The 72,089-nt window shown below is 43.8% G+C and overlaps 1 protein-coding gene across 1 annotated transcript; it reads right to left on the bottom strand.

The window, feature by feature from the left end:
• Positions 1 to 27,784: 27,784 nt before the first annotated feature.
• MOSPD1 (motile sperm domain containing 1) lies at positions 27,785 to 51,005 on the bottom strand. Its single transcript, XM_021684385.2, has 6 exons — positions 50,920 to 51,005; positions 38,415 to 38,672; positions 38,229 to 38,304; positions 36,348 to 36,565; positions 31,343 to 31,504; positions 27,785 to 29,378 (listed from the first exon to the last, which is right to left on the bottom strand). Exons 2-6 carry the CDS (start codon positions 38,566 to 38,568, stop codon positions 29,347 to 29,349), a joined length of 642 nt encoding a protein of 213 aa, XP_021540060.1. The 5' UTR covers positions 38,569 to 38,672; positions 50,920 to 51,005; the 3' UTR covers positions 27,785 to 29,346.
• Between the last annotated feature and the right edge of the window lie 21,084 nt (positions 51,006 to 72,089).

Here is a 72,089-nt window from a genome sequence, read left to right as displayed (position 1 = left end):
TTTAGAAAAGGCCAAAGAACAGTAAGTACTGCGGCAAAAATGTAGCTTTGTTTCCCTTAAGTTCCATGATATCTCAGATTTCTTCCAATGTGGTTCTTAACCCAAGAGTAAATGAGATTGCTTTTTATAAATGTCTATAATGTATGGGTGGAGAGCGTCATCTGTCATATTGGAATCTTGGAAACTTGCTCAACTTTCTTAATAGTGGGAGACTTAATGACCATGGCTTCTCAGAAGAAACGCATTAAATTAATGCAGTTATTAATTGAATCCTGTAAATTGACCAGTAAGATATATATATATATGAATATGATTGGAGAGCTCTGGGGCATCAGTGACAGCAAACTGGTAACATAACTTCTTATATCAGCCTTTTACGGGAATGCCCAGACTACATTATGTGTGCAGGAGTCAGGAGACCTGACTTAGGGCTCCAGCTCTGTCACTCGCTGTCTATGACTTCCAACAGGTCACTTCACCAATCTGGGCTTCAGATTTCCAATACGTAAAATAGAGTTGAACTAGGTATTTATAAGATCCTTTCTGCCTCTTAAAATTTTATTGATTCTGTAAAAGCATCTGCCTTCATCTTTGCTCCTGTAACAGTGAAAGTCACGATGGCATTAAGCTTCAGAAGGCTTTAAGAAAATATTTAGGAAATTAGAGAGCTTTATGCCTAGTATTTTTATTCTTTCTGGCAACAAGAAACTCATTTTGTTCAGCCTCATCAATAGTTTCCTCTCTTCTATGAATTATGCATGCTTTATGATGAAATGTAGAAAGCTAATTTCCCCCTGGTTTCTTGTTTTGTGTGGATAAATGATCCTCTCGGGATTTCCATATTAATAACAAGTTCCCACTGACAAAGCACTCACCATAAAATTTTCTTTCTAGTAACTACAGCTTGAGACAAAACAAAATAAAGATACACTTGGTATGTTTGCTTCAGAGAAGCAAAAGAGACAGGGCAAAAAAGCTACATCAACTACAAAAACTCATGCACAATTCACATTCGGAAGTGCTTAACTAGTACTAAAACACAGACTACCAGCAGAGTAGTTTTTCTTTTTGCTTGACAATCATTATATGGCTCTAAGAAAAACCCTCTAACTTCAGTTTAGTTGATTTCATGGCCTGGCTCTTGTGCTTGGTAACTCTCCACTGAACACAAAAAAGGACACACTTGAAAGTCGCAAACAGCTGGTTTGTGACTTTGTGCTGAGGAAGGAAATATTTTGAAATTGCATTATCCCTTGGAGGAACCTAATTATAGTTTCCGTTTCTAGCCCCACTCTTATGGGGGGGGAGGGTTAGTTTGCTTGCTTAACTAGACTTATATTAAACTCTGCAGTGGTTTACATTGAGTCCTATTCTTAGATAATCTTTTCATAAGTGTGAAGCCTTTGGAAAGGAAGGTGCTGGGCGCCTGGGTGGCTCAGTTGGTTAAGCAACTACCTTCGGCTCAGGTCATGATTCTGGGCTCCTGGGATGGAGTCCCAAATCGGGCTTCCCTTGCTCAGTGGGGAGCCTGCTTCTCCCTCTCCCTCTGCCTGCCCCTCTCCCTGCTTGTGCTCTCTCTCTCTCTGTCAAATAAAATCTTTAAAAAAAAAAAAAAGAAAGGCTAGCATTTGGGGCTACAAGGCAAGTTCAGCTAAAACTCTCTTAAACTTTAATTGGAATACATTCCCATGCCACATTGATTAGCAGAGATTTAAAATTTGATTGTAGTTTACATGGCTGTTGAGAGTTGGGTGAAACTGGTGTTTGAATTCCCTGTGGTGGGTTCTTAATGTCCTTTCTGGAGGAAGTTTGGTAGTATGTATTACAAGCCTTCAAAATGTGCACATCTTTCGATACAGCAATTCTTCTAGAAATTTTTCTTAGGGAAAAATATGGGATAGGTTGAAAAGGATGTTTACTGTAATGTTATTTGTAGTTGTGAAAAATGTAATGTTTTCAACAGATGGTGCTGGAGCAACTGAATATCCACATGCCAGGTAATGAGGTTGGACTCTTACCTCACAGTGTATGCAAAAATTAACTCAAAATAGATCAATGACCTAAATATTAAGAGCTAAAACCATTAAATTCTTAGGGAAAGAACAGGGGTAAATCTTTATGGCCTTGGATTTGGCAATGGATTCTTAGATATATCACTAAAAACATGAGCAACAAAAGAAGAAAACAGATAAGTGGAACTTTATCAAAATTAAGAACTTTTGTGCATGAAAGGACATTAACAAGACAGTGAAAAAGATAACCTGTAGAGTGACAAAAAATATTTGTGAATCATATCTGATGAGTTTAATCTAGAATATGTAAAGAAGTCTTATAACTCAGCCACAAAAAGACGACCCAGCTAAAATATGGGCAAATGACTTTATGAATAGACATGTCTCCAACGAAGATATGCATATGGCCAATAAGCACATGAAAAGATGTTCCACACCTTTAGTCATTACGGAAATGCAAATCAAAACCACAGAGAGAGAGATCACTTCATACCCACTAGGTTGGCTAGAATCAAAAAGATAGTAACAAGTATTGGTGCAGATGTGGAGAAATAGAGGACTCTTGTACGTTGCTGTTTGGAATGTAAAATAATGCAGTGACTGTGGAAAACCTTTTGGCAGTTCCTCAAAATATTAAACATTAAACATATAAAACATATTAAACGTCCACAAAATATTAAACTCTATGATAACATAGAGTTGTCATAAGATCCAGCAATTCCACTCCTTGAAAACTAGCCCTCAGACAGATACTTGTATGCTAATATTCCTTGTGGCATTATTCACCAAAGCCAAAAGGTGGCAACAACCCAAGCGTCCATCACCAGATGAATGGATGAAAATGTGTTTGATACGTACAATGGGATGTCGTTGAGCTATAAAAAGGAATGACATTCTGGTACATACTATCACATGGATGAAATTTGAAAACATTATGCTAAGTGAAATAAGCCAGACGCAAAAGGACAAATATTGCATGATTCTGCTTACATGAGAGATTTAAAATAGACAAATTCATAGAGATAGAAAGTAGATTACAGGTTATCAGGAGCTGGTGGGAGGGGGAATGGAGAGTTATTCTTAATGCATATTAAGTTTCTGCTGGGGATGATGAAAAAGTTTTGGAACTAGATAGTGGGAATGGTTGCACATCGTTAATATAATCAATGCCACAGAATCGCATACTTAAAAGTGGTTAAAATGGCAAGTTCTATGTAAAAAACAAAAAACCTAGAATTTAACACTAACGGATCAGTTAAGCCATCATTTCTCAGGGTGTTTTATAAAATGTGAATAAATAAGTGTCCTGAAGAATGAAAGAAGGGGAAGGCCATGGGGAGTCTATGGTCAAGTAAGTTTAGGAAAATCATTTAAAATCATTTCTTTACCATTGTGAAAGCCTAACGAAAGAGATACAGTATGAAGCATTTTTAAACTGTTTAAGTTCTTGTTTTTGAGGGTCATCTTGTGAGATTTATGTTATGTAGACCCTTTGGAAAACATTGGGTTAAACAAATTACAGTACCTTCATTCCATGGAAATCTGTGCACCCATTAAGAATGATGACATGGTCATATATCACTTGACATGGAAGGATGTTTATACTATATTGTAAAGTAAAAAAGCAGTGTGATTAATGGGATTTCATTTTGTTTTTAAAAAGTATACGTATATATTTTATATGGATATATAACAGAAAAAAAGTTTGTAAGGCTGTATGCCAAAATGCTTAAGTCTCTGGGTGGTGGGAAGATGGATGATTCTGTTTTCATTTGTTTTTCTCTTTACTTGTCTGTATTTTCATATTTTTCCACATGGAATACTGGTTACTTGTATAATTGAGAAATAATAGAAGTTAAATATATTTTAGAAACCTATCTGCAGTTATTAATTATATGAGGGAGGGGATGAGAGGATCAGGATTCCCTTACCACTTATTGGACTATTCACTTACTTCTATTTGAACTTTCACTGAAGGAGAGTCAAAGGGCCTTTCAACTATTGGGAAGTTCTACTCATTCAAAAATGCTTCCTGATAATGAACTGAAATCTACCTTCCATCATTTGGTCCTAATTTGTCATAGGGAATACCACAAAATAAACAAAATCCAGCTCCTAATAACAAGGATTGGTGAGGATATGGAGAAATAGGACCCTTGTACATTGCTGGTTAGAATGTAAAATAATGTGGTGACTGTGGAAAACATTTTGGCAGTTCCTCAAAGTATTAAACATAGAATTATTATATGATCCATGAATTCCACTGCTTGAAAACCAGGACTCAAACAGATACTTGTATGCTAATGTTCCTTGCAGCATTATTCACAATAGCCAAAAGGTGGCAATAACCCAAGTGTCCATCACCAGATATTGGCAAGAGCGACCATCTTTCTCCTCTAGGTTTCCATTCTAGTCTTTATGAGATGGTTTCTAGACCTTGTTACCATCCTAGCCATTGGCCTCTGAATGTTTTCCAGTTTGTCAATATCCTTCAAGTGTGGTACCCAGAAATGACCACAACACTCCACACGTTTCTTTTCCCATCTCATTATCAGTTCCTTAAAAACTGTGATATTCAGGGGCGCCTGGGTGGCTCAGTTGGTTAAGCGACTGCCTTCGGCTCAGGTCATGATCCCGGAGTCCTGGGATCGAGTCCCACACCGGGCTCCCGGCTGGGCGGGGAGCCTGCTTCTCTCTCTGACCCTCCCCTCTCTCATGCTGTTTCTCTCTCTCTCAAATAAAATTAAAAAATCTTTAAAAAAAAAACCTGTGATATTCAATTTCTCTAATTAAAAAAGTAATTTCGGAATACTTCCCAGTTCAGTGTGACTGTCCTTGAAATCCTATCATAAGATTATATATGAGAGATACTCAATTAGCTATTTTCCCATCTTTTAATTTCTAAGCTATATAGATGAATAAAATATTCCAGATCAGTTCCTTATCCAGTCTTCTGCATTTATTAAAAAGTTTAGTAGAACTTTTTATCAAGCACTAAAAGGAGCATGAGAAGAGATTTCATACTGATGGGGAGGGCAAGAAAGTCCCTGCAGTCTGGCCAAGGAATGTGAAGAACCTCTTGTCCTATACCATTTTCTACTCTTTTTCCCAGTCATTGGTCCCAGTTTTTGGACAAGGTCCAGCTGCATCCAGAGTGACTGGCCTCTCTCTCAAGAGGCACCTAACAAGACGACAGTGGCATGCCGGGGTTCATGGTGATGTAGAATATCATTTCTTGTCCTTAATCTGATCCCAGTTCCCCTGACCAACCTAGTTTATACATTGGTCTTCTTTCCAGCCTAATGACTCCTTTGCCTTTTATCCCTTTTGCCATGCCTCCCACCTGGTAGGCACTATTTAAAAGATCCTAGTAAACTGTATATACCAGCTCCAAATAGCATCAGCCCAATGCCTTCCACCATGCATCTGTGCCTGTGTGCTCAGTCGTTTTGTTGGTTGGTTTTTTTTGGTGGTTTTTTTTTCACTGCTCCAGTCAGTGGAAGGCAAGCTTTATCGAGGCCACAGGGCCTTGAGGCTTGGGCAAGAGGCTGCCCTGCAGGCAAAGTAAGCCAGTGGAGGGGCCTCATTTGACCTTCATGCGACACAGCTTGTTGATGCAGCCTCACTTTTTCTTGGCAGCAGGTGACAGCACTGGGGTGCAGATGAGAATAACACTTCTAGCAGATCACCTTGTCACGGTTGTATTTCTGAGCCAGCCAGTGGAGGGAAAGCCCTATGATGCCACCCGACAGGCGAAGTACCAAGTGCAGGGTGGACTCTTTCTGGATATTATAGCCTGAGGGAGCGTGGCCATCCTCAGCTGTTGGCCTGCAGAAATCAGACACTGCTGGTCAGGCGGGATGCCCTCCTTGTCTTGGATTTTGGCTTTGACATTTTTAACAATGTCACGGGGCTCGACCTCGAGGGTGATCGTCTTGCCCATCAGAGTCTTCACAAAGATCTGCATCTCTGTGTCCACAAGGCTTCCGCCATCACCCCACTATGGCCACCTCATTCTGTGTGCTTCGTTTTTTAGTTTCCCCTTTGTAGGGACTGCACCTTGGTGCATCATTTACACAGGATGTTGAATACATATACTTGCTAAGCAGAAGTAACTTTTTTTTTTAAGATTTTATTTATTTATTTGACAGAGAGACACAGCCAGAGAGGGAACACAAGCAGGGGGAGTGGGAGAGGGAGAAGCAGGCTTCCCACTGAGCAGGGAGCCCGATGCGGGGCTCGATCCCAGGACCCTGAGCCGAAGGCAGACGCTTAACGACTGAGCCACCAAGTCGCCCCTAAGCAGAAGTAACTTTAAATCTTCAACTTTTGGGGGTACCTGGCTGGCTCAGTTCAGTAGAGATGTGCCTCTTGATCTTGGTGGTGTGAGTTTGATCCCCACATTGGGCATAGAGATTACGTAAAAAAACATAAAAAATAAATTAAAAATCATAAAAATATTTTTTAAAGTCTTCAACTTTTGAAGTTTTCCATTTACACTAATTCTTAAAATCAACTTTATTGAGATACAATTTACGTACTTATCACAGATGGCACCCATTTTAAGCTTGCAATCAAGGTATAGACCACTTCCATTGCCACGGAAAATGCCCCTTTGTAGTTACTGCCCACCCCCACTGCTGCCTTCAGGTCCTCACTGATCTCCTTTTCTTTATCACTATAGATTAGATTCTCTTTTATAAAATTTCATGTACATATATAATCATATAGTATGTACTCTTTTGTGTCCGGCTGGTTTTGCTTAGAATGTCCTTAGACCATCCATGCTGCTCCTATATCAGTAGTCATATTTCATTGTATGCATAAGGCACAATTTGTCCGTTCACCTTTTGATGCACATTTGGGTTGTTTCCAATTGGGAGCCATTATGAATAAAGCTGCTATGGATAATTGTGTTTTAACTTTTGTGTGGATGTATATTTTAATTTCTCTTGAGTAAATACCTAGTAGAATTGCTATATTATAATATATTAAGTGAACACAGTGCCTAAAACAGCATACGGCCTATTGGAGATGGTCACTAAATACTTGATGACTGACTGAATGAATGACCATGGCCTTGGCCATCCGTTATAATCTGGTCCCGCTCTGTTTTCCAGCCTCACCTCTTGTCATTCTCTCTCTGTGTGTGTCCCTGATGCCAGCGGTGTCCTGGGCACACCATTTGCCCCCCCCCCATCTCTGTGCATTTACTTACACTCTTTCCTCCGCCTTGAATAAATAATCATGGATCTATGCAAAGATTTGGTTATAAAAATGTTCATCGCAGTCTGAGTTTGTATCCATGAAAAATTTGAAACAGCCTCAATATCCATCAATCAGAGTTAAATTCGAGAAATCACAGTAACTCCCACTTGATGCAGGACAATTTGGCTGGGTAGGGGATCTGAGGAGAGGGAGAGGATTTGTAATCAAAATTACAAATGCGCCTAGCCTTTGAATGAGCAACTCTGCTTTTCGGAGTTTATCCCACAGATATACTTGCTCACATACCAAATCAATGTGTGTTGGTGACTCACTGCAGTGCTTTTGTCACTCCTATTAGACACAGCAGTGACAGAACTCATTAAATTATTATGTGGAGCTATATTGATTGACATGGGAAGATCATAATAGCTAGCATTAATTCAGGCACTGTGTTAAGTGTTTTTATATATTTTTATCTCATTTAATCCTCGTAACAGCCCTGTGAGGTAATTACTATAATAGTCCTCATTTTACACAGGAGGAAATGGATTCAGGGAAGTGAATTTACTTATCCAGGGTCAGACAACTAACAAGTAGCAAAGCTGAGATGTCTGAAATATATTATGACAAAACAATATGTACACTATGATCCACTTTTGTAAGAAAAAATACATACAGGGGACGCCTGGGTGGCTCAGTGGGTGAAGCGGCTGCCTTCGGCTCAGGTCATGGTCCCAGGGTCCTGGGATCGAGCCCCGCATCGGGCTCTGCTTCTCCCTCTGCCTGCCACACCCCCTCCTCTTGCTCTCTCTTCTCTCTCTCTCTCTCTCTCTCTGACAAATATAAGCTTTAAAAAAAATACATATAGATATATAAATGTATAGATGTGCACATAAAAAACTTGGAAAGAAATATATCAGAATATTAACAGTAGGCTGATGTGACTGTGGGTGGTTTCTCTTTTCTTCTTTTTGCTTATAGTTTTCTGATTTTTCTATTAAATTTGGGGGCTGACTCGGAAGGAGGATGTGCCGCCAGGGGAGGCATGAATTACTTGTGTAATTTTAAAGATGACTGGATTTTAAAAGTTTGGTGGTAGGGTGCGGCAGTGACACAGATTTGTGGGAAGTGTTTCTAGACCAAGAGGAGAAACACCAGCGGGGAGGGAGAGCTTGCCCAAAGGGAAAGAGGATGGCTCCTGGGACCAAGTGCAGGAGAGAGCACGGGTGGGAGAGGCAACCTTGAGGAGGAAGTCCCTCGTCCCCGTGAGGCTGGTTGGGGTGGGGGGGAGGCAGAGAAATGGGGGAGGGCAAGGAAAAGAGGGAGAAGTGAGAGAGTTCCTGCCCAATGATCTGAAATCCCAAGCTGGCCCCCTACTGAGGGGTCAGGCGGAGGGGGCTGGGTAGGGGATCTGAGGAGAGGGAGAGGATTTGGAACAATCACTGAGAGCCATTTGATCCAGATATATAAAAGGACTGCCTCGCAGCCCTTGGGGCCCCGCTGAGGCTGGCTGGCCTGGCTTTGTAGCGGAGCCAACTTCATGACCTTCTCCAGCAATAGCTAGCAGCCTGGGAGTGGGGCGTGGAGAGAGTGGATGGTGGGGTTTTCATAGGGCTGGGGATCGGCAGAGCAGGTGCTGCTGAAGGTCACTGGGAGAGTGAGGCCAGGGGTCAGTGCTAGCATGGCTAAATGGCTGGTCACGGGCCCAACTTGGAAGAGGGAAGGGTGCCAACAGGCTACTGACGGCATCTGGGAAAGGAGAAGGGAGGAAGGGCAGGCTGGTGGCCGCAGGGGCCTGAGAGGGTAGAGGGAGACCAGTAGGAAGCTGAGGTCAGGGGGCTGTTTCTGAGTCTGAGATGTTGAAGCCTCTCGTATGGAGCCCTGGGTGGCAGCGGGAAAGCGTGCGGATAAAAGGGTGAAGAGAGCATTAAAATACCGCCTAGCTGACAGAGGACAGCTTGGCAGTACCCATCAAAATTGCAAATGCAACTTCCCTCTCATCCAGCAGTTCAGCTTTGAGGAGTTTCTCATCCAGATATACTTGCTTTTGTGCGAGATGAATTTGTAAAAGCAGTCATTGCAGCGTTTGTCTGTCATGGCCACAGGTTGGAAGCAGCCTAAAAGTCCAGCCATAGCGCACTCGTTAAACAAATTGGCTCATAAAATGGAATGCTAGGCAGCTGAAAAAAGGGAGGATGTTTCTCTTATTAAGTGTTAGAAGCAAGGTACAGAGATCAGTGGGAATAGTTCGCAGTCTCTTTGCTAATGCATGCTTTATAAAACACCTCCAGAAGGACACAAAAAACTGTTCATATAGGTTGTGTCTGAGGAGGGAGAGCTGTTGGCTGGGTGACTTGATTTGTTTGGAAAGCAACTTTTCACTTGTCCTTTTGTTTTGTAGCTTTTTTCTTTTTCTTTCCTTTTTTTCTTTTTTTTTGCTTTATGGAAGTGTAATTGACAAATAAAAATTGTATACATTCAAGGTATACAAAGTGATGTGCCTTTTGAATTTTGAGCCATGTAAATATATTACGTACTGAGGGAATAAAGTAATTAACTAAAAATATTATATATAGATATACATATATCTATGTATAATTTGGAGCTCTTTTCTAGATAGTAAATCATTCGAATAAAAGCACAACAAGAACTCCCACCGGAGAGTTTGCTCCAAACCAGTCAGTTTGCCAGGGTAACAGGTGGGAATTTGGCCACGATGAAATTGACCGTGTGTCTAAAATAATTACTGAGCCTGGGTGACAGGTATATGGGGGTCCGTTTTCATCTGAAACATGAATTCGCCACTTTAGTAAGGCAAAAATGGTCACGTCGCAGCCATTTCTTGCAGTTTAAGCTAATGGTGTCCTCATTATTTTTGTAAAATTTCCATAATAGAAAAGTTTTCAAAGGAAGGAAAGCAAATGAGCTGCCACCAGGCTCTTGCTAGGAATATTCAGGTTCTTTCCCATCCCAACTCTTGTATCCTATAATTGAGCGGAAATTCCCAATCCCCCATCACCCTCTGAAACAGCAGTACTGCCTCCTGATTCCCTTTATTCTAGGACCTGGTACTATTCTCAGGACTTTTCCTGCTAACAGCAACCTCTCCCCACCCTGTTGTGTGTTAATTGGGTACCACCTTATCCTTATTGCTGGTGAAGCTCATCGTGTTCTCAGAAAAAATCACTTCTTTAGTTTCTTATGATCACTTGACGTTCTCTTCCTGCCTCGAAGTCTATTATTAGCCATCCTAACTAATTTGGGGCCATGCCCTTATCCAGGCTACGTATAGTTACCACTCTGGGGGCTGATGTCTCCAGGACATTCAGTATACAGCCCCGCCAGGTTCATCCAATGCCATCAGTAACCACACTTGTGTTCAGCTTTTCAGCCTTAAGTTGTTTTGCTTATGTCTGCGCTTCTCCTGTTACCTCAGAAGCTATGGTGACTTTGGCCTGGCCCCCAACACCTGCTAATCCATGCCTTGTTGTCTGTCCTCAGGGGGGCAGATGGCTTCCCCTTGCTGCCTACAGGCCGGGGCATCTTCCCTGTGTCCCACAGTCTGTCAGCCAGCCCTGCTTGCATAGCCCACCAGCACCCCAAACTGAATGAGTTCCCCCAACTTGAAGCCTCCCCTTTACCTCCTCTGCAAACAGCCTCCTCTGGCCCCCTTCCCCAGGCAGCCTGGGTTTAGCGTACCTTCCCTGTGCTCTCGCAGCTTCCTTTATCACACCGAAATGTGCTGGCCTCTTTTTTTGTCCTGTCCATCCTAGACTATGAGCTCTCTACACACACACACATTTTTGTGTGTGAAGCACTTGAGAGTGAGTTGCAGACATCATATTCCTTTGCCCCCAATACTTCAATATGTATTTCCTAAGAACAAGGACATTCTGTTAGATAAACACAGTAAAGTTGGCAAATTCAAGAAATAGAACACTGATATACCATACTATTATATAATCTACAGGTCATATTCCAGTTGTGCTAATTGTCCCAAGAATGTCCTTCATAGCTATTTCTTCTTCTGGTCCATGATGCAGTCTAGGATCACACATTGTATTTAGTTGTCCTGTCTCTTGATTCTCTCAAGTGTCCTTCAATCTGGAGCAGCCCCCAGCCTTTCTTTGTCTTTCATGACATCAACCTTTTAGAAGAGTACAGGCCAGTTACTTTGTAGAATGTTCCCCAGTTGGGGTTTGTCTGATGTGTCCTCATGTTGAGAGGTTATACATTTCTGGCATGAGTAAAACATAAAAAGGCCTATGATGATTGTTGATGATGTTAACTTTGATTAATTGGTTAAATGCCTACCATGTTTTTCCACCATAAAGATATGATTTTTCATGGGGCGCCTGGGTGGCTCAGTCGGTTAAGAGTCCAACTCTTGATTTTGGCTCAGGTCATGATCTCAGGGTCTTGAGATCAAGCCCCGCATGGGGCTCCGTGCTAGGCGTGGAATCTGCTTGATTCTCTCTCTCCCTCTGCTCCTCCACCCCCCTCCCTCTCTTAAAAAGAAAAAGATAATACGACTTTTCTTTTCGTACTTAATAACTAATGCATGAGGAGATACTTTGAGACTACGTTAAATAACATGTTTCTCATAAAACTTTCACTCTCTAGCTTTAGGATCCATTGATGACTCTTGCCTGAATCAGTTCTTACTATGGTGGCTGCCAAATAGTAATTTTCAAAATAACATCTATGGGGCGCCTGGGTGGCTCAGATGGTTAAGCGTCTGCCTTCGGCTCAGGTCATGATCCCAGGGTCCTGGGATCGAGTCCCGCATCGGGCTCCCTGCTCCTTGGGAGCCTGCTTCTCCCTCTGCCTCTCTCTCTCTCTCTCTCTGTCTCTCATGAATAAATAAATAAAATCTTTAAAAAAACAAAAACAAAATAACATCTATGCATTGATTAAATGAATTGCTCATTTGTCCTCCTTTGCTAGCACAGCAGCCTCTGGTTGGCTGCAAGAGTGAAGTCTAGGTGCAGACAAGCTGGCAGGGCTTGGAAACCTTAAATGAGGTCAGTTCTCCTCCAAGCCCCGCTGGCCTTTAGCAGGACCCAAAATGGACTCCATGGCCTTCCCAAGATGGTCTCCATGCTGAGGGCCCACGGCAGCCACTTGCTTAGTCGGCCCCATGCCTATAGGACCCATGCCTGCCTACTCTTACTATTTTCCATCAAACTTGGGGGCAGAGAAGGTAAAGGGGGGGGGGGGGGGGCATTCTTGCCTTCCATTTTGACTTATTTGAAAAACATAAAACAGAACTCAGGATTCCACCCAACCTCTTCTGCCATTCTGGAGACCCACATTTTTAGGCACTGGGATCAAGGCATCATTTTCACGTGGGTTCCTGACAGAAAAGGAAAGTCACCATGACTACATGGAGGGCAGAGGGAAGTCCATAGGGGAGCTATTTTTGTTTGGGGACTGTATTTGTTTCCTAGGGCATCCATAACAAATTACCACCAACAGGGTGGCTTAACACACTAGAAATTCATTCTCTCACAGTTCCAGAAGCTAGAGTTTGAAATCAAGGTGTGGCAGGGGCATGCTCCCTCCAAAGCCTCTAGGGTAGGATCCTTCCTTGCCTCTTCCAGCTTCTGGTAGCCCCAGGTGTTTCCTGGCTTGTAGCTGCACGGCTTCAGTCTCGGCCTCCATCTTCCTCTAGCTGTCTTCCCTCTGTGTCTGTGTGTGTCTTCACATGACATTCTCTCTGTGTCTGTGTCTGTTCACATTTCCCTCTTCTTATAAGGACATCAGTCATATTGGATTACAGCCCACCCTAATGACCTCATCTTGATTACATCTGCAAAGACCCTATTTCCATAAGGTCACATTCACAAGTACCCAGGGTTAGGGCTTCAACATATCTTTTTGGAGGGGCACCTGATTCAACCCATCACAAGGACCATGTCTGAAAATCCAACCCATTTGAGAACAGGAAGTGGAGTGCTATTCACTATAACGCTTCAGCCTAGCATCATAGAGCTCTCTGTCCCTCCTGCTCACTCTGATCTTGGTTGGCTTGCCAACATGTAAGGAAGGAAAGTGAGATAGGCAGAACATCCTCAGCCCCCTTGAAATAGAGTTTGGACATAATTTTCAAATGAGCGCAAGCTAGTCACATGACCATTACAGAGAGGACAGCAGTAGAGAACAATAACAGTCTGCAAGGCTCTGGCCCCTGCACTCCTTTCTAGAATTCTCATAATTGCCATAGAAATAGATTTGTTACCATTTGACAGCTGGGGAGCATGAGACCCAGAGAGATGAAGTGACTGACAGTAAATTTCACACAGGGCAGTTTCGTGTCTATGAAGCATAGAGCCTCGCCCCGTGGCAGGCAGTCAGTAAATATTTGTTGCCTGAATGAGTGAATGAATGACTAAATCTGAGACGGTATCTCTGGTCTTCATTTTCTGATCCATTCCTCTTTCCACTGTCCCTCACAAATGACTGCAGACTGAGGTGTGGTCCCAAGACAATGGAGTATAGAAGGGTCACTTCTTTTGCTATCTTTAATAGCAATTTGCTATTAAATTCTTTTGCTATCTTTAATAACCTTCTGAATTCTGTGGTAATGAACATGTCAGTCTAGTTGATTTCTTTTCCTGCTCCACTTCTGATAAACTGATCAAGATGCCATTTTGTCAAGATACTTAGGCATTGGCTTTAATTTTACTCGAGCTATGTAACTGTCTAAAAATTATTTTTTTAATTTTATATTTTAAAATGTAGATTATAAAATTATATTTGCACTAAAGGCAGGCCTTAGCACATGGACTGTTTTACTGTAACAGTGTATCAAGGAAGTAAATAATTCAGCATGTTACTTTCATATCTTTGAAACAGAATATTGGGGCGCCTGGGTGGCTCAGTCGGTTAAGCGTCTGCCTTTGGCTCAGGTCATGATCCCAGGGTCCTCGGATCGAGCCCCACATTGGGCTCCCTACTCAGCGGGGAGTCTTTAAAAAAAAAAAGAAAGAGAATATTGATGTTCCCTTACACCCATTTCTGGGTCTCCGTCAGCATCACTGAGGTACCCAGGAAAGGCCCATTCAGCCTAGCCAACAAGGACTCATTAACAGTGTGCTGTGTGCCCAACCATATGCTAGGTGCTGGGGTGGGTTGGGGGGAGAAGAGAAGGAAGTTCTCCCAAGGAGCTTCCAGTCTAGTGAACCATGTGGCATCCACATGGGAAACAGTGAGCAAAGAGAAGTTGACACTTGCTAAGCACCTATTAGGTGCCAGTCACTGGACAAACCCTGTAAGGCAGGTATGACCCCCTATTTAACAGATGAGCAAACTGAGGAGCAGAGAGGTTAAGACGACTTGCCCAAGATCACATCGCTAGTAAGTGGTAGAACTAGGATTTGAACCCAGCAGGCCTGGGACTCACCATAAGAGAATAAGATGAGACAGCTTATAGTCAAGTATTTGGTTGAATGGGCCAGATGAGATGCACTCAAGAAGGTTCAGTGAGATGGGTGGAATCTAAGAAGGTCAAGATGGGGCCTCTGGGAGATAGAGTGTGTCGGGAAACTGACAGCCTGTGGCAAGTGCCCCCACGCCAAATTCCTGTAGAACCTGCCCATTACAACCACCTATTCCCACTGAAGGGCCCAGGCGCGGTCCATCTCCTTTTCTGCTGTATTTGGGAAGGTGGGGAGGAGAAGCTGGGTCACATTTCTCCCTTCAACTCAAACTGGCCCTCTCTGAGGCTAGCTGAGCCATTTATCTTCCAAGTGCCTGACCTCCTGGGGCAGTTTCTCAACCCAGAAGCACAGCTCCCTTTGAGCTGAGAGGAGCCTCTCTTTCAAGAACCACAAGACCCCACATCCCCCTGGCCTGCCCTCTCCCTCCTTTCCTACCCTTATGCTTCTGTTCATGTAGAAGGCACGAAAGGAATTTAACGTGTTTCTGCTTTTTTTTCCATGGCAGGGAGAAGAGCTGGCCTAGTCAGATATAGAATCTTCCCAGTCTGCTCAAGGCATTACCAATCAAATAGCCTCCGTCTGACACATCAGATTTGTAGAATAAAATAAAAGAAGGGCACGTTCATTCTCTTCTTTTCCCCCCAATGAAGAAAAGGAAAAGTTTCTTCTTAAGTTTGTAGTTCTAATTCTCAACAGTTACGGTGTTTGGGGGTGGGGAGGTGGGGGTAGGGTTCTCTCAAAAGAAAAATGGGATAAATGAAAGGTTTTGTAGGTCACTTAAAAGAAATGCAGCGGGGCGCCTGGGTGGCTCAGTCGGTTAAGCGTCTGCCTTCAGCTCAGGTCACGGTCCCGGGGTCCTGGGATCGAGTCCCGCATCGGGCTCCCTGCTCTGCGGGGAGCCTGCTTCTCCCTCTGCCTGCCACTCTCTCTACTTGTTATCTCTCCCTGACAAATAAATTTTTTTAAAAATCTTTTAAAAAAATAAAAGAAATGCATAATTGTGCTCGGATCTTTGAGACTTTTTATTTTGAAATAAGGATAGATTCACAGGAAGTTGCCCTTCACCCAATCTCCTGCACTGATTATATCACACATAATTGTAGTACCATATAAAGCCCAGAAAATTGCCATAGGTACGATGTGTGTGTATAGTTGTATTTTTTATTACATGTATAGATTTGTGTGACCACCACCACAATCAAGATAAAAAACTATTCCGTCACCACAAAGATCTCCCTGGTGTATCCCTCTGTAGTCACACCCACCCTGCCCTCCACCACCATCCCTAACCTCTGGCAACCATTAATTTGTTCTCCCATCTCTATAATCTTATACTTTAAAAACTACAGTTCCCTTATCAAAATGAACTGGCACCTCCAGCTTTCACAGAATCTCAGGCTCGAAGGAGTGACTTCTCCAGCCCAATTCCGCGCCTCCCCCACTCCGGCCCCTGTGCCCAAATTCTCTCTCTAGTCCTTCCAAGCATCCATCCAGCCATTACAACGTGCAAATCAGAACCTTCTCCAGGATCCTGAGGTATGTGATATAAATATTTAGAGCAAGAACATCGTTTCCTCCTACAAAATTATGATTATCGAAACTCTTACCCTTAGATTAAATATTACAAAAACCTCACTCATGTGCTGATTTTCCCCTCACAAGCTGTTCTATCCCAAGCGAGCATCTCCTTTTTCCATTCTTTGACCTAGTGAGAGGGAGGAGGTGCAGGAGGCCTGGAAGGCTCACAGAAAATTCCAGAAATCCCTTCCTTACCGATAGGTTAAATCGTCTGGCCTCCAGCAGTTGGGGCCTTTCAGATGTAAGTGGCGCATGTGTGGAATTTATTTCTCATCTGATGGTGACTGTGTTATCTCCATCATATCTACAAGTCATCCCCAGGGAGATAATCTGAACTGGAGCCCAACCGCCCTGGAGCCCAACTCCCCAGGACTCACTTGTGGTGGGTCAGAGAGCTTCGCAGGGCGCTCCATAGCCTGGAACATTAGAAACTCATGACTCAAAATCACGCTAAGACCAGAAGGGGCTAGCAGAAGTCAAGCCATGGGGCTTCAATGGCTAGGATTAACTTGGATCCCCCGCCTCCTCTCCCCTGGACTGTTTTGAAATCTTTCCACTTTGCACAAACTGAACTTGCTCTTCACAAGGAGCACCTTGTTCTCCTCCCCCAGAGAGCAGCCCATACACAAATCCAGACTCAGACCCGTTAGGATGTGCCCTTTAGAAGAGATGACTTCAAAAAGGTAGAGGTGGGGAGGGCACCTGATTGGGGGGCCAGGAGGCACTGCAAGCTGATGAATACCTTCCTCCTTCTTGAAGTATGGCCAACAGTACCTTAGCTTCCCGCTTTCTGAGTGGGGGGCTCCTGCCTTCCAGAACATTCTGCACTTCCCCTTAGGTGAGGAGAGTATGAGCAGCGAGGGAGGGAAGGAGAGACGACAGCTAGCAGTGTGCCCCACCCCAAGTGCCATTGCTCTGGGTCCCCGTCGCAAGGCTGGTGGCCTGCAGTATGCATGGTGAATGCAGCTATTCACGGCTCAGTGTTTGCCCCTTCGCCAAATAACCTGCGTGTGTGATTTGTCATTTCCAAAGTGAGAACATATCTCCAACTGCTTTAATAATCCTGACATGTGCTGAGCTGCTTTGGTTTTTAGAGGGTAATTTCTGTGGTTCCTCTTGGGCTATTTCTTCAACCTGTGGTAGCTGGATAGACCACAGGGCCAGTTCCTGGTCGGGAAGCTGCTCATGGCTCTGCCCCTTGCTCGCTGGGAGGCCTCCTGCCGGGAGGAAGGTAACTTCAACCCTCCGGGCCTTAGTTTCCTCGTTGACAAAAGAGGGATAAATAACGACTGCCCTCCTAACCTGACAAAGGAGGTCATTTAGATAAACACAGTAGCAGCATCTTTGTGCAAGTTTCAGAGGGAAAATGTAGTGGTCAAAACATTCAAATACAGTGTTAAAAATACTGTTTTTAACAGTATTTTAAGATGCCTGGGTGGCTCAGTCGTTAAGCTTCTGCCTTCGGCTCAGGTCATGATCCCGGGGACCTGGGATCGAGCTCCCAGCTCGGCGGACAGCCTGCTTCTCCCTCTCCCGCTCCCCCTGCTTGTGTTCCCTCTCTCGCTGTGTCTCTCTCTGTCAAATAAATAAATACAATCTTTAAAAAAATACAGTGTTTTAAAACGTTCTTCGATGTTTAGAAAAACATTTTTTTTTGTAATACAAATGGTTACTTTTATTTATTTTTTACTACGTTTTTTCCTTTTAATTCCAGTATAGTTAACATACAGTGTTACATGAGTTTCAGGTGTACAATATAGTGATTCAACAAGTCTATACATGACTCAGTGCTCATCATGATAAGTGTCCTCTCTTAGTCTCCATCACGTAGTCCATCCAGCCCCCCACCCACCTCCCCGCTGGTAACCATCAGTTCGTTCTCTATAGTTAAGAGTCTGTTTCTTGACTTCTCTCTCTCTCTCTCTCTCTCTCCTTTTTTTCCTTTGCTCATTTGTTTCTTAGATTCCACATATGAGTGAAATCCCATGGTATTTGTCCTTCTCTGACTGACTTATTTCACTTAGCCTTACACTCTCTGGCTCCATCCATGTTGTTACAAGTGGCAAGATTTCATTCTTGTTATGGCTGAAGAATATTCCATTGTATATATATATACCACATCTTTATCCATTCGTCTGTTGATGGGTATTTGGGCTGCTTCCATAATGTAGCTATTGTAAATAATGCTGCCATAAACATAGGGGTGCACGGATCCCTTTGAATGAGTGTTTTTGTATTTGGGGAGGAAATACCCAGGAGTGCAACTACTATATTATAGGGTAGTTCTATTTTTAATTTTTTGAGGAACCTCCATACTGTTTTCCAGAGTGGCTGCACCAGTTTGCATTCCCACCAACAGTGCACGAGGGTTCCTTTTTCTCCACATTCTCGCCAATACTTGTTGTTTCTTGTGGTTTTGATTTTAGCCACTCTGACCTGTGTGAGGTGATAACTCGTAGTTACGATTTGCATTTCCCTGATGATGAGTGATGTTGAGCATCTTTTCGTATGTCTGTTGACCATCTGTAGGTCTTCTTCAGAGAAGTATCTGTTCATGTCTTCTGCCCATTTTTTAATTGGATTATTTGTTTCTTGGGGTGTTAAGTTGTATAAGTTCTTTATATATTTTGGATACTAACCCTTTATCAGATATGTCATTTGCAAATATTTTCTCTGATTCAGTAGGTTGTCTTTTAGTTTTATTGACTGTTTCCTTTGCTGAGCAGAAGCTTTTTATTTTGATGCAGTCCCAATCCTTTATTTTTGTTTTTGTTTCCCTTGCCTCAGGAGACATATCTAGAAGGGTGTTGCTACAACCGATGTCAGAGGAATTATTGCTCGTGCTCTCTTCTAGGATTTTTATGATTTCATGTCTCACATTTAGATCCTTAATCAAATTTGAGTTTATTTTTGTGTATGGTGGAAGAAAGTGGTCCAGTTTCATTCTTTTGCATGTAGCTGTTTGTATTCACCAGTTTGTATTCAACACCATTTGTTGAAGAGATTATCTTTTCCCCATTGCATATTCTCTCCTTTCTCGAAGATTAATTGACCATATAATTATGGGCTTATTTCTGCGTTTTCTATTCTGTTCCATTGATCTATGTGCCTGTTTTTGTGTCAGTACCATACTATTTTGATGACTACAGCTTTGTAATAGAACTTGAAGTCTGGAATTATGATACCTCCAGTTTTTTTCTTTTTCAAGATTACTTTGGCTATGTGGGGTCTTTTGTGGGAGCTTTTCCCCTAAGGTCAGGAACAAGACAAGGATGTCCACTTTCACCACTTTTATTCAACATAGTACTGGAAGTCCCAGCTACAGAAATCAAACAGCAAAAAGAAATAAAACGCATCCAAATTGGTAAGGAAGAAGTAAAACTTTCACTATTTGCAGATGACATGATACTCTATATATAGAAAACCCTAAAGACTTCACCAAATGCTAGAACTGATAAATGAATTCACTAATGTCACAGGATACAGAACCAATGTACAGAAATCTGTGGCATTTCTATACACTAATAATGAAGCAGCAGAAAGAGAAATTAAGAAAACAATCCCATTTACAATTGCACCAAAAATAATAAAATACCCAGGGATAAACTTAACCAAAGAGGTGAAAGACCTATGCTCTGAAAACTATAAAACACTGATGAAAGAAATTGAAGAGGCTACAAAGAAATGGAAAGACATTCCATGCTCATGGACTGGAAGAACAAATATTGTTAAAATGTCTCTACCACCCAAAGCAACCTACAGATTTAATGCAATCCCTATCAAAATGCCAACAGCATTTCTCACAGAGCTAGAACAAACAATCCTAAGTTTTCTATGGAACCACAAAAGATCCCGAATAGCCAAAGCAATCTTGAAATAGAAAAACATTCTTAAGGGACACCTGGGTGTCTCAGTCGGTGAAGCATCTGCCTTCGGCTCAGGTCATGACCCCAGGGTCCTGGGATCGAGTCCCACATCGGGCTCCCTGCTCAGTGGGGAGCCTGCTTCTCCCTCTGCCCCTCCCCCTGCTTGTGCTCTCTCTCTGACAAATAAATAAAATCTTTAAAAAATTCTTAAAATAACAGTCTTATCTCTTTTACCTTAGGCCTGGTTTTTTGGCCTATTTGGACTCAATTCTTACTATTCATTATATTTTTTAGCATGAGGGTGAGGTTGGCTATAAAATATTATGAAATCGTTAGAATGTGGGGTTAAAAAAAAAGAGCGTGGGATAAAGTGATCCTAATACTAGGAATCTGATCTCATGCATAAAGACAGTTGGCTTTGTTAAACCGGTATGCTTACCACTTTTCAGAAAGATTGACTGTTGCCCAACAGCGAGATGTGCCCAGGTCATTGGGTTGTAAAGTGCAAAGTCAATCAGAATCACCCCTGTGGCGTCTATCAGCAGGCCAGTTTGCATGCCTCTTCACCTGGCCTTCTTTTGTGAGAGCAGATTGCCCTGAACTGGATCCCGGGGGCTTTGAGCTGAGAACTTCATCAGGTTCCTGCTACCAGCTAATTAATCATCAAATCACCTCACTGCAAAACCAACTAGCCATGCTGATCCATTAATGCAGGTCCCCAGAGTCATTAGGACAGCTGAAAGAGGAGGAAATGGACTGATCTCCTCCCGGGATTACAGGGGAGAAGCTCCTAAAATCTGATGAGTCCCTGCTAACCTGGCGGTATAATCCAGGAATGATGCTTTTCCTACCTTTTCCTGTAATATTCCTTTGAAAAAGCTACTCAGCAAACAAAAGGGCCTGTGGCCTTGCCCAGCAGTGCTCAATCTTGAAATAGAATTGAGCACCAGCAGTGCTCTTGCACAGAGCTAAAGGCTCAGACCACCCAGCTGGTTGGAAAGTGAAAACGCAGTCAATTATCTACCCTTTCCGGCCATGCGATGTCAAACCGGTCTGGCTGATAAACCGCGTTGCCCAGCTGTTCAGGTCTATAACCTATCTTCCCTTCCTTCTGGGAGAGCTTGTGGTTGCAGTTTGGTTCATATTTGGGTCAAAGGTCACTGTCAAGAGGGAGGAGCTTTGTTTGATAATTGCTCCAGTTTTTTTTTTTCCTGAAATATTGAGCTGTCTACATGATGCCATAATAATGGATGGAAAAGTGAAAAGGTCTTTCAGTGGAGTAAGCGATCACTTGTGTGATAGCAGACGGTTTGGTTTTCTGTTGCTGTTGTTGCCAAGACGGCTGGTTGGTGTGTGTTGTGTAAACACATACTCTTTTTTTTTTTTTTTTTTTTTTACTGAGTTGCCCCAAAAGTGAACTCCCTAGTGGGGAGCCTGCATGATATTAAGTGGTAAAATCATCAATTGTAAAGCCAGATGGACCAAAATGTATTTGCTGTGAGATCTTGGGAAGGCTGAATAATATCTCTGAGCCTCAGTTATCTCATCCATAAATTGGGCAAGATAATATCTGCCTTCAAGTGTTGTTGCAGGATGGTTAGGAGGCTATTTTAAGTGTCTACCTTGGGTCAGGCAGTCAGTATTTCTTAACTTTTAATGCACATACAGATCACGCGGGGATCTCGTTAAACTGCTGACTCTGATTCAGTAGGTCAGGGGTGGGGCGGGAGGTTCTTCATTGCCAATTCCCTCCCAGCTGATACCCATGCTGCTGGTCCACGGACCATACTTGGAGTAGCAAGTAGGTCATTTGCAAAGCGCCTAGCACAGTTAGTGATTAATACATGATCACCCCACAATAATTCAACCAACTCACTTAAAAATTACTGAGAAGACATTTCCTCAAAGTTTTTTTTTTTTCTCTGGGGCGCCTTGGTGGCTCAGTCGTTGAGCGTCTGCCTTCGGCTCAGGTCATGATCCCAGCCAGGGTCCTGGGATCGAGCCCTGCGTAGGGCTCCCTGCTCAGCGGGGTGTCTGCTTCTCCCTCTCCCTCTGCCCTCCCCTGTGCGTGCTCTCTCTGTCTCAAATAAAATAAAAATTTTTTTTAAAAATTCCTTTTTCCTCAAATGTAATACCGGTCTGCCTCTAGCTATGTTCCCATAGCCTTTGCAAAATGGCTCTTTGAGATTGGCCGTGGTTGGTCATTTCTGAAGGCAGGTAATGGGTACGTGGGAGGGGTTCATTATACTACTCTCTCTTCCTTTGTACATGTTTAACATTTTCCAAAATACATTTATTAAATTAAGAAAACCCCAACAGAAGATTTTTAGAGCAGTAATACTCTTTTGTATGATACTGTAATGGTGGGTCATGTCACTATACATCTGTCCAAACCCACAGAAAATACATCACGAGTGAACCCTAATATAAACAATGGACTTTGAGTGATAATGACCTGTCAGTGTAGGTTCATCCATTGTAACAAATGCCCAGCTGGGGGATATGGATAGTAGAGAGGCTATGGGTGTGTTGTGGGGGGCAGGGGATATGTGGGAACTCTCGGTACTTTCTGTTCAAGTTTGCTGTGCACCCAGAACTGTTCTAAACAGTAGAGTCTATTAAGAAAAACCACACAGAGCGCCTGGATGGCTCAGATGGTTAAGCGTCTGCCTTCGGCTCAGGTCATGATCTAAGGGCCTGGGATCGAGTCCCGCATCGGGCTTCCTGCTCCTTGGGAGCCTGCTTCTCCCTCTGCCTCTCTCTCTCTCTCTGTCTCTCATGAATAAATAAATAAAATCTTAAAAAAAAAAAAAAGAAAAACCACACAAACAAACAAAAAACACCTGTTTCCTAACAGCCTGAGAACAGCGGGAGATACAGGTTACCTGGTAGAGTGATTACCTCCAAAAACATGTTCATTAGAAGAGAGAAAGCTTTCATTTCGATTCTGCAAATAAATCCATTCCTAACCTTGCCTTCTGTGACCTATGATTACATAAAAATTTTTCTCTGCCGTGGTGGACTAAAATCCGTCCACATCCTCATCAAATCACTTATTCTTTTCACTTTGTTGAATCAGGGCTTCCCTCCACCTACCTGGATCATGTCCTGAGCTGCGCAGCTCGTGTGTTCATTAAGCCAGTGATTCACAAAGCAAGGGCCAAGCTAATTGGAAAATGCATTTGGTGAGCTGGACATTGCCCATTGAACTGGGCCCAGTTTTTATTAGGCACTGAGCTGACATAGCTCAGGATAGGTGTCATTAAATCTTTGGACATCTTTTGATTAACCAAGTGACAGGGGGGCAAATCAGAAAGAAAGAAAATGAACAAAATAAGGAAAGGGCCAGCTTGAGCTTGGTCCATTTGCCATTCTTTTTTCTCTTGGTTCTATAAAGCCTCTCTAAACCAGTGTCCTAATTGATTCCTCTCTTTTCTGCCTATGACTTTACTTAAAGGGTCTTTGATGTGGTAACTGGACGAGGCCTCATCCCAGTAGCCTGTAGCTGGGTCAACGCTTTGTGACTCTGTTTGGTATTTAATCCTGGAGAGTAATGTTCCGCTCTGGTATGTTGTTTATCACTTCCAGATTATAGGTGTAGCAAATATTTTCCTAATGAAATAATCACGAACTTGGCATTCTCCTGCTGACATAACACAGCCAGGCTCTGCGGGGCTCTCCATCCGAATCTTCTAGTGGAACTGCGGGGTCCCACCTCCACCGCACGCCCTCCGATGTCCTTTGGGTCCGTTTTGAATTGTTCCCTTTGTGTTCTCTCAAAATGTCAGGGCTCTCGGTGCTACTGGCAGTCTTCAGTCTTTTTCATAATAACAGAGTTTTGAAATGTCAGCGTTCTGTTTCCGTGTGCGTGTTGAAACCCGTGGGTGTCTCCTGGGCGGCTGCCCTGTCGCCGCTCCGCTCAAGTGTTCCCCGAGTGAAAACATCCAGGAGAGACGCTCGTCTCCAGAATCCCTTCTAGAAACCTGAAACTTGACAGGCTGCCTTTGTCCAGCTCCTTTTGAAGTTAACTTGGGTGGCAGAATTGTGCAGGCCTCACGATTTCTCGAGGGGACAGAAACACCTGCAGTGACAGATAATTACAGCGCCTGCCATGCGTCTTGCCGTGCATTTCCTGTTTGCTGGCTGCTTTCGGGATGAATCATATTTGCTTGCACGGTGACAACTATTTCTTTACCCTGTTCCCGATGAAACTTTGCCATACCTGGGGCCCTTGGGGAGGCTGGTTCTTCCCTCAGCAGCCCACGTTCGGCCCCTGGAATCATGGCAGGGCAAAAGGCTTTCTTTGTGGCACACGGGAAATAATGGCCCGTCCCTCGTCCCTCGGAGTCTCGACCATCTCCCTGGAAAGTGCTTTAAAGCCACCTGCCTCACCTCGCGGCACATTCACCCTTGCCTTTGCTTGCGGGCCCAGCCCCTCTCTGGGTGGGACTCCAGCGCAGCCTTGAAGGGGGGACCGCAAATCCACGTGGCGCTGACATGCACCGGACCTGTGATCCCTTGCCGGTCACCCAGCTCTTGAGGGTGAGAGCCTGTCCACATGTGACAGGGCTCAAATGAAAGGGAAGGCCTTAAGTGAGTTGAATTAAGTAATCTCTAATAGGGAAGATCCAACTGCTTGATGATTCTGGGAATCTACTTGAGAAACTCATGGGGAGGGGGCGTCCTTTTACAAAATGGGGATATTAGACACTTCAGAGAGGAGGAAAGCTGCCTAGGAGAGACACTGGTTACAAATTTAGTCTTTGGGGGCGCCTGGGTGGCTCAGTTGGTTGAGCGACTGCCTTCGGCTCAGGTCATGATCCTGGAGTCTCTGGATCGAGTCCCGCATCGGGCTCCCTGCTCGGCGAGGAGTCTGCTTCTCCCTCTAACCCTGCCCCATCTCATGTACTCTCTCTCTCTCTCATTCTCGCTCTCTCAAATAAATAAATAAAATCTTTAAAAAAAAAAAAAAAAAAAAAAAAAAAAACAAATTTAGTCTTTGATATGAAATACTGCTACTGAGTCATCGACAATAAACCCCTTCCAAGATTATAAGGGGATAAATTCTCCCGTACTGTTATCTAGCACCTTTATGGTTTCTTTTTTTTTTTTTTTTTACATTTAAGTTGTTGATCCATTTAGAGTTTATCCTGGTAGCATGCATCAGTCCAACTTCAATTTGTTCTAGATGGCTATTCAGTTGTTTTCATGCCATTTATTGACCAGTATATTGTTTTTCTGTTTTGAGAGGACACCTCTAGCATATACTAAATTCCCAGATGCCTTTGGGTCTATTTCTGTACTTTCAATTCTTTTCCATTGGTCTATTCATGGGCCAAGGCCACAGTTAGAATTATTGGGGTTACATAAATGTTTTAATTTCTGGAAGAATTTCTCCCATTAATCTTCTTTTGAAGAGTTTTCTTAGCTGTGCTTATTTCTCCATATGAATCTAGAATCAACTTGTCTAGGTTAAGAAAAGACACCAAAACTCTTGGTATTCTTATTGGAACCATATTAAATTTATATAACTTAGAAACAATGGAGGGGCCCCTGGGGGGCACTCAGTCAGTTGAGTGTCTGACTCGATCTTAGCTCAGATCTTTTTTTTTTAAAGATTTTATTTGTCAGAGAGAGAGAGAGAGCACAAGCAAGGGATGCGGCAGGCAGGCAGAGGGAGAGGCAGGCTCCCCGCGGAGCAAGGAACCTGATGCAGGATTCGATCCCAGGACCCTGAGATCATGACCTGAGCCGAAGGCAGAAGCTTAACTGATTGAGCCACCCAGGCATCCCTCAGCTCAGGTCCTGATCTCAGGGTCGTTTGAGTTCAAGCCCCATGTTGGGTTCCACACTGGGTGTGGAGCCTACCTTAAAAAAAAAAAAAACCTATTAGGGGCGCCTGGGTGGCTCAGTCCTTAAGCGTCTGCCTTCGGCTCAGGTCATGGTCCCAGGGTCCTGGGATCGAGCCCCGCATCGGGCTCCCTGCTCCGCGGGAAGCCTGTTTCTCCCTCTCCCACTCCCCCTGCTTGTGTTCCCTCTCTCGCTGTGTCTCTCTCTGTCAAATAAATAAATAAAATCTTAAAAAAAAACTATTAAAAAAGGAACAAGGGAAATTTTAATGATGTCAAGGCTGTATGTCCAAGAACAGTAAGATGTCTTTCCATTTGCTCGTCTAGTTTTGTTTACCAAAAGTCTTATAGTGTCTCATAAAAAATTTTGAACTTTAAATTTAAACCTAGGGTTTTTGAATTTTAATTTTTTTGCAACCACAAATGGATTATCCTTCAAACTGGTGTCTGTGTGTATGTATGTAAATATGATCTGTAACTTGGAATGATCTGGGGTTTTCTAGGATTCAAAATCCAGAAGTCATCAAAGATTCATAAATTCGACTACCCCCAGATTAAGTTTTCCATGGTAAACATACTATAAGCGGAGTCAAGAGAAAAATGAGAAGCTAGAAGGAAGTCTTTGCAACTCATTATCACAAAATGCTCCTACAAGCCAAGAACAACCCACCCACCAGAGAGCAGGGGGTGGGGGAACAGAGGATATGAACAAATAGCTCTATGAAGAGGTGGCCCACCTCACTTTGGAGTTAATAAAGAAAGTACGCTGAGATGCCACTTCTCATCCATCAGATGAGCAAAACACACGGCTGCTGGGACGGTGGGAGAACAGACACTTCTCGGGCAGTGCTGGTAAAACCGGTCAGGAGGGAACTGGCTAAGTGAATTATGCTACACGCCACACAAGAAAACACTCGGCAGCTATTAGGAAAAAGAATGAGGATCCCCTTTAGCTACTGATCCAGAAAATTCTCCTGGATACAGTGTCAAGTGGAAAAGAGCTAGGTGTTTGCAACGATGTGGATGGAACTGGAGGGTATGATGCTAAGCGAAATAAGTCCATCAGACAAAGACCAGTATCATATGATCTCACTGATATGAGGAAACTGAGAAACAAGACAGAGGATCACAGGGGAAGGGAGGGAAAAATGAAACAAGACGAAACCAGAGAGGGAGACAAACAATGAGAGACTCTTAATCTCAGGAAACAAACTGGGGGTTGCTGGAGGGGAGGGGGATGGGGGGATGGGGTAACTGGGGGATGGGCATTAAGGAGGGCCCGGGAGGTAATGAGCACTGGGTGTTATGTAAGACTGATGAATCACTGACCTCTACCTGAAACCAATAATACATTATACGTTAATTAAAAAAAAAAGAGCTGGGTACAGTATAGTATATAGAATAAGCTACCATTTACATATAAAACCATAAAAATGAAAATATGTATTTAGATAAAGAAACAATGGAACCATATTTAAACCAACAAGAGTGGTCACTTGAAAGGATCTGAGTGGACAGGGAAGGCAAACAGTGATTTTTTTACTGTACACCTTTTTATTTTTTAAAAAAGTCATCTCTACGCCCAACATGGGGCTCAAACTCAGGCGCCCCGGTATACCTTTTTATAGTTGACTTTGGAAGCACGTGACTATTACCTATTCAAAAATTTAAACAAATTAATTCCCCTGGTAAAATAAGAAACAAGACATTTTAGCTCATATATTTCACTTCTTATTTTTCCTGTTTAACTCACAGGAATAGGAGACAGCTCTAGGAAACAGGAGACTAAAACGGAGTTCCTCAGCGGTAACCAGAATAAAATGTGTACGTCAGTGTGAAACTCAGGCCTCCATTTCCATTTATTTTTTTAAAGTAATTTGTCCTTTACAATGTGTCATCTCATACACACACGCGCACACACACACACATACATGGGAGGGCTTGAAAGGGACAGAGAAACAAGAATAACCTCCAAACAATTTTTTTTAACAAAGTTTAAAATAAATTACATTTCTGTCTTCTCAGTCATTACATAATGTACAGACATGATCCATTTAATGATTTAGCTTTCCCAAATTGTTAAACAATGAGGATTTTCTATTAAAGAGGATATGTAAAAGCTTTCACTTTAGAAGCAAAGTACTATTTCCTGCAAACACCAACCTCGGGCATACATTTTGTGGTTATGTATATTCCTTGGGAAGACTACAGTAGCAGTGCAGAAGTTCATTCTATAAAAAGATCTGAAAGATGATTTTCAAGAGACTCAATGCATTGTGCTCTCAGATAAAAATCCTAAGTCAAAAGATCACTTATTATGACAATAACAGTTAAAACTACATATATATGTTAAAGATCAGAAGAAGCTATAAAGAAATGTAAATATTTGTGCTTTGGGGACTTTTTTTTTTTTTGGTAAAGTTGTTTTAATAAATAGAAACTTAAAAAATGTCTCAGTGACTGATATAAAATAGACACATATCAAGGATTTCCTATACTTGGCTTAGAGTTTAAAGGTGAAAAACATCTCTACATACACCACCCGGCATCTGGTAATCCCAGTCCGGGCTAGTTGCTGACAGTCAGGCAAGGGGTTAGGAAGAAAGATAAAGTGATTTTTTCCTCCTCCTATTAACATAAAGCATGATCCAGAGGTAAAGCCAGGGTGAACCAAATAACTAAACAAATGCCTACCTTCCTTTCAAATTCTTAGACCAAAGAGAGAAGTCATGCTACTTCTAGGAGTGTCAAAGAAAACCCTAGAACTACCTATCCTGTAGTTCACCATATGAATTAAATATGTCTGGTCTTCTGGGAGATCCTAGGACAGGATAAGCATGATCCCTCCATACTTTATGCTTTTTCTTTTTTTTTTTTTTACCCTCCACACATTAACTGTAAGACTTATTTTTAAAAACACCATGGCAACTGTTTATAATGACAGAGGACAAGGTATCGTTTACATAGTAACACTGCTGTTTGTAGTTAGGGAAATAAATGTCATTTCATGTTTAGGCTGGTCAGTTTGCTCTTTCAGGCCTTTCACTTGGAAGGACATATAACCTTAAGAATCAAAGTGAATTAGAAAAAAAAAATGAGAAAATAGATGTTTTAGTTAAAGTCTTTTGCACAACAGCTTTAGATATAAAAAGAATTTCTTCAAATAATTTCCTAGGTGTCACTCAGAAGCATCCTTGCTGTCTGTAACATAATGTATTGGAGTCCTTCCAATAAAATTATAGAGTAATTTAAAATATATATTATACTTTTGCAATTGTCGTAAATCATTCAATAGTTTGTAGCATGTTAATGGAGTGAAAGAGAGATAAAAGGCAGTCCACATTCATATTTGCAAGATAAATTTACTTCAGAAGTCAACTGAATTCCTTGCTCATGTTCTAAGTATAGCCATTGTGATAAGACCTGAAAGAAAAAAATTGGAGAACAGTTAAAGCCATGCATTTTACAAAGTCTTCCATTCAATAAGCAATTGTTTAGATCTCAATGAGCAAATAAAATACAGCACATAGACAGGCACTCTACCAAGAATCCAAAGTCAGTTTGAATTTAGTTGATATTATACAGAAGAAATCCAATTTACAGCAATGGGCAGTCACTGGATAGATTTAATTAAATCACTAATGTCTGGCCATAGCTAATTTTTTAACCATCAACTATACCTCCCACTTTATCCAGTCCCATCAGCTATAAAAATAGCAGTAAAGCCAGCCAAGTTCATCAACAAAAACAAGTCGAGCCTATTTGTATCCCAGGGCTCTAGGACCACAAAGAGACAGAAGCATAATATTCCTGCCGGGCTTGTCTCTTTTGAAGAGACTCCATACATGAAACCATAAACATTTAATAATGTAATATGCTCAGTCCTAAATAAGTGGTTAAAAAAAAAAAAAAGTGGTGAGTGATAAAGTACAGAGAGGGAGAACAATCCCGTAGGACCTGGGCAGGTCAGAAAAGATGCCCCAAAAGGTAAAGCTGAAATAAGCCTGAGATGGACAGGAATGATAAAGAACAAGGAGATCAGCAGGCATTTCAGGTGTGGGGACGGCAAAGCGAGGACCAAGAGGCTGACCAGACTCTTCGATGAGCTTTTCAGGACTAACCTCAAAGGCTGTGATCAAGGATTTATACAGGCGATCAGCTGGATGAGCCTGGCTCAAAGAGGTCTCAGGATGGAGAGCCTCGGATGCCCAACTACGGAGTCCTACTTCTTTCTCTGGGCTGTGGGGAGTCCTTGACGGCTCCCGGGTAGGGAGTGGCGGGGGTGAAACCAAAGCAGAATGGAAATCCATCTGACAGCAATGCAATGGGGGCATTTGGGGGGTTAAAATAACGGGTTGGGGGGGCAGGAATAGGAAGAGAAGGGACACAGATAGAAGGCAGGAAGCCAAATTGAGAAGACAATTTTGAAACTTAAAGAGAGCATAGGGGCGCCTGGGTGGCTCAGTCGGTTAAGCGTCTGCCTTCGGCTCAGGTCATGATCCCGGGGTCCTGGATTGAGCTCCACGTCAGGCTCCCTGCTCAGCGGAGAGCCTGCTTCTCCCCCTCCCTCTGCCCGTCCCCCCTGCTCGTGCACGCCATCAAATAAGTAAAATCTTTAAAAAGATAAAAATTAAAAAAGGGAGCATACCAAGGAGTACTGAGAGAATAGTGAAAGAGTTGGCCTCTCGGAAGAGGTGACAGGAGACTATGAAGACAGCCATGACTGGATCCCTAATCCCTGACACGTGGCAGAGACTGAGGAACTGTTTGTTCAGTTAAACTAATTATAAGATTTCAAGCCAGGATGACTGAAAGAATGATTTAATGGAAATCTGGGAACTGGTTTAAAGAGAAAGGTTCACAGTGTTAAACAAGGCTGCATTGTTCACCTTTATCACTGTATGCACTTTGTCTAAGGGTTTCCCTGGGATCAGTTCCTAGAAGTAGAAATGCTGGATGGGGCAATATACACATCTTACATTTTAGACCTGTTTTATACCATCTCAAGTCAGCAAAATGAAAACAACTGAATACAGCATTAGGTGCCGGATCAATCAGCTACAAAGAACTCATCGTCGAGGCGCCTGGCTGGCTTAGTCAATAAAGCATGGGACTCTCGATCTTGGGGTCGTGAGTTTGAGCCCCCACGCGTGTAAAGAGGACTTACATCAACTTAAAAAGGAAAATAAAAAAGAACGAAATGTAAGCCAAAACATTCAATCTTAAAATGCACTTTACCTCAACACATGCTTTTGAAGCTATCTTACCTGTTTTTCTATTAAAAAAAAAAATTTAAAGCAGCACCAGCCCCATGGCCCTTACACATCTAAGGCCACCACCACCACCTCCGGACACACACACACCCCACGCGCAGCTTTAGCACTTACCTAAGATATAAGCGGCCACTAGCTTCTGATTCACACTTAAGTGGAGGTAGAGGGGCACCAGCGATCCCGCATCCCCCAGTGTGGGAAGCATCAAAGCTGCAATGCACACCACTCCCAGGAAGACAGTTAGGAAGCTAGGTCCCGAGGACACAGCTCTGTTCTCTGTAAAAAGACAACACTTCCTGAGCTTACTTCTAAAAATGCCCCAAGACCAAAGTTCATTCGCATAGACGGTCTACCACTCACCAGGATGCTGGTTTTGTCTTACTTCTCTGACTCTGCCCATGATTTCCATGCCATAGGGACGTATCTGCTGGACTTATCTGGAAGCCCATAATGTCTCTGAGTCGTTACAGAAATGGAGTGTTGAAATGGCATTGTGAGGTAGTAAGTTCCTACTGAGGGGTCACCATCCTTACCCACCCCCGCCTCACCCTAATGAGTAGAAAGTGGTCAAGCATGCATCGTCTGTATGTGTTTATAAAATATACCAACAGAATTTTTAAAGAATGGGCTAGAAATAGAAATTGAAGTTCTGATATTTTCTTCCTGTACCCCAATGGATGGCTTGTGTCTCTTACTCCATTCTGGAGCCCACTGCCTTCTGAGAGTATCTTAGGTAGACAGGTTTGGTCCTCGTAACTGTAGCATCCTGCTACCATTTTTGAAAACAGTAAAAGCAGCAGAAAAGCACTACATGAGTGTTTTAAAGCTACCTGTGGGGGCGCCCAGGGGGGCTCAGCTCAGTTGGTGAAGCGTCTACCTTCAGCTGTCATGATCCCAGGGCCCTAGGATCGAACCCTGCGTCAGGCTCCCTGCTCAGCAGGCAGTCTGCTTCTGCTTCTCCCTCTCCCTCTGCCCCTCTCCCCCCTGCTCGTGCTCTCTCCCTCTCCCTCTCTCAATAAAATCTTAAAAAAAAAAAAAAAGCTACCTCTGAAAATTCTTGTCCCCTGCTCTCTTCCATTTACAGCAAAGGAGGAAGCAGAAACAATACCTGGCAAGTATTATGCTACATGAAATAAACCAGTCACAGCAGGACAAATACTGCATGACTGCACTTATATGAGGTATCTAAAACACAGTCCAACTCAGAATCAGAGAGTAGAACGGTGGTTACCATTGGGGTGTGTTTAAAATGGGAGTTACTGGGGCGCCTGGGTGGCTCAGTCGGTTAAACGTCTGCCTTCGGCTCGGGTCATGATCCCGGGGTCCTGGGATCGAGCCCCGCGTCGGGCTCCCTGCTCAGAGGGGAGCCTGCTTCTCCCTCTGCCTCTGCCCCTGCCCCTCTCCTCCTTGCTCATGTTCTCTCTCTCTCTCAAATAAATGGAATCTTAAAAAAATAAAATAAAATCTTTAAAAAAAATAAAAAATAAATGGGAGTTACTAATCACGGGCATAATGTCTCAAGCAAGCAAGATGAATAAGTTCTAGAGCTCTACTGTACAACTGTGCCTACAGTGAACAATACTGTATTGTACACTTAAACATTTGTGAGTTAAGTGTTCTTACTTCAATAAAAGAAAATTTAAAAAACATTAGCAGTGCTTGCTGTATGTGTGCAATATTCATACCCATATTTTTAAGAAACCCGGTAACAACATATTCTGTCATAGAGCTTTTCCCACCACCCTTCTTTCATTAAAAGGAATAGCCAACAGCAACACAATCTTGTGTTTTATTAATGAAATAACACTGTTCATTTTATTATTAAATGCAGCTTTTCTAAATTATTAATACCTTAGCTGTTGTGCGAAGTTTAATTGAGCCTTGCCAAAGCCAGACAGGTGGAAACAAATTCAAATTTTATAGTGATTATTGCTTGAGACGAAACAACAGCATAAATACCTAAAAACAAGTCTTCTTTTTAGTTAGTAAATGAAGTATCTTTGTATTTATATTTGCTGCAGAGATAAGCTTTCAAGGCAAACATTTATTTAGGACTACTACACCGCTGGCTGAAAACCCACAATAAAGATAATTTCAAGGAATTCTTAGTATTTAGAGAAATTCCAAAGACATTTGCATAGATGCTTGCAATTTTTCAAAGTGGAAATGGCTCTTCTTCTGATACTACAAGATTGTTGTAAAAATTTTATAGAGCTATAGAAAACATAAAGGTTCCTGATCAGTCTCACCCTCCTAGAGAGAACACTGTTAACAGCTTGGTACAGATCCTTTCAGAGTTTATAAACATCCACATAAACATGAAAAAAAAATTTTTTTTAACATAAATGAGACCATAATATGCATACTGTTCTATAACTGTTTTTTCCTCTCCGAAATATATATATGAGCCTCATTCTATGTCAACGTATAAGCATCTGTCATTCTATCAGATCCTTGGAAATAAATGTCTGCCTGGCATCCCATCTTATGAATATTCATAATTTAATCCAATCCCCAATTGATGGACTTTTAGGTCATTTTCAATCTTTTATTATTATAAACAATAATAAAGAGTCTAATTTTCTTAAGCCAGAGGGCACGGACTCAAAACATTGCACAGACATAGCGGTTCATTAGCAATGTAATTAAGACAAACCCACCAAGACGCAGCTGCATCTTTTCAAAACATCTTTTTAATCACCTGGGCTTTGGTATTTTATTCAAGTATGCTTTGTGGGTTTCTCTTAAATTTCTGTTAAATGAAAAAATATATATATATATATAAATGTACTTATGCACATAGACAAGGTCTGGAAAAGAACACGGAACACTTATGTAAGCAGATTTGTTAAGTGTGTGGGATTGTAGGTGCTGTTTTCCTTTATGAATTTGTTACTGCTATGTCTTTTATAGTAGAATCAGCTCGAGAAGAAATTTCTCATTTTCCTGCCTTTCGATACACTTGTAAGAACACATTTATAAAATCTACATCTTTCGCGATCTAGCCTCTGACCATTTTCCGGCTGGTCCACAGAGCCTCACAACACTGCTGCACTTGCGGTATGTCTGATAGTCATTTCTCTAAGCTAAACATGTGCAAAAATAATGACATTTCAAAACCTCCCCCCAAACAATCTCGATTCGTTTCAACATTTTAGTTCAGAGACACTTAATGAAAAACCATAGAATTTTACATACTGGAAACCACATGTAATTTACTATTCATTTGATAAACAGAAGTGGAAAATATCACTTTGTCCACATGGACTAAATCAGGCACCATTATACACTATTAAAGAAGAAAACTTTCCTCAGTTTCCTACCACGTTATTAGGAACGTGGGGGGAACTCCTTGCAAACCGGACATGTCGGCCAGGACTTCATACGGGGCTCTACCGTGGTGTCGCTCCTTGCTCTGAAGAGTGGCAAGAGCCATGGAAACCTTGTGAGACAAAGCAAACCAATCCAACAGACCCCACTGGATGAGAAGTCCAGCCCTCGTAGTGAAACCCATGCACACACTACTCTGTGCCGGGCACTCTGCTCGTGGCCGAGGACATGAGAGTTAACTAGACAAATAAGGTGCTTGTCTTCATTGGGCTTCCTGACATGGATGGCTTAGAGAGGTTTTTTTCCCCAAAACAGAAATCACCTCCTTTCTTTATCTACTTTGATTTTACAATTAGAAGAATTCTCTAATATGCTTCAGATACCAAAGGTTCACTGTCCAGGGAAAATAAGAATAAAATGCTCAATTAATACACACTGTAATTATTTAGCCTTTTAGGATGATTTTCACCTGAATTCTAGTAAGTTTTAAAATAAAGGGAAAAAATATAAAACTTTTAATCCTTATTATTGGGGGGGGGCTATTAAACTGGTCTGTTAAATACAGAAATGAGCCGATGGCCATTTTCCTTTAAATTATGAATTGAACATCAAAAACCAAATAGTCATTATATGACTTTTCTTATTCTAGAGGAGGTATCTCCAAGGGGGAATCTTGCATTTCCATAAACATGTATAAGCCAACTTCACAATACTGATCGGAGATCAAAGTGACATTTACCAGAGGCTCTCTTTCAGCTTCGAAAGATGAAAATCTGGTCCTATCGGTCAATAACAGTTGCTGAGAAGAAGCAATCTACTGGCTTCTACCTAGTCCCTAGTCTCGGTGTCACCAGCAAACCTGGGCACTCCGTACATGGATGGAGAAGACTCTTGCCCACAGTAAATCAAAGAGGCATTACTCCCTGTGTTATCCAAATAAACACTCTAAGCTCTAAGATGAACAAACTGATAGGGACCTGTGAATTAATGTAATGACAAGTAGATCTGTTTTTAATTCCTCATAGACAATGTTGCAATTTCAAGGACAGCTGCTATCACATTCATATATCACTATCAAAAAGTTTCCATGTTTTTCTATGGAAAATTTTATCTTCCTCCTCTTATAATGGGGTTGGAAGGAGATAATGAGACGTTAAGAGGGAGGAAGAATGACGTCCAAAGAGTTGAATATGAGGATAGTGTCAATGTTGAAAGAATATATCATAACACTTCTGAATATCTAAGCTGGAAGGAAATGAGGAATGGAGAGGGATTCAATTAATAGCCCACAGGGGATATTATAATCTACTTAGTTTAATTAACTTCAACTTTAATGAGATTTTTTTTTTTTTTCAAAATAATATGAACAGCGCACCAAGCTTGGCCTATTGCCAAACACAATCTCTCTCCTTCTTCGAACTAATTAAATGAGAAAGGATACGGGAAAGTCACAGAAACAAAAGTATATAATTGCCAAATTGTGCTAGCCTTCGAAAGTACAGGGGGGCTGCATTCTCGGGTCGACACATTTCAGAGGCGATAGCAACACTCGGCCTCTCCTTACAGCCTCGGCAGCCAAAAGCTTCTCTCCTCATTTCAAGTCCAGCTCTAGGCCTCTTGCTCGATTTTTCAGTACCTGATCTCTAGTTCGGTTCCGTTCTGAAGTAGTTAATTAGGTGGAAAGTGGCAGATCATTTTTCTAGTAATGATTCTTAGCTCCCTGATGACTTTTTCCAGTTAGAAATGCGTTAAGAGCGCCAACGGGCTTTAAAAGCAACCCCAAAACTACCTGGTTGAAAGGACTGCTCAAAAAATAAACTTTCGGTTAAATGTTCCTTTATCCTTTTTTCCTCTTCTTCCTTTTGTTGTTCTTTTGCAGATGGGAGAAGAATAGCCACAACCTCTTTCCTTCCTAAAGCCTTCCTCTGGCTTTGCTCGGAAACTTGAAAGCGGAACTTGTCTTTTACGCCATAGTGACAGGATTGAACATCTCTATGACGAATCACACTGAAAACATTAAAAAATAAATGCTGTTTAGGTTTCTGGGGGCCTGTCAAACAGAATTCAGCCTGAGATTTCATACAGGAGAACATTAACTAACTGTAACCAAATGTTCAAATACAGAAAGTTGCTAATGATGCTTTAAAAAAAAAAAAAAAAAAAGCCACAGCATAACCCAAAAGGAAATGGGTGATTCTAAAATATTTGATGAAAACACATACTCTACAACACCGAATAAAAGTCTGAAGTAAAAGAACGATAGGTAAAGGAAATTCCTTTTAGCAAGGACATTTTTTCCCCCTTGAGATCTGCGGGCAGCCGTAGTTACTGAATAGGACATATGAAATACTTTCTTCCTCACCAAAGTCTCGTGGATTTCTACTGCCGCTTATTTACTGTGCAAGTAACAAACCTCACCTAGGCTCAAAACTGAAAGTCCGTGCACACAGGTAAAAACAAGCAATTGAATAAGTAACCAGTATGACCAATGCAACAGAAGGCTGACAATACACTTCTGTCTTCCTCTGAAAAGAGTATAAAGCACTTGCAATTTTACAAGAGCGATCTACAATTCCATTTATCTTCGTTCTTAATAGAGAACACAAACCAATTAGGTCAAAGATAACACATTTCTTTGGCAAGAGACTACATTTCTTTGGAATAGTCCTTGCTTACTGTGTATTGAATGAAAATCAAACGAAACCTGTGAAAACACATCCTCAAAAGATACATCATTTTATGGATATGGGAGGATGAAAACATATTCAGAAGAAAAAACTTCTGCTTCTCATTCTCATGGAAGGTTTAAACAAATACAGTTTACTTGGTAGCTTAAATTAAGAGCTGGTCAATGGCTCCATCTGGTCACCACTAGCTCTAAAGTGAAAATTACATAGGAACAGCTTGAACAAACAATCATCTATCTGACACTTAATTTCTGACAAAATTATCTGGAAGAACTCAGATAACCTTTTACAGATGAGTAGCTACACACTTGCTTCCTGTTTGAAGAGATTAACTTCCAGGCTTATTAGGTGAATCATTTCAGATGAACTTATATTACCATTGTTCTGTGAATGTAGTATTACTAGTTTCCCAAATGTCACTATAATAGGATGTTCCAAAGAAAGCTAAATTCCATTACAGCTAGAGAAATTTAAAGGAATGAGTTAGAACTTGACCTTCATAAGCGACCCCGCTATAACAAGCACAACAATTGAGGAGATGTTCACGGAAATATTAACACACACATCAGCTCCAGCATCGTGAAATATTACTAAGGATTTGGTCGACCTGTTTAGAATCTTAAGGGCTTCTTAAGAATTGTGAGGGATCGGGACGCCTGGGTGGCTCAGTCGGCTAATCATCTGCCTTCCGCTTAGGTCATGATCTATCTCAGGGTCTGCTTCTCCCTCTGCCCCCGCCGCCCACCGACCCCCCACCCCCCACCCCCACTCATGTGCGCTCACTCTCACTCTCAAATAAATAACCTTTAAAAAACAATAAATAAAATTTAAAAAAGAATTGTGAGAAACTACAACTCCCAGCAAAAATTCAAAATGTAGTAAATGCCTAACTGGGAATGGCTTCAAGACGAGATCCTTTTCAAGTTAAACACATAAATATTAACACACTTAAAACATGTTACCAGGAAGGGATTTTGACTTACATATCCACACAACACTGAGGCTTTACTGCACCTGCAGCATCAGCGACAACATACTTATTTGGAGTAGTACACAAAACTGAAAGAAAAAGTCACAATGGCCATTAGTGTTTTTTAAAAATTAGTTTCTACAAGTAAACAATTAGTAGGGACTAGTTACAATCCATAAAAGAGACCTAGGAGACTCACCTTTGAACTTTAAGGCAAACTCATAGGGATTATACAGAGTCAACACTTGCTTATGTGTTGACTGGTCATCTGCATAAAATATTAGCTCCGTGGGAAACACAAAAACAGGAAGATTTCCTTCCACTAACTCTGGCTGTCTTTTTTGTTGATGCATTGGCACTGAATCCCCCTTGCTGCAGCTTCTGTTTTTACAGTCTCAAATCTATTTTGGACTTTTCTTAAGTCAGTTAGTTAAAAACTCCAAAGCATTTTGGCAATCTAGAAAGAGAAGAAGAGAGAAGGAAATCGAATGATACCTGTTTTCATTTGCTGTCCCTCCAACAAAAAGCTTGCATTAAAACAGGTCCCCAAACCATTTAAAGCTGCCCTTGGACTTCTCCTCCTGGCTTACTTACACAGCTTGTTCCAAACTATGCAAAGAAATTTACACATGCTCCTTTCACACTCAAGATTTCAACCTATGATAAATTACATAAATACTAGAATAAGGAAGTCTTGCTACCTCAAATTAATCACCCTCTTTCAAGGAGGTGAGATCAAAGGGCCATCACTCTTTTTAAAACCTCGGATTTCTTGGGGCGCCTGGGTGGCTCAGTCGTTAAGCGTCTGCCTTCAGCTCAGGTCATGATCCCAGCGTCCTGGGATTGAGCCCCGCATCGGGCTCCCTGCTCCGCGGGAAGCCTGCTTCTCCCTCTCCTACTCCCCCTGCTTGTGTTCCCTCTGTCAAATAAATAAAATCTTTAAAAATAATAATAATAAATAAATAAAACCTCGGATTTCTTAAGAAGTAGAACAAATTAAGTATTGTCACAACTGATTTTATGTGAGTTAATCAGAATTCTCAAAGGCAAAAAAATAAAAATGAAGTTTCCATGCGTTATGGGAGAAAAACACGAGACTTACTTTTACACTCGTTTCAACAATGCCTTAGTTAATGCCTTCTGGCAGCATGGGTGAGAGAGTTCATCTTTTTTTCTACCAAAAACCCAAGACAAGCAAAAATGTCTTGAAAGGAAGCCGAAAATCCAAACTCGTTAAGGAGTCCTTGGGAGTTTTCTATGAAAAGTTCAAAGTCAGTCGGTAGGCTCTGGCATGCAAGTGGTTCTGTCAAGTATACAGGCTTCAGGAGAGCCCTTTTCTTCCAACTTAGAGACCTTTTGGATTCCTTGTGGGGTTCTTGAATATGTCCTGAATAGTTGTAGCTAGCAGAAGTCTGTCTGATAGGTGTGATGTTGCTGTTTATTTCCTAATCTCATTTTAATCAACAACATTCTTATTTAGCTAACATCCTAAGAATGTGGCTTCTGAAAATGCAAAAGCTAAAACAATACCGATCCCAGAAAATGTCTGATTTTCACTCTGTAGATGACACCTTTAAAAGAGCCCATAAACCATTTCATACTTTGTGTTCAAGTTCCCACACCTTCAAAGAGCAATATAACACAAGATTAAACTGTTTGGTTTTACCAGCTATCGGACTGGTGTGCTGACTCTGCTTGAGGCCCTTCCAACTTTTACCAAATGAGATACTGTATAATCATGTATGCAAATTTTTATTTTCTTTCAGCTGAACACCTGTTATAAGGCAGGAACTGTGTCAGGAGCTGTGCAGAGATACAAAGATGAATAATGCACAGGCCCTGCCCTCAAAAGACTCAAATTGCGGGGCACCTGGGTGGCGGAATTGGTTGAGTAACCAACTCTTGGTTTTGGCTCAGGTCCAGATCTCATGGTCATGGGATCGAGCCCCGCGTCGGGCTCCGTGCTCAGTATGGAGTCCGCGTGAGATGCTCTCTCCCCCTCTCCCCCTGCTTGTGCTCTCTAAATAATAAATAAAATCTTAAAAAAAAAAAAAAGACTCAAATCTAAGGGACAAAACAGTATTTAAGCTACCTCTATTATAATGCATAGCACTATATATATATAAAGTGCTAAGGAATTAGATTACATGAATAATTCTACCTGGAAGAGAGGCAAGGAGAGGTCATTTGAGGTAGTCTCTAAAGAAAAAAAAAAGGCAGGAGCGTCCGGGTGGCTCAGATAGTTAAGCGTCTGCCTTTGGCTCAGGACATGATCCCAGAGTCCTGGGATCGAGGCCGAGGACCTCATCGGGCTCCCTGCTCAGCGGGGAGTCTGCTTCTCCCCATCGCCCATTCCACCCCCCCACCCCCGCTCATGCTCGCTGGCGCTGTCTCTCTCAAATAAATAAAATCTTAAAAAGAAAAAAAGAAAGGCATATACTTCTGTGTCGGGGGGGGGGCACTGGTAGGAAGGGCATTCTGACCTAGGGGACAGCATATGCCAAGGCACAGAAATGTGAAGGTGAGGGACAACACTGGGAAGATCATAATCCACAAGCTGTCCCAGATCATCATACTACTTCCTATCTGTGTATTTTACAGCATGCATGTAGCTCATGACAGGGTTGGGTTTTGGGGTGTTTTTTTTTTTTTATTTCCAAAGGGCCTATTTTTTTTGAAAGGGCCTACTGACATTTTTATTAGCAATAACATGTAATATGTGTATCATTCATAACAGATTACAAACTTTTTATTAATTACATATACTGAATTAATTAAGACATGCAATGCTTTTAGCACTTACTGTAGGCCAGGCAATGTTCTAAGTGTTTGCTGCTGTTATTAAATTAGGAAGAGACAGAGACAGATACTGTCGGCAGGCCTCCCGCCTACAGTTCAGCATTTCCACTCCAGCTAACTAACTCTCCACTGTAATACAATAAAACTAAGATTATTCTGAACAGCATCCGATGAAATCATTCTAATTTTGAGTTTTTATTTGCCATATATTTCTTTCTTTTGCTAAGGGCCATACACATTTCTATTTGGATAATGTGCTCTCAGAAGTTTGGTATATTTTTTCCAACAAAAAATAATTAGCTCTATTACTTTCTTAGTGAGCTTGGCTATCAGAAACACAACATCCGAGTTTGCCATCACTGAATAGTATTCAACATCTCATTCTAAAACGTTGTTAGGATGAGAATTTAGGAGCCCCTGGGTGGCTCAGTTGGTTAAGCATCTGCCTTTGGCTCAGGTCATGATCCCAGGGTCCTGGGATCGAGCCCCGCGTCGGGCTCCCTGCTCAGCTTCTCCCTCTTCCTCTGATCCTCCTCCCCACTTGTGCTCTCTCTCTCTCTCTCAAATAAATAAATACAATCTTTAAAAAAAAAAAAAAAAGGATGAGAATTTAGCTTAGGATAAAAAGGTGGCATGGTGGGGCACCTGGGTGGCTCAGATGGTTAAGCACCTGCCTTCGGCTCAGGTCATGATCCCAGGGTCCTGGGATCGAGCCCCGCGTCGGGCTCCCTGCTCAGCGGGGGGCCTGCTTCTCCCCCTTCCTCTGCTTCTCCCCCTGCTCATATTCTCTCTCTGTATCTCTGTGTCTTGAATGAATAAATTTAAAAATCTTTAAAAAAAAATTAAAAAATAAAAAAAAAGGTGGCATGGCATCTCTGATTTCTGGAAAACAGTTTAGTCAATAAATGTTGGCAAAACCGGGTATCCACCTAGGGGAAAAAAAAAGTTGAATTTATCCCTTATTCCTTACAAAATTCCAAAACTTTATCAGGGTAAATTCAAATGGATCCAAGTTTTAAATGTAGAAAAAGAAAACCGTAAAACACTAGAAACCATGGGAAGTCTTTTTTTCTTTTCTAATCTGAGCAACCAGAAACCAAAAAATATTGATAAATTCGACTATCGAAAAACTCTTAAAACACTGCATGGCAAAAAAAAAAGTCTAGGGGCGCCTGGGTGGCTCAGTCGTTGAGCGTCTGCCTTCGGCTCAGGTCATGTTCCCAGGGTCCTGGGATCAAGCCCCGCATTGGGCTCCCTGCTCCGCGGGAGGCCTGCTTCTCCCTCTCCCACTCCCCCTGCTTGTGTTCCCTCTCTCACTGTCTATCAAATAAATAAATAAAATCTTTAAAAAAAAAAAAAAAGTCTATGCAAAGCCAAAGAAACTTTTCCAGCCATAGGCCAGGTCTGATTTCCCTACTAGATGTAGAGGAAATACCAATTATTATGAAAAAGCACTCACCATAAAAATGAGCAAATGCTGCAATATTTTATAGAAAAGGACCAACTGTTTTTAAACTTCCCAGGGGAGGTGGAACCTCACTCACAAGAGAAATACAAACTAAAGCTACACCGAAATACACGTTATTACTTGCCAGACTGCACGGAGCATCCAGGCATGTTCCTAACGTTGCTGACAGCGATATAAACTGGCCCACGGACTCTCCCTGCCACAAGTAAACACACACGTCCTCCGATCTAGAGATTCTACTTCTAGGAATGCAGCCGGCATAAATATTCCTCTTGTGCGAAACCATGTACATGGACGTGTTTTAATCCTCAGTACTGAGGAGTAAATAAAATGATTTATGGGAGGCACACAGAACAAAGCTCGGCACTCAACAAGGGTTAGCTGTTGTTGTCAATAGTCAAAGATGGAAAGAGCCCAACCATCCCTTAAGGGGGGGGGTGGGTGGGTCATGAGATAAAGTATGATACAGCCATTTGGTGGGAGGCCAGGAAGCCGCCAAGAAGAAAGAGGAAGCCCTCTGTGTCGTGGAGGTATGGACTGACCGTCAAGTTCAGTGTTAAGTGAGAAAAGCAAGGTACAATGCATTGCTTTTCTCACTTAACACTGAATTTGACGGTCAGTCCATACCTCCACACCATCTGTGTGGGAGAGGGAGGTCTCCCCGCTCCGGGTAAAAGATCTTTGGAAGGATGGCCAGGGCTGCCCCTGGAGAAACTACCTGAGCAGCTAGGGACAGGGGTGGAAGGGCAGTTTCCTCTGGATACCTTTTTCCATCTTCTATCTTTTGAATTCTGAACCCTATGAACACCTATTCAAAAGCTTGTGTGTGTGTGTGTGTGTGTGTGTGTAAGTCAAATTAAACAACTCCTCCAGGGCCTAATTTGGAAAAGGTGCCAGTTTTGAAACTCAAGAAGGAATTTAGAAACAATGTGTGAAAAATCTCTGTTAATTGCATTTTCCAATTCATGATCCTTTAATAAGATGGAGAGCCTTAAACAATGTGTTAAATGCCAGGATTTCAATTCTTTAAAATCATTTTAGACACAACAGAAGCTCATGCCGGTGAGAAAAACAAAGGCTTAAGAGGGCTTGCAAACTGAGGGAAATGTGCAACTTTTTGTTATAAAGGAGTATGACACGGTTTATAAATCTGACTGGGAAGTCAAAATTAACCACACAGAACAAGCACTAAACTCTTCCAACCTTAAGGGGAAGTTCGTTGGCACAACAAGAGTAGAAATTTCGCTAGCTTTACATAATGGTTTAGGAGAATTCTTATTCTTTTCATTTTGAAGCTTTCTCTTGACGAGTTGAATATGAGCGCTTTTCCCCAGGAATTGTCAATAAATAGGCTGTCTATCCCCCGATCACTGTTTAAGAAGTGTTTCATCGGTTTTTAGCAGTTTATTCTTTCTTTTTGTATCCCTGTTCCCATTTCTCACTTATCTCGGCTAAGATATAAATTGCCTCCTGAACTCTGACCAATGGAAATTAGGGGGGAATTAGCACCAGGTCACCAGAGCAATATCAGTGATTCGGCCAACAAACCTAACGAAGCAGAACACCTGCCTCTAATTGATGGTTTTCCGGCGACTAACACTTTCTCTTTGCTCCCGTCCATACTGCAAAATGATAAAGTGCAAAAATTCTGGGGAAAGATTATATACCAAATCGGTAAAACCTGACTCCAAATCGGTTTATGAGGTTGCTTTCCAAAAGTCAAACACACACAAAGTCAAAGAGTGTGAGCTCCCAGCCCTTCTCATTTTACCTCTGAGGAAAGCAGGCCCAGCATAAAGGACTTACCCAAGGTCACACAAGGTGCTGATGACAGACCTCTGGTCTCCAGACTCACACTTTCCTAAACGGTTCCATCTCCTCTGTGTCTCGTTTCAAAAGTCCTGCCTCTGATGCTCACTGTCACACTGTCACACATGCCCTCATCTCTAGAAAGTTCCCTGCTTCTCCAGAAGAGTTCTCAAACAATGATCCAAAATTCAAGTCTTGATACATGTGTTTCCTTTTCAGTTTTATAAAGAAAAACAACTGAGAGACAGTTTCATTTACTAAGCTGGGCATGCTTTCTTTTCCTGATTATGAAACAAGACCTATGGCTGTCGGTAACTATCCATGAGAGCATTAGTAACCAAGGTTTACTCTGTAGTCTACCTCTCTGGACACCAAAATGTTCCTCATTCTTCAAAGCTGCCTTCAAATTTCCCCTTTGTGCTCTTCCTCTACTTCTCTGATCTATATGATCTCACTGATTTTATTACCTTTTAATGCACTTATTGTATTGATTGAATATTCTGACATTTGTTTTGTGTGGGTTAATCTGGACTCCCCAGACTTCGAGCATAATGCCATATTGTTTTTCCGTGGGGTTTTTGTTGTTTTTCCTCATCCTACATAGACCCAAGCTCGGTGTTAGGCATTTAGCAGATACTGAACTTATCAGCTTGCCTACAGGTGTTTACTAATAACGGTTTCCTCCATCAAGGGACATTCCTCTTCCTCATGGCTGAACACACTTTGTCCATAAAAGACAGGGAAAGGATCCCACTTAAAAGAACAGCCGATCTATGGCAGCTGCTTACCGTGGGTTGGGGTAAGTGGAGAACAGAGAATCCACACTCCCAGCTGCCTCTCCCCACCCCTCCCCGTTTCCCTCTCGTCATTAGCCCTGGCTCCTCAGTGCCCAACTAGGCTCCAAGGTGGCCCTGACCTCACAGGGAAGCAGTGCAGCTAGTGACTCGGGAGCCGCCTTGTCCTTGCCCTCTGTACCAAAGGCACAGAAATGCAATCGTGAATGAAATTTGGAAAGAAAACCTTATGTGTGTACACCACCTTGTGACCAGTTTGCAAACTACTCTCTCTCTCTCTCTCTCTCACACACACACACACACACACACACACTCGCCTAAACACATGAAGTCCTCACACTTTCCACCATCAGTCCAGGGAGACCAGTACCCTAAAGAGTGATCATTTTCTGTTTTCCTCACTTTAGATTGACAAGAAGGAAAAGATCAGACTCAGATAAATGAGTTTCAATACCTTTGCTCACCACAGATTCAAAATGGAGATTTAAAACAGAAACCACTTTAAAAGCATATTGTCATTTACCCTCCCCCCCTTTTTTTTGGAAAGAGGAGGCTGCGAGAAAATCAAATGAAATAAGCAGTCCTTGGGGATTCCTGTGCTGAAGTGGTTTCAAGCTTGGAAACAGCTAAGGATTATCCCAAGTCCAGATTCCCCAGAAACCCATCTGCTGGGCCACAGTGCACCAGCTCCTTATGGCCTCTTCCTGCTTCTCGTCTTTACTCTGATTAGGGTTCCCAGCTCCACCTCTAGGCCAGCTCCCTTTTATCTGGGCACAAAGACTATCTCCTTCCTCCATACTTGGTGTGGTCTGCCAATGGCCAGCGAAATTCTAAACAGTTAAGAGCAATTAAGTTCTTCTGCTTTAGTCTCACTGTTATTCAAACCTCTTTTTTCCTTCCCATTTCATCAGCTCTACTCTCTTCCTCTTTAAATCTCTAGTATTGTCTATCAGGATTTTTAATGGCTGGGTATATTCCTAAAGTCAAGTGTTTCGGGGACGCCTGGGTGGCTCAGTTGGTTAAGCGTCTGCCTCTGGCTCAGGTCATGATCCCAGGGTCCTGGGATGGAGCCCCACATCGGGCTCCCTGCTCAGCGGGGAGCCTGCTTCTCCCTCTCCCATTCCCCCTGCTTGTGTTCCCTCTCTCGCTGTCCCTGTCAAATAAATAAATCTTCAAAAAAAAAAAAAGTCTTTCGCAAGCCATGTTCTAATGTCCACTTTATAGGTTCAATCGTTCATTGTGCAATATTAGGCCATTTGGTTTCTATACATTTTCTAGGTTTTTCGTGTAATGTGATGTCTTACCAATGGGACTGAACTGCTATAAATAATGTGATGACAGGCTATTATCTATTCAAGATGGAAAAGTTGACTAGAGTACATTTTAAGATTAAAAAAAAATAAGGATGCCCTCTAGCAGCATCAGTTTTAAAAGCATTTTTCCTAAAACTACTTATTTCCCATCTTTGTTTTACAATATCTCAGTGTCTTCAGGTATTTCAAGATGTGCGATTCTCAAAGCAAAATCCGTATAACTCATTATATGAAATACACATGTTGTGGGGCGCCTGGGTGGCTCAGTCGGTTAAGCATCCGCCTTTGGCTCCGGTCATGATCCCGGGGTCCTGGGATCGAGCCTCATGTCAGTCTCCCTGCTCAGCGGGGAGCCTGCTTCTCCCTCTGCCTGCCGCTCCCCCTGCTTGTGCTCTCTGACAAAATCTTTAAAAAAAAAAAAAAAAAAGAAATACATATGTTGCTACCTATGGACCTCTCCAGAGTTTTAGAATCACAAGTTCATTCATGGACCATTAACTGAGCACTTATTATGTGCTAGGCCCTGTGCTGAGGAATATGGAGAAAAGATGAAAACATTGTCTCAGCCCTTGAAAAATTCAGTCTAGCAGGAAAAACAGATATACATGGTAATTAGGATATGATGTGACAAGTGTTAAAATGCTGGTAGATAAAAAAGCTCTAGGAGCATAAAGAAAGTGCCAGGCTGCCTTAAATAGGAGTTTGCAGTAGGAGTGGAGAGGGGGGTGAATTCCAGGAAGAAGATGTGTAGAAGCATGAAAGGGACTCTTAAGATGAGCTTTGGCACAGCACATGGTTAAAAAATAGCTTGTATGGAGGAGTGGCGGGAGATGGTGAAAACTCCTGTAAGCCAAGTTCAGGGGGTGGAGACTTGCTTCTGGGTGCCAGTGGTTCTCAAAATGTGGTACCGGACCAGCAGCAGCAGCTTCACCTGGGAACTTGCTAGAAAAGCCAATTCTTGGGTCCCAGGCCAGACCTGCTGCCCCAGAAATCCTGGGGTTGGGGCCCAGTCACCTTTGTTTTCACACGCCCTTCGGATGATTCGAATGCATACTGCACTTTGAGAACCACTGCTTCGGGTGATGGGAAACCTCTGAAGGGTCTTTTTTTTTTTTTTTAAGATTTTTATTTATTTACTTGACACAGAGAGAGAGACAGCTAGAGAGAGAACACAAGCAGGGGGAGTGAGAGAGGGAGAAGCAGGCTCCTGGCTGAGCAGGGAGCCGGATGCGGGGCTCCATCCCAGGACTCTGGGACCATGACCCGAGCCAAAGGCAGACGCTTAACCTACTGAGCCACCCAGGCGCCCCCTCTGAAGGGTCTTAAGCAGAGAACGGACTGGATAAGATCTGGAGTAGGAATCTGGTTGCCGCTGACCAGTTAAGCACAACAGCGGACTCCAGAGGAGTTACAGGAAAAACCAAGTCACCCTTGAATCAACGTGGCCTGAAGTGAGGGCCTAGATGAAGGCAGGAGGAATGGAGAGCAAACCGATTTGAGAGATGTCTTACAGGTGGCCCAGATTCAATCAGGTGACTAGGATATATCCATACGAAGGTGTGACTGCAAGGGTTTTCACATAAAAGCTGTAACCTTGTCGAAGGTATCAACCACTAGGTGTTTTAAGAAAGGAGTGTTCCACACAGTCCCTAGAAAAAGGGGGGAGATGGAGCACAATGTCTGTGTTTCCGTAGCGTCAAAAGCAAAGGGTACCCGGGCTTATCCACGAGTCGTCTTGGTCAGCTTGGCAGTTCAACTTCTCATGGGAAGTTAGTCAACTGGCGTTCATATATTAACATAAAAATCTTTTGTAAGTTTGGTCAGCGTGAATCAATCCTTGAGACTGCCAATTTGGGGATGTGCTGGCAAAATTAAATCTCAAACGCTGCAAAGCTGAAAAAGGCCACTGGTTCGGGGGATCTATCTAACCAAGGCACTGCCAAGGTGAGACCCTGCTAGAGCCTTCTTTTCATCCTAACTTCATCACTGATCACATAGCCCACTTAATTCTGGAAGAAGCTGGGATGAATGAAAGAATCACGCTGTACAATGCCCTAAAGGTCAAGAAAGTCGGGTGTGAACTGTTCTTTCTAATTCTGGAGGCAGGATTTAGCTGAGGCAATTTTCAATTTCCTGACGGAGAGGAGAGAGGGGTCCAGGTCAACCCATATGGCTAATTTATGGCTAATGAGAATTTTGCAGAGCAGTCCCTATTTCTTTAGGACTCTGGATAGCTCTTGTTATGGACTGCATGTTCTTCCAGCTGATACCAATAACTTGGCTTATTTGACCATCTTATTTTGTCCAAGAGTAGTTCCCAATCAAAAACTGCACTATTTTATGGAATTTGAGAGCCATAGGGACCCTGGAGATTAAAACAAAACTTTGATATTACAGGTGAGGAAACAGAAGGCCTCAAAGAGTAAATCACTTCATCTATTTATTGTAGGGCAAGATTCTCTACAATACTACAAGGTGGCAAAACAAGATTCAGAGCAACACCGATCTGCCCATTTAAATTTTAGACGATGTGTAAAATGCCTATTTTCATCTTAAACATTTTAAAAACAGAAAAAGAAGAGTAGCAAATTACTTTATTGGGCTATTAGAGGATGGGGAAGCTTTTCTTGTAGTTTCTTAATTGTTTCAGAAATTAGAGTTAAGGGGCACCCGGGTGGCTCAGTTGGCTAAGCGTCTGACTCTTGATTTTCAGCTCAGGTCATGATCTCAGGGTCCTGAGATCAAGCCCCACCTCAGGCTCCATGCTGGGTGTGGAGCCTGCTTAAGATTTTCTCTCCCTCTGCCTCTGCCCCCACCCTCTCAAAAAAAAAAATGAGAATTAAATGTCAAAGCTTCAGGAGAAAACCATTAAAAATAAAAAATTGGGGAAGAAAATGTGCATGAACAATTCAGGGGAAGAAACATGCATTATTTTATAAGCTATTTGTTCTGTTTTCGGTCTTCACCTACAAAGGGGTAACTTTATACTGAATATTGCCCATTACATCTAATTATATATTGCATGTAAAGGGAATCTATCACCACTACCCCCTTACAGATTTGAGAAACTCCATATTTTCAAATATCCTGGTATTTGAGTAAACCTTGTATTTTGAGAGTTCCAGAAATGCTTCAGAAACTAGTTTAATCTTGTATCCTGTCGGGTATGTAGATGTGAACAACTTGAAAGGCACATTTGGCCCCGCTTCCTGTTTTCCAAACTTCCCACTGCTTTCTACCACATATATATGTAATCTAGAAGTTGGTGTCCATTCCCTGGTCAATATCCTGTATATAGCATTTTATAGGCAGATTTCCAAGCACTTAAAGGAAACATGGACAAGATTTCCATCAGCAAGAATATATTAAATTCCAGGTGTGCCCTGGCTGAAACAGGAGACTTTCCCCCTTCTCTCTGGAATTCACATTAAGAACGCAATGCATTCCGATAGAACAGGACTGCTTTTTAGGCAAGATCCGAAGAATCCCATTTTCCAGGTCTGCGTCCATCTCTTTATTTCCCTCAACGGTCAAAAAAAAAAAAAAAAAAAAAAAACGGGACCGCTTTCATTTAGTATTTTGCCCTCTCACTCCCCGAGGTGAGGTCTCTTGGCTTCTACTGGGGCAGAAAAGCAACTCCAGTCCCGAGAGGGCAGACTGTCAGTTACTTTACCCAAAGGAGAAACCGCAGAACACTGAATAAGGGCTGGAGGGCAGGAGAGGGAGTCTGAAACGGTCCGTCCTAGGACTGAAGCTCCACCTGATTGGGGCCCAGCCTTTCCAGCCTTCATCCCCACACCGGCCGGCTCCATGTGAAACCGGTCATGTGAGCCTGTTTACAGCCGAGCAGCTGGTGCAACCATCAGGATCCGTGCGGAGGTCCAGGAAGGGGGACGGATGCAGGCCACGTACCCCCGCCACCCCCCGCCACTATTCCGCGAAGGCGTTCGCTCTCCCTCTCTGCCTCGCCACCCCACTTTCACCTCCCTCCAGCCATCCCGGGACGCCTCGTTCCAGCCCCGCCGATTTCCTTCCAGTTGCTCGCCGAGGGGGGGACCGGCTGGGTTGGGGGAAGGAGGAGTTAGGGCGAGGACGGTGTCACCCCGAATGGGGAGTCAGCCTCCCTTCCCTAGCCCTCCTCGCCACATCCGCCAAAGAGCTGTCCCTGGAGTCTCATCCCCGGGGCGACCGAACTCTGCCGGGCGGGCACCGGGAGGAACCCGAGCCTGCTGCCTCCGCCCGGGCACGGGAAAGGCACGCACGGGCCGGCCGGACCCTGGGGCCGGGCTCCGCGGGCGGCGGGGCAGCTGACAGTCAGAGATGGGGCAGAAAGGGCTCCATGTGCCCGCTCCCCACCTCCCACCCGCCGCCCGGCGCCGCCGAGCCCCGCCGTCAGTCACAGAGCCAAGCTCGGGGGCTGGGGACGGCTCATTCTGTGCCCGGGGTCTCTCGGCAACGTAACTTCCACGTCTTCCCGAAGTCGGAGGAAGTGGGTGACGGGACGGCGGGGGGGACTCTCACCTCGGCAACCCCGGCTCCTCGGAAAGCAGCTGCGACTGCCCCTCCGCTCCTTTGTCAGCGTCTCTAGGCTGCACTGCCTGCTGGGATACCGGAGGACTCAAATGCCACCTCTCTCCGCCCTCGAGGATGAGCTGCAGTTGGGGGTGGGTGGGAAGAGGCGGAGGAGGTGGAGCCGGGGGCGGGGCCGGGGCGGGGGCGGAGCCTCTTTACCGCCACCTGGCCTCTCGGGTTTGTTCCTTCGCAGTGCTCCAAACTTCTCTTCCTGCTGTCCCGCACCTCTCCCTCCCCTCCCCTCCCCTCCCGCCGCCCCTTGAGGAGACCGGAGACCCTTCGTGAGGGTCATCTCCCTTTGCACTTGTCGGGCGGTCACCCTTGATTCCCCAGGCGCGCACACACGCGCACACACCTACACACAGTGAGTACCCAAGGCCAGTTGATTTCTACCGCCCATCTCATCAACCCCCTTTCTCCACTCCGTCCTCGGTGCTACAGGCTCTGTGTAGACCCCATGACCTTTTTTGCTTGGAGCTCCGCAGTAACCTCCTGGTTGGGCTCTCTGCTTCCACGCTTGCCTTTGCCCACACCATCTCTCAGACGGCAACCAGAGGGATTTACCTAAGATGTACAGGGGACCTGTTACTTTTCTGCTTAAAACCTTCCAGTGTCTCAGAAGGTGCCCACAATCCCTGGGCATGGGATAGAAGGTCCTCCGTAATCCTTTTCTGATGCACCCCATATCCTAACGCAATAAACCAGGCCTCCCTGGAAGACAGTGGGGCCAGGGAGCACGCTGCCTGCCCTAAATACTCCCCGTTGAAAGGAAGCCGCACTGTCGGTAATGGTCACAGGCCCCTTGAAATATCATCAAAGATGGAATACTCAGAATTAAATGTTAATGCTGTTCAGAAAGGCAGAGGAAGGTGCAGCCTGCTTCACGTTCCCTCCCTACAAGTAGAAGGCCCAAAGACTTCTCCTCGATTGTCCCACACCAGCAATGGGCGGCCAGGCTTCCCTTGGGCTCAGGCTTCCGATGCCTTTGCTCATCGATTCCCTTCTCTGTCTCTGGAATACCTACCTGTCTTTCAAGGTCCAGTGGAAATGCTACTTCCTCCAACAAACCTTCTAGGATCTTCCATGAGGACTATTAACTCCAGCTCCATCACCATACAGCGTTGCTTATACTGCTTTGCAATTCTTCCTGACTTAGGTAATCACTAGTTGTGTATTATGTCTTCCTTTCTCTCCTACCTAAACTATGAATTCCTCAAAGTGACCCACAGCTGCCAGCACAATGCCTAATCCAGAAAAGGCATCAGTATAATTGGATGAAATGAAATCCTTCAACTCCACTGTATCTGAAGCCCTAAGTAGGCCCAGAAAGGAGCCCAGGCCAGGCTTCACTAGGACCTCTTCATTTTGGCCCAGCCACATGTCATTTTGCAAATACAAACTGGTTAGACAGCAGAGCACTGCGATTGCAAAAGGCCCAAAGCATGTACTTCCCTTGCAGGTCAGACTGGTTTGTGGTATAGTATATGCTAGTGGAAAATGTAACTGGTACAGTTCACATGAGAATCCAATGTAGACAAATTTCATGGTGACACAGAAAATAACCAAGTCTCTGAAGGCAGAAATACGTCCAAAGCCAAAAAAGGAGGCTTTGGACTCCTATTTGCTTCAGGCCCTGTATGTCGTGTTATAAAGTATTCTTTTGCAAAAGTAGGCATCTTGCTTTGTGTTGTTCTCGCATCATTTAATGTGTATTTGTTTTTTTCTCCAATTATATTACAAGCTACACTCTGGCAGGTTTCCTCATCCCTAAAATAGGGACAAGAATCCCTGGCCTACCCAGTTTACTAGGCTTTTAGGAGGTTCTAATGTGGTGATATTTATAGTATATGTGATAATGTAACTATAGGATGCTCTTCAAACGTAAGGTCTGTTTTATTATTTTTTTTTTAAGATTTTACTTATTTATTTGAGACAGAATGAGAGACAGAGAGCATGAGAGGGAGGAGGGTCAGAGGGAGAAGCAGACTCCCCGCCGAGCAGGGAGCCCGATGCGGGACTCGATCCCGGGACTCCGGGATCATGACCTGAGCCGAAGGCAGTCGCGCAACCAACTGAGCCACCCAGGTGCCCAGGTCTGTTTTATTATTAAAAGCCTTTATACTCTACTACTTAGGTATGTGTGTTTGAGATTCCACATTTGGAATCAAAGCCTTCATTGCAGATTCCTGGGGTAATGCTTTACATCATGGTTTCCCAAATCGGCCTGAAGGGAAGAATCACCTGGAGTCCTTGTTAGAAACATTCCTAGAACCTCCCCAGACTTACTGAAGAGAAATTTCCAGGTAAGATTCTGCTCCAACTGTTCTAAAGTATAGGTTTTTCTATGCCACCAAAACAATTCTCTGACACTGTCCTACATTTCCTCTCAATTTTGACACTATTGTGAAAATGAATACAGGGAAACCTCACTAAAATGGAGTCAGGGGGTTTGGCAGGGGCAGCTCTCCCACCCTACCCTCGTTGTCGATTACTGAACCGACCTGAAGAGAAGGACCTTGCAGGTGGGTAATGCTTTACTAGCCCAGGAGGAAGAAGGAAGGCTTCCTCCTCACCCAGCAACAGCCCAGCCAATGAGAAGCCACTATACTTGGAACTCCCAGTTTACTCCAATGGGCTTCTTGTTTACAACAGCCCTCCCCACTGCCCCCCTTCCCTCGGTAAAAGAGCCTTCTAGTCCTACTAGCTCTAGGCTTGCCTATGGTCTTGCCATGGCTTGCTTGTCCCAGGTTGCAGTTCTCTGCTATTCTTGAATAAGCTCCCTTTTTGCTGGTAAAAAAATGGGTAGGTTTATTTTTTTTTAAGGGTAACACTATCTACCTGGCGATAGCATCAGATCTCCCAGGGGAAGGGCTCAGTCCTACAAGACTGCCCTCTGCGTCAGATACCAATCGCGAGTACAGGTTGTTACCTATACTTCTTACTAACTGGCTATAAATCAAAGGTGCCTATGCCCCCCCCCTCCCCCCCCCCCCCCCGCCTTGGGTTCAGTTAATTTTCTGGAGCAGCTCACAGGACTCAGGAAACCAGTTTACTCCCTCGATTACCAGTTTCTTACAAAGGATGTGAAAGGATATGTAAGGAGAGGTCCCGAACAAAGGAGCTTCTGTCCTCGTGGAGCTGGGGGCTCAGCATGGTGACATATGGAAGTGTTCTGGTTCACCAACCTGGAAACTCCCTGAACGCTCTCCTTTTGGGTTTTTAGGGAGCCTTCATTACATAGGCATAGCTGATTAAATCATTGGCCATTGGTGATTGATTCAACCTCCTGAGAGGTCAGCGGGGTGGGACTGTAAGGTTCAACCTTCCAATCATGTGATTGGTTCCCCTGGCATCTAGTCCCCATCCTCATGCTTTCCAAAAATTACCTCATTAACATAAGTTCATGTGTGATTGAAGGGGGGTTGTTATAAGTATCAAGACACCTTTATCTCTCATCATTTATGAAATTCCGAGGGTTTTAGGAGCTCTGTGCCAGAATCGGGGAGGAAAACCAAATATGCATTCCATATTCTAACACAGTGTCACACCAGGAGAAAAACAAGGTCAACAGTACACATTCCTAATTGGATGCTTCTCTTCAGACAAGTCTGGGAGACACTGCCATTACCAGGGAGTATCTGATAGGTGACTATCAGAATGAAGTAGTTTAGGGGCGCCTGGGTGGCTCAGTCGTTAAGCGACTGCCTTCGGCTCAGGTCATGATCCCGGGGTCCTGGGATCGAGCCTCGCATCAGGCTCCCTGCTCCGCGGGAAGCCTGCTTCTCCCTCTCCCACTCCCCCTGCTTGTGTTCACGCTCTCGCTGTGTCTCTCTCTGTCAAATAAATGAATCAAATCTTTCTTTAAAAAAAAAAAAAAGAGGGCGCCTGGGTGGCTCAGTTGGTTAAGCGACTGCTTTCAGCTCAGGTCATGATCCTGGAGTCCCTGGATCGAGTCCCGCATCGGGCTCCCTGCCCGGCAGGGAGCCTGCTCCCCCCTCGGCCCCCCCCCCTCTCATGTGCTCTCTCTCTCTCATTCTCTTTTTCTCAAATAAATAAAAAAAATCTTTAAAAAAAAAAAAAAAAAAGAATGAAGTAGTTTAGAATTCCTTCTGGGAAAGGCCTTCACAGAGATCACAATGGGAGCAGAACTTTGCAGGAGGCTCCAGAAGGAGGAAGCTCAGCCTGCGTCACAATTGTGTCAGCAACTCCTTCAGGCAAAACCTTCCCCTTGAAGGTCCTTGTCCTGGCCCCAAGTTCTAAGAAACTGGCCTGAGGCTATACAGCTCACAGGGAATCTGATTTACCAGCCAAAGACAAAGAGTTCATCGTTTCATTTTGAGGCCTTTGCTGCCTCAATCCAACTGGTGGTTTCCCAGGAGTTTCTCAGCGGCGCAGCACAATGGTTTCGTGACCAACACTCCCTTTGGATCCCTCTCTTCAGAGTTCCCTCAACTCCTAAGCAGACCTCTTGTGCGGCAGTTAAACACTGTTATTGTCATTGTTCTGCTGTTTGTCCCTGAGGTGATGAGGGCTGGATTTGGTCTCGTCCATGCTTGCAGCCCCAGGAGGTAGCCATTGTGCCTCATGGGTTATAGCCAAGTGCTTATGGTGGGCTCATCTGTGAAATTGTTGAAGGTTTGCTTCCCCTACTTGACTGGGAGCTCATTGAGGGCAGGCACAGGTCAATTTTCTGTATCCTCATGTCCTCGCCTCACGCCGTGCAGGGTCATGGGTCAGCAGTTGTTTATTGAAAAGCGAATGATCTCCCTTTTTGGTAGAGCCCGTGTTAGCTACTTCAGGAGAGAGGTGGTCTGCTAGGCATCCGCGTGGACAGTCTTGGCGTTAGGACTCAGGGAGAACTGATTGCTCATAGCCTTTATAAAGGGGAGCAACCTTTGATCCCCAGGTCAGTTTGAGAAGGGCCTTCTGAGAGGAGTGGGGGATATTGCTTAGCTCTCCCGTTACCTCGAGACAGGGGCTGGGACTGGAGGATGTAGCTAAAACAGGGGGGAACATCAACACGGCTTCGACTGTCTTCTCCTCGGCTGACAATCCAGACACATGGCAAATCCAGGCATACAAAGGCATCGGAGGCCATGCCTCTAATTCTAGACTGTTCAGACATATTGCATTGCTATTCCTTTTGGAAGCCTTTGCCCAGAGCTCCTCTCCTGTTCATTCTTGCCATAGCTCATTTTGGGGAGAAAAAAAAAGTAAGTAATAGGAATCATAATAGCAGGCATTTGGTGGCAGAGAAGAGAGACAGTTTGAATTGCCTAGGGTACTTTTTGCAAAAGAAGGAACTGATTTCCATTGTCCCACCAATTAGCGGTATGACCTTGGGCGAATCCTTTCTTCATCCCAGGCCTCAAAATTCACCCATCTGTACCATGAGGTTGCTGGACGACGACGAGTCTGTGGCAGGCCTGGCCAGAAATATCTGTTCAAGGTCCTGGAAATAGACTTTCTCCTGCCATGATTCCTCACCCAAACTTACAGAATCAACCACAGAAACATGGTTCTGCAGTTCTCGCCCCCTTCGCCCAATGACCCACACTAGAAAAATTAAAATTACAAAATGACCAATTAGTCAAGAACATTTACTGAATTGCCTGTTAGACGTCAACACTAGGTATGAATGGTTTTGTTTTATTCTTTAGATGGTGGGAGCATTTTTCATGCTCCAGGAGCTTGAGGTGGCCTCAGGGACACTAAGAGGAGACTGTGACATAGTGAGCCTGTGGGCAGCGCTAAGAATGGTTTTTGCCCTCTGTTGTAGCAACCAGGACACACGTACTCTTTGCACCTGCAGGGTTACAACACATTTACACAAGGCTTCTATTCACCACACTAGAGAACATTGACCAAGACAGGGACATGGTCTTGGGCATAGTGTTCAGGGCGAAGAAGCAAAGGTCAGGAATTCCTTTTGACTACAGAAGATGACTGTGGAACGGGGCGTGTGAGGCAGTGTGGTTTATGGGAAGAAGCATGGAGTCATGGGCTGTGCAAACTGGGGTAAGTTGCTTCACTTCCCTGGGCTCAGAGCCTTCATTTGCCAAGCCTTCCTTCAGATGATGGCCTGAAGAGAGGAAATAATGCCATGCTTGTTAAAGAGACTACAACATCAGGGCGCCTGGGTGGCTCAGTTGGTTGAGTGACTGCCTTCGGCTCAGGTCATGATCCTGGAGTCCCGGGATCGAGTCCCGCATCGGGCTCCCTGCTCGGCAGGGAGCCTGCTTCTCCCTCTGACCCTCCCCCCTCTCATGTGCTCTCTGTCTCTCTCATTCTCTCTGTCTCAAATAAATAAATAAAATCTTTAAAAAAAAAAAAAAAAGAGACTACAACATCGAAGGCACTCGGGACATGAAAATGATTATTATGAAGAATCTGAGAACTGATGAAGAAAGAAAAAAAGACAAGGGGCCACTGAGACTGGTCAACTTGATCACAAAAATTCAAGGGCAGTCCCTACTATCTAATGGCGGTGTAGGCCAGACACTGGCTTGGGTCACCCCTGATCCCAGATTATATGACAGTGCTCTCCAGGGGATTTTCATGCTTCTATGTCCTCATACATCAGCGTCTCCGTGCTCTCTGACATTTGTGAGTGCCATTTTGGTTCTGTCCCACATTAAACCCGGATGAGTCTCACCAGTTCCCATGAGAAATCCTGACACACTCAGCATTTTCTAAATTTGGTAACTTTCCTAGAAATTTTAACGGTTGTCAGGAAGATCCCACATCGTACCCTAAGTAGCTTCCTGCTATCCTCCTGTCTTCACCCTTTGTCTGTGTTCCTTTCCAACGCCTGCACTTCCCATGACCCAACCCGTCGTGCTTCACTCCTTGGCTTCTCCCATAAATGGCACACCAATCTGGGATTTTCTCTTTAGGAATCTGGTAGGTGCTCCATAAAATGTATTTCTATTTTTTTAAACTTAAATATTTAAGTTTATTAAATATCTTAAAAATATTTAAGAAATATTTTTAAAAATACTTCTGTTGGGCGCCTGCGTGACTCAGTCGTTAAGCGTCTGCCTTCGGCTCAGGCCATGATCCCAGGGTCCTGGGATCGAGCCCCGCATCCGGCTCCCTGCTCCACGGGAAGCCTGCTTCTCCCTCTCCCACTCCCCCCTGTTTGTGTTCCCTCTCTCGCTGTGTCTGTCAATAAATAAATAAAATCTTTAAAAAAAAAAGAAAAAATAAAGAAAAATACTTTTTTTTTTTTTAAGTTAGATGCTGGGGACACCCTGTCGAAGGAATGTGCCAAAGGGCAGGACTAAAATTTCATTAAGCATCCAGGGTGTATAACTCGTCACACTCACCCACTTATCTACTCACTTCATGGGCAAACTGGAAAGGCAGACCGAACTTAATATACCTGAAAACAATGTTGTTAAGGTAAGCATGCACGCCACAGCCCATCTGGGAACATGTCATCACAGAGGCACAGATGATTTTAATGATTGGGATGAGTAAAACCATGGCAGGGAGATCTTGCAATAACAGCTACTTAAGATGTAGCTTGTATATAATTAGACTTCACTTCAGCCCATGTGATTTCATACTTCAAAAGTGACAGCCCTGTAATCCAGTTTTAAGTATTTTTCCAAAGGTCCACTGCGGAAGGCGGGTATACTCTACTGCAGTGTGGGGGTGAAGAGCATTGGCGAGAGAAGCATTCAGATCTGGGTTAAAACCTGATCTTTGGCACTTACTAGCTGTATGGGACCTTGGGCAAGTTTGCCTCTTGTAACCTCAGTTTTCCTACCTGTAAAATGGGAGTGATTATATAAATGTTGAGGTTCTTTATATAATGCTACAAAGGTCATTTTTAATGTTGGCATTTGGAGTAAAATCAGAGGTTAGATATATATTGAGATCAGTAACTTTACTAAATAAATGAAATCCAGGACGCCTGGGTGGCTCAGTCATTAGGCATCTGCCTTTGGCTCAGGTCATGATCCCAGGGTCCTGGGATCGAGCCCCGCGTCGGGCTCCCTGCTCCGCAGGAGGCCTGCTTCTCCGTCTCCCACTCCCCCCTGCTTGTGTTCCCTCTCTCGCTGTGTCTCGCTCTGTCAAATAAATAAATAAAATCTTTAAGAAAATAAAATAAAAAATAAATAAATGAAATCCAACATTTAAAACACCTAAACTCCATGTTTAAGAAGCCAATTCTGGTTTAATCTGGTTACACACACCCAAATGAGCTCCTCGTGTTTGAAGCAAAACCTCCCAATAGGGGCGCCTGGGTGGCTCAGTCGTTGAGCGTCTGCCTTCGGCTCAGGTCATGATCCCAGGGTCCTGGGATCGAGCCCCGCATCGGGCTCCCTGCTTGGCAGGAAGCCTGCTTCTCCCTCTCCCACTCCCCCTGCTTGTGTTCCCTCTCTCGCTGTGTCTCTCTGTCAAACAAATAAAATCTTAAAAAAAAAAAAACCTCCCAATAAAACCGTATTGAACCCATAAAAACAATTACAAATTATTATGTCATCAAAGGACACTTTGGCCAGTGGTATTTGAGCTTGCGTAAGCTTGTGTAACTGTATATTCTTGGCAGTGATGGAGAGCCCATGATTGCCTGTCCCTTCGTGATCGCAAGGAGTTTTTGGTCCAGTGCTACTCATCTGTGGCCACGCTAGCAAGCCTCCGAAAATAGGCAAGAAAACACCGCTATGGTAATTTACTCATCAGCAACTCTAACCATGTCCTTGCCTTTAGTCATTTACCAGCGCTGCAGCATTTTAGGTAAAATTGACCACGATGCAAGTAATTAGTTGTAGTCATGTTACCTTAAAAACATCATGACGGGCACCTGGGTGGTTCAGTCGGTTGGGTGTCTGCCTTTGGTCATGATTCCCAGGGTCCCGGGATTGAGTTCCCCATCAGGCTCCTTCCTCAGAGGGGAGCCTGCTTCTCCCTCTGCCGGCTGCCCCCACCCCCCGCTTGTGCTCTCTCTCTCCTCTCTCTCGCTCTGTCAAATAAATAAATAAAAATCTTACAAAAAATCATGACATACCAAGTGACTTTATTCAGGTTAAAACTGTAGGGATTATTTAGGTATAGGTAAACAAATCCCATTTTTTGGTTTGGTTGGAGTAGTATCTTAAAATATTTAAACCAGGAACAATCCTGGCTCTTTTTGGTCCCATTGATAATAACCTCACAGTCTTTTTAAAAATACATTTTATAGCACTTAATGGCGGTTTGTTGTAAGTGAACAGGTGCTCTGGTAGACCCTCCTATAATTTTAAATGACTCGAATGAGATTGTTAGAAACGAGTTCATTTCAAAGCTGGAGTCATTTCCATCTCTTAAGAGGTATGGATTTGCATACTTCGAGGCATTTACTCCCTTGTTCTGAAAAACAAACAAACAAACAAACAAAACAAGTGATGTGTCCTTTAGTCTAACAAAATACCAGATGGTCAGGTCCCATCCACCCCACTGCATCCTGCCCCAGTATCCTCAGAACTTGATAACCTCATGGCCTTTTTTTCCAAATCTAGGCTGAATCCTGGAGGTCTGTCTTGTTAACCTTTAAAAAAATAAACTGCCAGGGCCCCTGGGTGGCTCAGTCGGCCAAGCGTCGGCCTTTGGCTCCGGTCATGATCCCAGGGTCCTGGGATCCGGCCCCACGGAAGGCTCCCTGCTCAGCGAGGAGTCTGCTTCTCCCTCTCCCAATCTGCTCCTGCTCTCTCTCTCTCTCTCTCAAATAAATAAAAATCTTTAAAAATAAAATAAAAATAAATAAACTGGCAGCTATTTTATCAGCAAAAACTGTGTTTATTCCGCAATTGCAGAGGATTGCAATCTGGGACAAGCAAACTGCGGCAAAACCATAGGCAAGTCCAGAGAACAAAGGAGAGGAAGGCTCTTTTATGGGGGGGGGGGGGAACAGTTGTAAACAAGAAGTCCATTGGAGGAAACTGGGAGTTCTAAGTATAGTGGCTTCTCATTGGCTGAGCTGTGACTGCCTCTCATTGGCTGGGCTATTGCCAGGGGGAAGAGGAAAGCCTTTCTTCCTCCTGCTGGGGTAGTGAAATAGTATCTGTGTGCCAAGTCCTTCTCTTCCTGTTGGGTTTGCAACTGAGAGGAATGGTAGGGTGTGAGAGCTCCCCCTGTCCAACCTCCAGGCTCTATTTCCCTTTATTAATTTTTATAGCCTGGTCCTCCCAGAGGCTATCAGGGCTAAATCTAGGGTAGTTTCAGGCTTATTTTGAGAGGTGTTTTCCCAGCTCTAAGTCCCTCTAGTCATACGTTCCTGCTCCCCCAGCTCCCCAGTATATTTCTCACCATAGTACTCTGTTTCTTCTCATTACACCAAATTCTACTCTTCTCTCAAAAACCAAAAACTTCCATCATGCCTGTTTTGGAATGGCCACTATATAACTATCACACTTCTTTTTATCCTCAACATGTTTTCTGAACAATTTTTTCCATCTCCTTATCTTAATGGAAATCTCATTTTCCTCTGAGGACACCATTTCCTTTGCAGCCTTCTCAAATAGTGTTTACTTCATCTCTCAACACCCCACATTCCATAGGCTGGGGGGGGGCGGTGGTTAGTGTCCTCCACATTGGGGAACACCACTTTCAAGCCATTACTCCCTCCTTTGAAGTCCATTCTGCTCAGCTGTGCTAATGCTTCATCTTAGTCCCTGTTTTGACTGAACTTCTAGCCTCTCTTCTATATCCACTGGAGACTTTAACAACTGGCTCTTAGTCTTCCTTTCTACTGTAAGCTCTGCTGCCTTTATCCTGGGGGCCTTCGATGTCCACATGGTCAACCCACCCATTATCCTTGATCTCCTGGTTTCCAAAGACCCTCCCCTCCACTCAGCCACCCACTCCAACAGTTATACACTAGATAACCCCTGTAATCAGCAAAAATTTATCTTAATTCAAACCTTTCATTATGCCATTTCCCCCCTTAATTATCCCACTAAACCTGTTTTGTTTTGTGAGTAAAGAGACATTTGACTGGCTATTGTTAAATAGAAACAAAAGCCCAAAGGTCCAAAATGGAGTCACTTATGTTAAGCCCCACCAAGACTTAACTCCTAGTTTCAGCCTCTCCCAAGGAGTGGAGTTTTAAACCAATGAGTCTGGAATTTCCTGATCAGCACTAGTGAGGTAATGTGCACCGATTAGACTCCCCCCCCCCCCGCCCTTCCCTTTAGGGGAAGGTGACCTTGCCTGAAAATAATTTTTTTTTCTTTTGCTAATAACTTCCTTGTCCCACCCCATTCCTGCCTATAAAAGCCTTCCATTTTTGTGTAACTACTCAGCATGCTTCTCTTTGCTGGAAGGGATGCTGTCTGATTCATGAATCACTAAAGAAATCCAATTATATCTTTGAATTTACTCAGTTGAATTTTTGTTCTTTTACACTGTCAACACGATCCTGTTCCTCTTCCATATTGACAGAACCCCACTTTTTTCCACTATCCACCTCTCAGGGATTGTGATTCATCAGGTTGGGGTAAATCTTGATGAACCTAAAAGGATGATTTTCAAACTGTTGTTCCCCCCTGCCCAGGTCCCTTTCCAAGGCCCCCCAAGGTCAAAACTATTTGCATAATAAGGTTTTTTCCGTTCCTATGTGGACATATTCACTGATGGTGCAAAAGTAATGGTGGGTGAACCATGAATCAAGGCAGTCATTGTACTTTTTCTCACCACACACTTGAAGAAAAAAGACAAATTCACTCTTACCTAAAAAAAGCAGTGAGACAGGGCGCCTGGCTGGCTCAGTCAGTTGAGCATGTGACTCTTGATCTTGGGGGTTGTAAGTTTGAGCCCCATGTTGGGTATAGAGATTACTTTTTAAAAAAAATGAAAAATCTTTAAAAAAAATAAAAGCAGTGAGGGGGCGCCTGGGTGGCTCAGATGGTTGGGCGTCTGCCTTCGGCTCAGGTCATGATCCCAGGGTCCTGGGATCGAGTCCCGCATCGGGCTCCCTGCTCCTTGGGAGCCTGCTTCTCCCTCTGCCTCTCTCTCTCTCTCTCTCTCATGAATAAAAAAAAAAAAAAAAAAGCAGTGAGAAGTATTAATCTTATTAAATCTCAACCCTTGAGTACAGGTCTTTTTAATATTCTGTGCGACAAAACAGGAAGTATGCCTAGAGCACTTCTGTGTAGAAAAGTATTGAGTAAGGGACAGGCGGGGCTAGGCAGGGAGGCATAGGTAGGGGACTACGTGACGAAGCTCACCAAAAATCCCAGAAATGCTGAGGCGGACCGAAACCAGAGATAAGGGAACAAACAGACCACCTTGCCCTGGACATCAGAGGTGGGGTCTTTTTATGGCAGTCACATTGTAACCACAAAGAATGACCAGACCCCAAAGAAGTAAGCCATTAAAGATGTTATCACCAGTCCTTACTCAAATCAAGACGTCACAAGAATGTTAAGGCCACAAGCTCCCTGGTCAGTTTTAAATAAAAGACTGTTGATGGAGATCCACATTGGCAGCAGTTGGAACCCCTCTCACTCCTGAGAGCTTTTTCTGTATCCCTGCTTCATAAAATTCTACCGCTTTGCTCACTCTACATTGTCCGCCAGATTCGTTCTTTGACTCTGTGAGACAAGAACCTCGCTCTCCTGCTTCAGTATGATGGTAGAGGTGATGTGGGGAACAAAGGCAAAAGAAAAAATTAGGGGCGCCTGGGTGGCTCAGTCGGTAAAGCGGTTAAGTGTCTGCCTTTGGCTCAGGTCATGATCTCAGGATCCTGCTCAGCGGGGAGTCTGCTTGTCCCTCTCCCTCTGCCATTGCCCCCACTTGTGCTCTCTGGCTCTCCCTATGTCTCTTGTCAAATAAATAAATAAAATCTTTAAGAAAAAGAAAGAAAAAATTAAATTTCCTTACTACTTACAGCCCATTGAAAGTCCTTGAAACAGGCAGAGTGACCTTCCTCTAGGAGCTCAGCTGCCTCGATATTAATACTTTGCTAAGGGCAAAAGGCAACCTTAGCCCGACTCCCCAGGATCCTGTGCGTCTACTTTAAACATATAGAAATTCCTTTGGAAACTTCCTTTATCTCTACCTCCACCCCCAAATACCCATTGGCAATCATCCCCCAAGCATATGACCCACCAAAATACATCTGAAGGGTGTCCTGGCTGAGATGACTGAGTTGTTACTAAAAAGTAATAAACGACCTTTTCCTAACAATAGCTGACCCCCTCAAGGTCCTGGAAACCTTGTTTCCAAAATGCCTTGGAAGCTTGTGCTGTCCCTCAGCCCCTCCCAACTTGAAAGAATATAATGGACCACTCCTCCTGACCCCAGAGCAGCTCTTTCTGCCAATGGGTCCTGTCCCCGTGCTTTAATACAGCCACCTTTTTTTAAATGAAGATTTTATTTATTTATTTGACAGAGAGACAGACAGACAGAGAGCACGAGCAGGGGGAGCGGCAGGCAGAGGGAGAGGGAGAAGCAGGCTCCCCGCTGAGCAGGAAGCCCGACGCAGGGCTCGATCCCAGGACCCCGGGATCATGACCTGAGCCGAAGGCAGACGCTTAACCATCTGAGCCACCCAGGCGCCCCGTAAAGCCACCTTTTTGCACCAAAGATTTCTCAAGAATTCTTTCTTGGCCTTCGGCCCCGAACCCTAACCAATTTCCTACATCAGAAGCGCCTGGCCGGCTCCGTCAGTGGAGCGTGTGACTCTTGATCTCGGGGTTGTTGGTTTGGGCCCCACGTTGGGTGTAGAGATGATTTAAAAATAAAATCTTAAAAAAAAAAGTATGATGGCAGTCTCAAAAAAAATAATAACTTGCTCAGTGGAGTTACACACTGAACCAGCTGCTTTCTCATGGAATTCCACTTTCACCTGAAAGAACAACAGACAAGCTGTGGTCATTTAGACTTGAGTATTTGTCAGATGCTTTGTTCATAAATGACTGGCGTGAGCCTGGAACTTTAAGAGAACAATGCTTGCTCTCAACTGCTGTTAACTGTTACAAATGCTCCTGAGATATCAAGGAAGATCAGAATGAAAAGATGCCCATTAGATTTAGGAACATGGAGGTCCTGCTATCCTTCTTGAAAAATTTCATTGGATGGGGGGTTGGAATACAGGTTCAAGTAGGTCGAGAAGTGAGTGGGAAAGAAAAGGGAGGCCGTGAGAATAGACCCCTCTTGGGAAAAGTTTAACAAACGAAGGGAAAAACAGAATAGGGGCGCCTGGGTGGCTCAGTCGGTTAATCATCTGCCTTTGGCTCGGGTCATGATCCCAGGGTCCTGGAGCGGTCTTCTCCCTCTGTCCCTCCCCCTGCTCATGCTTGCGCTCTCTCTCTCTCTCTCTCTCAAATAAATAAATAAAATCTTTTAAAAAATTAACATGTGGGGGGGTGGGAGGTTGGGTTGGCCTGGTGATGGGTATTGAGGAGGGCACGTTCTGCATGGAGCACTGGGTGTTATGCACAAACAATGAATCATGGAACACTACATCTAAATCTAATGATGTAATGTATGGGGATTAACATAACAATAAAAAATTTTTTTAAATTAACATGTGAAAAGCGTGAGTGTGTATAAACGATGATGGAACAGAGAAAATCCAGAGGGATGGACTGAAGATACAGAAGAGAGAGGGAAATCGTGGGCAAGATTCAGGAGAAGAGGTTGGGATCTGGGACCCAGCTGGTGATGGGGGTTGTGTGTTTGTGTGTTGGTTGAGCAGGGGTACTAGAAGTCTTGAAGAAGGTGGAGAAAGTGTGACGTTGTCATTGCAGAGAGTGGGAGAGCAAACGGAGTAGAGAAACAAAGTCGGCTTGCTGGGCATGGTTGATCTCATCCATTCCCATGGCCTTTACCATTTCTATGTTGCTGGTTCCCAGACCTGTGCCTCCAGCCCACGCGTGCCTTGACCTCCAGGCCCACCTACCTCACCGACCAGTGGATAGCTCCACTTGGGTATCATACAGGCGTTTCACTCAGCACATCCAAAATCGAAGTCATGATTCCTCTCTCCCAAACCAGGTCTTCTGTTAGTGTTCCTGATCCCAGTGAGTGATGCTGTCATCCAGCTTGTTATGTGAGGCACAATCCTAGAAATCATCCTTGTTTTGTCCATTTTCCTCACCCTCCACATTGAGTCACCAAATCCTATTGATTGCATTTTCCTAACGTATCTTAAATCTGTTCACCTCTTCCTGTCTCCTACTACCGCACTAGTTCAGGGCGGTATGACCCTGGACTGTTGCCATATCCTCCTACCTGCCTCCCCTACTCTTTATTCTATTTTCCATAAACAGAGTGATTTTTTTTTTTAAGATTTATTTATTTGAGAGAGAGCGAGCACACACAGAGGGAGAGGGAGAAGCAGGCTCCCCGCTGAGCAGGGAGCCCGATGTGGGACTCAATCCCAGGACCCCAAGACCATGACCTGAGCTGAAGGCAGACGCTTAACCGACTGAGCCACCCAGGCACCCCCAGAGTGATCTTTTTCAAAAACAAATTTCATGTCACACCGCTGTTTAAAACCCTTCGATAGCTTTCCATTTTCCTCCAGGATGAAAAACAAAACTTGTAACTCTCCTTCTTTACTTTCACACGCCCCCTCCACCTTCTGTCACACAGCTCCTATTCCCAAACCCTCAACCCGCCCTAATTTTTTTTTTTCCCCATGGTAGTTACCACTTTCCAACAATCTGTATACTTTATTATCACTATTGTTTATTCTCTGTCTCCTGCCTCTCGAATGAGACCTCCATGAGACCATGCATCTTTGTTTTGTACACAGCTATATTCCTGTTATGGTCTGAAGTGTGCCCTGCCTAAGATTCATATGTTGAAATCCTAATCCCCCAGTACCCGAGAATACGATGGTATTGGAGATAGGGCCTTTAAAGAAGCAATTATGGGGATGCCTGGGTGGCTCAGTCAGTGAAGTGCCTGCCTTCAGCTCAGGTCATGATCTCGGGGACCCTGGATCGAGCCCCACATCAGGCTCCCTGCTCAGTGGGGAGTCTGCTTCTCCCTCCGCCTGCCGATCCCCCTGCTTGTGCTCTCTCTCTGACAAATAAATAAAATCTTAAAAAAAAATAATAGAGGCAATTACTGTAAAATGAGGTCACGTGTGTGGGCCCTAATCCAGTATGACTTGTACCCTTACAAGAAGAGGAAATTGGGACCCAGACACATGCAGAGGAAGATCATGTGAGGACACAGGGAGAGGACAGCTTTCTACAAGCCAAGGAGAGAGGCCTCAGGAGAAACCAACCCTGCTGACACCCCGACTTCCAACCTCGAGCCTCCCGAAATCTGAGAAATTAAATTTCTGTTGTTTAAGCCCTCCAGTGTGGGGTACTTCGTTATGGCAGCCCTAGCAACTAAAACAATCCCTAACAGAAGAGCTCCTGGCACATAGAAAGCACTCAGCAAATATCTGCTCAAAGAATAGGTGAGCGTGAGGCCCTACATGATCCAATCTCCCCTGCTTTCTCTACTCTACCTCATTTCCGGCCACTTCCCCCTCGGATCTCTCAACTCTTTTCAAATAGGGCTTTTTTTTTAAGATTGTATTTATTTATTTGACGGAGAGAGCGAACACAAGCAGGGGGAGTGGGAGAGGGAGAAGCAGGCTTCCCGCCAAGCAGGGAGCCCAATGCGGGGCTCTATCTCAGGACCCCGGGATCATGACCTGAGCCGAAGGCAGACGCTTCACCGACTAAGCCACCCAGGCGTCCCCAAATAGGACTCTTCTGAACTCCTCAAACATGTCATACCCTTTCCCCCACTCAGAAACTTCGCATCTCCTTCCCCCTACCTGCAGTGCTCTCCTCCCCGAGCCACCCCCTGCCCCACATCAGCACCATGATTTCACACTACTCATCCTCCGGGTATCAAATTCAATTTTAAAATATTCTTCAGGGTGCCTGAGTGGCTCAGTCAGGGAAGTAGTTAACTTCAGGTCAGGTCATGATCTCAGGGTCCTGGGATCGAGTGCCCCCTCAAGCCCCACGTCGAGCCCCGAGTTGAGCCCCACGTCAGGCTTCACACTCAGAGGGGAGTCTGTTTCTCCCTCTCCTTCTGCCCCACACCCCGCTCCTGCTTTTTCTCTCTCTCTAATAAATAAATAACATCTTTTAAAAAATTATTCAAATAGGGCACCTGGGTGGCTCAGTTGGTTAAGCATCCGACTCTCGGTTTCGGCTCAGGTCATGGTCCCAGGGTCCTGGGATCGAGTCCCGCATCGGGCTCCCTGCTCAGTGGGGAACCTACTTCTCCCTCTCCCTCTGCCCCACCCCCTGCTTGTGCTGTCTCGCTCTTTCAAATAAATAAAATCTTTTTAAAAAAATTCTTCAAATAGTTTAATTGAAGTATATGGCTATGCAAGAAACTGGACTTAAAGTGTACCGTTTGATAAGTTTTGACATATGTACACACTCATGAAACCATCACCACAGTCAAGGTAGTGAACGTATATATCGCCCCCCCCAAATTTCCTCATGACGCTCTTTAGTCACTGCCTCCCCCTTACCCCACTCTCCAGTCAACCACTGATCTGCCTTTTGTCACATAGATTAGTTCGCATTTTAGAAAAATGACTTTATTGATAGTGTACACCTGAAACTAATATAACACTGTATGTTAACGATACTGGAATTAAACTTTTTAAAAATGACTTTATTGAGGTATAATTGTCATACAAAATACTGTACGTATTTAATATATATAGTTTGCCTTTTTGGAATTTTACAGAGACGGGATCATAGGGTATGCTGTGTTTGTTTTGGTCTGGCTTCTTTGACAACATCATTATTTTGAGATTCATCTGTGTTGTTGTGTGTATCAGTAGTTCATTCCCTTTTATTACTGAGTAATATTTCATTGTATGTACATACCACAGCTTGTTTACCCCTTCACCAGTTGAGGGTGATTATAGTTTGCAGCGATTGCAAACAAAGCTGCGGTGAAAGTTTGTGCACAGTTAACTTTAATCTTATTACTTTCTTGGAAGTGTTTTTGGGCTCCCAGATTAAGTGAGGCCCTCCTGGTCCGCTCTCTCATTTAGTCATCTCTTCTCTTTTTGTAAGGGTGTGTTTGCTTAGGAGGAATAGGTTGGTTTGGAAGAATGACTTTGCTAAATCACTAAGAAGGGAGAGAGTGAGACCCACAGTGAGACAAGAAGTATTCATTTCTCTCTCTCTTTTTTTAAAGATTTTATTTATTTATTTGACAGAGAGAGAGCACAAACAGGGGGAGTGGCAGAGGGAGAAGCAGGCTCCCCACTGAGCAGGGAGCCAGATGTGGGGCTCAATCCCAGGACCCCAAGATCATGACCTGAGCTGAAGGCAGATGCTTAACCAACTGAGCCACCCAGGTGCCCCAAATTCATTTTTCCCTTGAGTGAGATGGAGATAAGAGGAAACGGAGAACAAGATCTTTGGATCTGTCTGTTATAATTTGGATAATTTCAAATGTATTGGGCTTTTTGTTTGAGAGATTGGTAAAAGACAGTAAGATCAATTTTAACTATCCTTTTTTTAAATAAAGGAAGTGTCTAGTGCTGTGAATTTTGCTCGTTATGCGGTCCTCCGCTTTACACAACCTTCCTACATCCTTTATCCAAATACCCACCAGGCAAGGGTGCCCACTCACCCTCTTCTCCCTGTATTCTCCCCCCTAAAATGAACAAACCTCACCTGCTTTCACTCCTCCGATCTGCTCCTCTCAGAGCTCCCTCTCCTCCTCAGGGACTGGCTGCTGCTGGATTTGATCCAACAGCTCTGGACCTAGCAACCCCCTGGAGGTGAGGGACCCACCCAGTGGCCTGGCTCAAGTTCCAGACATCCAGAGCCCTGTTTCCAATCCTGCTGGTCCTAAAAATATACCCACCCTTGGCAGGTGGCTAGGCTATTTTCAACCTTGGGGGCCTCAGGAATCAGGAGATTCATGCCAGGCCAGGAAGCCAAAAAGCAAGCCCTTATTGGTGGGCTGCAGATAAAAACAGCCGTCCTGTGGCCTGGCTTCAACCGATTCTCAATTTGTCTGTTCACTGACATTGCCGCTATTTCCCTTTTTAGGCCCAATCATAGCTTCCACTCCCTCTGTAAGCGGGAACCTGGGACAGTAAATGCAGTTATGGGGGGGGGGGGAAGGCCAGAGAACCTTTTTTTTTCAACTTGCCCGACTCCGTGTGGTTCTCAGGTTACAGAGGAGTTCTGAAATAAGTAAGAGAGCTCCGGAGCGTCTCTCCAGGTCCAGGCTTCCACATCCCGCATGCTTAGAAAGTGGGTCATGGCGTCTGTCTCCGCTGGCGAAATTAAAGAACTATTATTATCATCTGCATTTTATAGAGGAGGAGCCCTGAGGAACAGAGAGGTTAAATAACACGTCCACCTGGAAAGGAACAACTGGAAAGCACCCCAGCCAGAGTCGGGATACAAACTCAGATCTGGGGATCTTACACTCCTCATCGCTACTGTTTCCAAACCTGTGGTTCTCAAGTCATCTGCCAGAATTGTGTTAAGTGGGTGGTCACCTTATAACCAAGTACAGGGGACCCTTGAACAACACGGGCTCGAACAACGCGGGGTCCCCGTATACGCAGCTGTGCGGTGTGCGGTGCTGGAAATGTATTTTCTCTTTCTTAGGACTTTCTTCATAACATTTTCTTTTCTCTAGCTTACTTTATTGTAAGAATACAGCATATAATACATAGAGCATACAAGAGATGTGTTAACGGACTGTTCCTGTTATCAGGAAGGCTTCCCGTCAATAGTAGGCTATTAGCAGTTAAATTTGGGGGCATCAAAATTTATATGTGGATTTTTTTTAAAAAGATTTTATTTATTTATTTGACAGAGAGAGACGCAGTGAGAGAGGGAACACAAGCAGGGGGAGAGAGAGAAGCAGGCTTCCTGCGGAGCAGGGAGCCCGATGCAGGGCTCGATCCCAGGACCCTGGGATCATGACCTGAGCCGAAGGCAGACACTTAATGACTGAGCCGCCCAGGTGCCCCTATATGTGGATTTTTTGATTGTGCAAGGAATCGGTGCCCCTAAGCCCTGTGTTGTTCAAGGGCTAACTGTACTGTCGTGCAATTTCAGCCTCAGACTTTGCATTTCTATTTACAATACAAAGAGTACTGTTTTGGAGCACCTGGATGGCTCAGCGGGTTAAGCTTCTGCCTTCAGCTCAGGTCATGATCCCGGGGTCCTGGGATCGAGCCCCGCATCCGGCTCCCTGCTCGGCGGGGAGTCTGCTTCTCCCTCTCCCTCTGCCCCTGCTTGTGCTCTCTCTCTCACTCACTCTCTCTCTCAAATAAATAAATAAAATCTTTTAAAAAAACACCCAAAAACCCAAAAAACCAAAGAGTACTGTTTTAAATGTTTTGGATCCAAGAGAAAAGAACAGAGATCTAACGTGTAAGTGATGTATTTGCTCCAAACCAAGACAGATAAGACCATAGTTAATTCAGAGGCAGTGTTTTAATAACGTGCGTACCAATATTCACTTGGGGAAGGTGATTTAGTTTCAGCAAAACAACATTATCCATCAAGTTCATGTTAGTGATTTTGAATTTTATTGATTTTGTGGTTTTGTTGGCCTGTAATATGCAAAGCCATTCCGGTTTTATAGTTGTTTAACTATTATAAGCATAAGGAGGATGTCTCATTGTATGTTAGCATATATTTAAGTAATATGACACTAAAAGCCTTTTTTTTTTTTCCCAATAGGAAGCATCCACACATTGTTCGTATTTGAGAAAGTGCCGTCCGGGTGTTGAAGCCTGGAAAGAGCTGCATGACTGGCCAGGGATTCCTGTTATTGGAATTTTGTTTTTGTTGCTGTTATTACCTCGGAGATATCTCCAGAGTTCAAGGTGACTCTGGCCTCTCTTCAACCACTGGGACTTACGCACATGCAGGGCAGCTGTGGGTCTCGGGCATTCCTGGACTACAGAGGCGAGTTACCCTATCTTAGCAATTCGTGTTTTGTGTCACTGCTAATAGATTGTGCTCTTTTCCCCTTTGTTTCTCCCAACCAAAATGATGCACTGGCAAGGCTGGAGGTGAGCAAAGAGAAAAAGAAAGAAACACTTACTATTTTCTTTCACTTCTAACTTGCATGTGATTGCCTCTCTCTCTCTACGGCTATCGCCT

The sequence above is a fragment of the Neomonachus schauinslandi genome, chromosome X (genome assembly GCF_002201575.2).
Source record: "Neomonachus schauinslandi chromosome X, ASM220157v2, whole genome shotgun sequence".
In the NCBI taxonomy this organism is placed as follows: Eukaryota; Metazoa; Chordata; class Mammalia; order Carnivora; family Phocidae; genus Neomonachus; species Neomonachus schauinslandi.
Note: the sequence above shows the minus strand (reverse complement) of the source record. Positions and strands in the feature narration are given on the sequence as shown.

What these genes read in the sequence shown, in the direction of transcription:
- MOSPD1 (XM_021684385.2), bottom strand. Translation starts at nt 38,568, where the DNA reads ATGCATCAACAAAAAAGACAGCCAGAGTTAGTGGAAGGAAATCTTCCT. An exon ending in TGAGCAGTCCTTTCAACCAG is followed by an intron (nt 31,505 to 36,347) that starts GTAGTTTTGGGG and finishes GTCTTTTTACAG; the next exon opens with AGAACAGAGCTGTGTCCTCG. An exon ending in AGTGGCCGCTTATATCTTAG is followed by an intron (nt 29,379 to 31,342) that starts GTAAGTGCTAAA and finishes TTTTTCTTTCAG; the next exon opens with GTCTTATCACAATGGCTATA.